The 69,437-nt window shown below is 31.5% G+C and overlaps 4 protein-coding genes and 2 non-coding genes across 11 annotated transcripts; 1 reads left to right on the top strand and 5 right to left on the bottom strand.

Moving 5' to 3' along the window:
* Positions 1 to 12,740: 12,740 nt before the first annotated feature.
* On the bottom strand, positions 12,741 to 26,048 carry LOC126839928 (multiple inositol polyphosphate phosphatase 1-like). 5 transcript variants are annotated; one of them, XM_050575388.1, is made up of 9 exons: positions 25,651 to 25,862; positions 25,318 to 25,489; positions 24,954 to 25,246; positions 24,735 to 24,866; positions 24,485 to 24,647; positions 23,706 to 23,806; positions 23,511 to 23,620; positions 23,021 to 23,440; positions 12,741 to 12,857 (listed from the first exon to the last, which is right to left on the bottom strand). In XM_050575388.1, exons 2-8 carry the CDS (start codon positions 25,463 to 25,465, stop codon positions 23,062 to 23,064), a joined length of 1,326 nt encoding a protein of 441 aa, XP_050431345.1. In that variant the 5' UTR covers positions 25,466 to 25,489; positions 25,651 to 25,862; the 3' UTR covers positions 12,741 to 12,857; positions 23,021 to 23,061. The 5 variants fall into 5 exon arrangements, with proteins under 5 accessions (XP_050431345.1, XP_050431346.1, XP_050431344.1 ...); XM_050575389.1 differs by lacking the exon at positions 12,741 to 12,857 and adding an exon at positions 21,406 to 22,130 and having other exon boundaries at positions 23,059 to 23,440; positions 25,651 to 25,863; XM_050575387.1 differs by lacking the exons at positions 12,741 to 12,857; positions 25,651 to 25,862 and adding an exon at positions 25,962 to 26,048 and having other exon boundaries at positions 22,814 to 23,440.
* Positions 12,873 to 14,877, bottom strand: LOC126839938 (multiple inositol polyphosphate phosphatase 1-like). Its single transcript, XM_050575407.1, has 7 exons — positions 14,730 to 14,877; positions 14,366 to 14,655; positions 14,169 to 14,285; positions 13,941 to 14,091; positions 13,536 to 13,645; positions 13,360 to 13,469; positions 12,873 to 13,277 (listed from the first exon to the last, which is right to left on the bottom strand). Exons 1-7 carry the CDS (start codon positions 14,875 to 14,877, stop codon positions 12,899 to 12,901), a joined length of 1,305 nt encoding a protein of 434 aa, XP_050431364.1. The 3' UTR covers positions 12,873 to 12,898.
* LOC126839923 (UDP-glycosyltransferase UGT4-like) lies at positions 18,024 to 21,194 on the bottom strand. Its single transcript, XM_050575377.1, has 5 exons — positions 20,849 to 21,194; positions 20,181 to 20,779; positions 19,442 to 19,670; positions 19,098 to 19,317; positions 18,024 to 18,717 (listed from the first exon to the last, which is right to left on the bottom strand). The coding sequence occupies exons 1-5, from the start codon at positions 21,108 to 21,110 to the stop codon at positions 18,441 to 18,443; spliced, it is 1,587 nt and encodes a 528-aa protein (XP_050431334.1). The 5' UTR covers positions 21,111 to 21,194; the 3' UTR covers positions 18,024 to 18,440.
* Positions 26,049 to 30,201: 4,153 nt separating the features above from the next.
* Positions 30,202 to 35,088, bottom strand: LOC126839924 (UDP-glycosyltransferase UGT4-like). 2 transcript variants are annotated; one of them, XM_050575379.1, is made up of 6 exons: positions 34,909 to 35,088; positions 32,863 to 33,134; positions 32,063 to 32,652; positions 31,759 to 31,981; positions 31,465 to 31,684; positions 30,202 to 30,504 (listed from the first exon to the last, which is right to left on the bottom strand). In XM_050575379.1, the coding sequence occupies exons 2-6, from the start codon at positions 33,110 to 33,112 to the stop codon at positions 30,240 to 30,242; spliced, it is 1,548 nt and encodes a 515-aa protein (XP_050431336.1). In that variant the 5' UTR covers positions 33,113 to 33,134; positions 34,909 to 35,088; the 3' UTR covers positions 30,202 to 30,239. The 2 variants fall into 2 exon arrangements, with proteins under 2 accessions (XP_050431336.1, XP_050431337.1); XM_050575380.1 differs by lacking the exon at positions 34,909 to 35,088 and having other exon boundaries at positions 32,774 to 32,885.
* Positions 35,089 to 36,329: 1,241 nt separating this feature from the next.
* Positions 36,330 to 36,401, bottom strand: Trnad-guc (transfer RNA aspartic acid (anticodon GUC)). Its single transcript has one exon. It is a non-coding gene; the product is annotated as a tRNA-Asp (tRNA).
* Positions 36,402 to 41,514: 5,113 nt separating this feature from the next.
* LOC126839953 (5S ribosomal RNA) lies at positions 41,515 to 41,633 on the top strand. The gene has a single exon (XR_007685999.1). It is a non-coding gene; the product is annotated as a 5S ribosomal RNA (ribosomal RNA).
* The last annotated feature ends 27,804 nt before the right edge of the window (positions 41,634 to 69,437 follow it).

The following is a 69,437-nucleotide window of genomic DNA, read 5'->3' as shown; positions in this document are numbered from 1 at the left end:
GAAAACGGTAACAATTTGAACACGTCTTCTCTGGATTTATCTGTAAATAGTGATCAGATGAGTCTTATTTTGAATTTCTCACTCAATGTCGTGTGTTACGGATATTTTAAATATTTTGAATACCTTAAAGTTATTGACTGTTGTTCTCGATTTGCGAGAACTTATTGTTTTTTTTTTTTAAATTCAATTACGCCTAATTTATTTAAATAATAATGTAACTTGTATAGTATACAATATTATACTTGCCAATTACATTTAAGTTACATATACGCCTAGGTCGAAAATGTTTTCTTTCTTATTATTTCTGTAAATGTTTTATTTGCTACTTTATGTACATCACACAACTGCGCAGTTAGGTATTATATCAACTTAATTCCTTAATTTTGCACACATTTTTGAAATTTAAATTTATGTTAAATATTTTATATGCAACAAGAAACTGCGTTGTGTTGCCGCATGGTCTATAAATGTGAAATTCGTTAATACAAACCGCAGCCGCTTTAATTTTATATTGTATGTGATTAAGTTATTGTTCATCACCAAAAGACGCATTGTGTCCCTGTCGATGGATAGTCCTCTGGTGAGTAAATGTACGCATTATTTTTATTGTAATATCATTAATCAGTTTTTATACTGAATCGAAGACTACTGGTGTACAGCCTATACTTGGTAAAACGTTACTGAATCGTTAACAAAATTCTACCGTCCCCGAGCGCCAGTCACTTTGTATTTTTTACAAAATAGCTAGGAAAACTTAGATTTTAACACATTCATTCGGCATTTTACCTCGTTAATAGAATAACTCGAACACTCGTTGTTAGACAATTTTACCTACCCAAAAAATTACCCATTATTAGTAGTCATTAGGAAATTTGCTTCCGTGCCGAAAGCTTGCACTTGAATTTTCGTATCCATAAACGGTAGTCAAGTAGAAAATTAAAGAGCCGAGTTACCCACCCCCTAGGTTTCCCGTCATTACTATATTTGAAGACTGCTTTTTGTTTGTACCCTCTGGCACCCTATTTTTCGGGCGTACGCTCTTTGTGTACACACAAACGACTGTGACCGGAGGAACAGGCCTGTGTTCACGTTTATGTGTTGAATATTGGCACTAGGGGAGAATAACAATGTATATATATATATATATATATACATATATAAGTACAGTAGGTTCTCGTGTTATTGATTTGTGCGAGGGTGAGCTCGTGTACGTATCGCGCTTGCGTGCCCCTTTTCGTCAGGGTCTTTTGGACTTGAGCGTGCGCGGCCAGTGTACCACTGGTCGACAGTCTGTTGAACCTATCCCCATCGAAAGGATTGGCATAACCGGCAAGGTCTACACACATATAGGTACAAGGACATCCGTAAACGCACGCTCAACAGCTGTGAGTAACCTTTTGTGTATATTGTGTGTGTGTTATTCGAATATTTTGTTACGATTTTCCCTGCACGAGCCGAGCGTTGCACATATGTTGTCAACGATTGCTACAATCCATAATATTCTATTTCTTGTTACGCTTTTCTGTTTACGCCGTTTTGCCGACGTCGTAAAATCATTTGAAATCGACATACGACACCGCAGGAGTGTTTTCAACACAATTGAAATGTTCTGTACCCTTGCTACAGTCAAAACGGGTCTTATCGTACAAATCAGCTGTACCTTGGATCCAACGATGAGGGGAAAATGCTTGCTTTCGGCTATTTCGTTTTTTTGGAGTTAAACTTTTGTCGTTGCGCTTACATTTTGTATGAATACCCTATAAGAGTTTTTAGCTGTTTTACAAGTCGACGAGAGATGAATTGCGGCGGCGGATCAGTGTGCGCAGATATTTCACTGCACGTTTCTCTTCTGCCTACACTGTTAAGTAACGCTGATAACACGTTAACAGGGTGTTTCGCAAATGTATGTCACTCCTTATGAGATTGTGAAACTGTAAATATTCCATGACACTTCCTGCGAAATCCTCATACAATGTAATGTATCACTCAACATTTTGTGTTTTCCAAATAAATACAAAAATTTACGAAAACGAGTTTCTGTCGTACACGGTTTCTAAAAAAAATCATACAGGTTTTTGGGCATTATTCCATGTTACAAATAAAAAAAAATGTTGTTAAATTCTAATTAATTGTGTTTTGATTAAAATTTTCATAAATTCGAAATTTTAGACTTGGCACGATTTTTGCGAGCAATATTTTTGTCAGCTGTCAAATGAAATATCAATTTCGATTGACAAAAATATCGTGGCATAATTAATTTAAATGGTTTATTAATGAGAAATAACGGTAAAACTCCAAGTTTTTTGAGCTGCAAAAAATTAAACAAATGTTTCAACATTTTTACAATATAGGCTTTAAAAACATAACATTGACACACGTTTACGATACACCTGTTTGTAGTAAATCGGTCCCCGGTCATGTAATAATTTGTTTTTTCTCGTGTCGAAATAGTAAACGATTACAATAGCTGCTTAACGTCACGAGTTATAGCAAATTTTTCAAAATGATATAGAAACGAAAACAAAATAATCAAAACCGAAACGATGATTACTGGTATTTTAGGCGTATTAAAATTGACGAAAAATTAGCTGTAGACGAATTTATGTGTAAAAGCCGGGTCGGCACGATTCACTCCGGATGGTCTTTTGGCGAACCAAACACGGACCTGGCCCCACTTTGTGAGCTGTTCGGGTTGGATGATTTTGACATTTACCGCGGTTCGTTTTCAATGCGTCCAAAACGAGATCCGTCCAGAGTGGACCGTGCAGAAAACTTGTCGTGTAATTTTTTAAACCGAAAACGTGTCACATTGAATGAACTCAGTAAAATGTTTTGTTTCCCAGATGGATCCGGTCGAAAACAAAAGACGGGCAGCAACGCAAGGCGCGTCCAAACCAAGTGACCTCCGTCGGCCCGGGTTAAACACGACGGTCCGTGCTGAAACAGCACCCGCGGTCGAGCAACTCGCGCCGGCCAAACTGCAAACACTGCCAATCCAAACACACGACGCTGGTCGTTTACTGGGGGAAGCTTACGACGATATCCGGTCGGCGTTTCGGATTGCCAGCGAACGTGGTACGGCGCACTGGCCACAACAATGGCGGCAGGCGCTTCAAGTGTTCGAAAGCTATCGCATGTGTCCGGCAACGGCCGAGAATGGAACACAAACACCGAACGGAAGCGTGTCGTTGGAATTCCCGGAAGCGCTGCGCTACGCTCGGACCGCGTCCTTAATGGAAATCGCTAAGAACAACGGGGCCGACACAATGTACTCTCGAGGATTCGTACACGGGTTTACCAATCGCACCGTGGTCATGCCCAAATCCTACACTCGAGTGCCCCAATCGCCTCGTTGGGAACGGATACTGCGGTTGATCGAGAACGATTTTAAAAAACCTACCAACGCCAAGAATTCCTCTAAGCGGCGGTCGTCGGACAAACAGTTCAACGGACGCCAACAAGAGTCCAAAAAGAGCCGAAGCCCGATGAAATTTCGACCCAGTCGGGGGGCAAAGGTATATTATTAGTGTATTAGTTTAGATAACAATATAGTTATTAATTACACGTGTTGACGAAAACTGTTAATAAGCGACGAATAAGCATTTTATTGAAAATTCGAGACGTTAACTTTGGTTTCGGTTTGTTCGAAATAATGATAATTATTTATTATTATACAATTATTAATCGCTGTCTACCGAGAACGACTATAATTCGTACTTGAAGGTGAAAAAATATACGTTATAATAACAATATTTATTTTGTCGTACGGATAAAGAATTTTATTTGTGTTTATTATGATAATAAACTTAATTATCCGACCGAAGTCCTCAATTATTTTAACATAATACACCTATGCATTCATTAATGGTCATGAAAGCAGAGTTACCAGTAAAATATAATTAAATAACGAATAAAAACTATAACATTTTTTTTAAAAACGTATTAATTGAAATGAAAACATATTATTTCTTTCGGAATAATTTGTATTCGCACATTTTGACCTAGTATTATTCGAGTTAACTAACAAAAATCTAAAACGATTAATATTTTATCAAACGTCTAGTAGGCTTTTAAAGTAAAATATTAATTTTAATATTTTATTCTGTAGCTATCAAATGTCAAACACACAACGGTCCTATCGACAACTGAAGGAGGTCCATCGCACTCACGTGATCAGTTCCAATCATCTACACAACAGAAACAGTAAACATATTTCTTTATTAAGATGACCAAGGGCAGACTAAACGAGAATTAATCACCAGGTGGAGAACTATCTGGTGCTTAAAAGTATTTTTTTTTTTTTAATTGTCTAAAGACATTTTTGTTTAAACGATTAAAAAAGTCTTTATAAACTTAAATCAAAAGGAGTATTAACACATACATCCGAGTAACGTACATATATACAAAACATAAGTAGGGTTCTACTTCCAGTGAAGTAGCCTAATTCTTAATTTAAAAATGATTTTATTTTTTACGTAGTTAAGTGGTTTTAATATTCAAGAGATATTCTGATATCTTCAACAGTAACTAGGAATTAAATCAATAATAATTATAGTACATAACTAACAGTACTGCAATTGTATTTGTTAAACACAATTTTTTGTACCTCATTTTCAATGTATTTTTGTATTAATAGAATTATTACCTTATAATTCTTATACAATAAGAAAAATAACTGAAAAAATACTATAAAAGTAACCAATGTTTTTTATCTGGGTTATAAGCCAAATATGTAGTCTTGTTTGCTTTGTACTGTACTTTTTATTTAATTTAAACTAAACATTATTCTGTACATTATACATTTACAATAAATTTGTTTTTCTTATAATTACGTACATGTCTTGAATTAGCGTGTGAGGAGGCCACCAATTGGTAAGCCCTTAGTGTACTATGTCTATATTCTATAACTTAAGTCTAGTATTATAACATTATTATGTAACAAAAAATTATATAGTAATTTTCCTGGTTAAATGGTTTATCGTTATGTACATTACATTAGTACAGTAATATCATAATTGGTTTTTCATCTAGGTTTGAAACGTTAGTTGTACTTACACCTTATACCTAATTATATGATGCCGTTTATTATTTTATTATTGTTAATACCGTTGAATATAAAATAAAATAATTTTCGTTTAAGCGTAAAAAAAATTGGAGACACATTGTGTAAATATCTTGAAAAAAGGTGGGACCAAACAAATACATGCTTCGTTCGAATGAATAACACATACTTATATAAAAGTATAAGCAGATAGATTTATTGATTTTCTTTATAAAAATGTTAAATATAATATTATTACAATAGTATACTATTTTAAATATAACATAAACAATACATAACGATAATAATTATCTCCGTGAACTAAACTTATTGTGGACACAATATTATGTTTGTAATTGGCAAATAAAGTATTAAATTTAATATTGAATACTAGTGTCTTAAAAATGTAATTTGTTAATCAATAGTTGTATTGTACAATTTAAAGCTTGTAAACAAACAAACATCTATATTTAAGTACACTGCCAGTTTAATGGCAACATTAAAATGATTTTGATATCCAAATTCAGTTCTTAATTTCAGTACGTTGTACATATTTGCTTGTTTAGATCTTGTACAATAATAATTGTACTTAAATTTAATTAAAAAAATATCTAAGTAAAACATATAAATGACATTTCTTTTATATGCAGTTGTGCTAAGTGTAATAGGTTATAAGCAGTATATAATAAACAATTTTTCATTCTGAATGGCTTTTGAAATTACACCTTAATTAATGAATTGAAAGTGATTTACAGTGACGTAAGGTGTGAATCATATGCACTACCTAAAACTTCAATACCATGATTTGTTTTTTTAAAATACATAAAATACGATTTTTTTAACAAAGCATTTATAATAATAAAAAATGCAACGTTTATAGAGTAATAATGATAATATTGTAAGTACAGCTAACAAATAAAAAGTAAACTGGGGCATATGTTAAAAAATGGGGAAAGCGCAACTAATAAATATTACCTAAGATAACCATTTTATTTAAAATGTATTTAAAGCTAATACAATTTTTAGCATTCAGTGGTAAAAATAATTTAGTTAAAATTTGATATGTTAATTATTACTATGAACAGCAGCTAGTGGTTACATGCACTTTCCTCATTAAATTATTTACAATTAAAAAAACATTTTACGTAAATAGGTTGTTTAATAGTTAAAAAACCAAAGCAATTGATGTATAACTAAGGTTTCGAGTTACATTTTAAGCAAATGACTTGTCTTTAAATTTTTTATCTTAGAAATGTTTAAATAAAATAAAAACTCAAAGAACAACAAATTGAAAAAAATATGTTCTAACAGAGCTTGACGCTATAAAAGTACAAGCTTCGTGTGGTATATTACTTACATTACTTATTATTATTACTTTAATTAAGGTGACATTTTGAATAAATACTATATTATTAGATAATTTATATTGCATAATCACTAAGTTATTGTCTGAATTCTTATGCACTATCACTATGCCATGATAGTACGTTGTGAAATATCAATTCAATGAATTAATCCACCAACATTTCATAGGGGATAGGTATTGGAAATATAATACATCATTTAAAAATGACTCAATAAATGGTCTCAATAAATGACTCAATAAAAACTGGTCTATAAATCAATTTTTTTTCTAATTTCTAATGTATGTAAATTGATTGGTATTTAAAAGTAGGAGTGGAAAGAACGAAACGTTAGAAGGTATTTTAAAGTTACCTTCTAAATAAGTGTTATATCATAATAATAAAGCTATTTTGTTTTTATTCATGCAAATCATTGTATATTATCAATAATATTTATTGTATACAAAAATATATTATAAAAAATAATTATGTAAGTCTAGTCTGTTTGGGTATCCTACATAAATCATATTATATTTCTTGAATATTGTTGTAACTTGTAGTATTTATTATCACTACTTAGTAAAAAGTTTTAAAAACATAGCAATATAAAAGTTTACTGTTTTTTTAAAACTCTATAGAGCAGTTTTAAAAAAATTGACATATAAATTGAAATTCGCCCTACATGTATATTCTGCATTTGTTTTAACAATAAATCACGTTCTGTACATTAAAATAAAATATGAAAAATGTATTCAAAAAAATATTTAGACCATTATAAAAATATATTTGAAAACGAAAAATAAAAATCACGTTCTGTGTTGTATTGTGAAATATCAATTCAATGCATTTTATACACCCAAAACCATTCAAATACAGGCCATATACCAATTTTTGTTTTCTAATTTCTAGTATTTGTGGATTAGTTGATATTTATTAATTGGTGTTATATCATAATAATAGAGTTTTTTTAGTTTATAATCGTGCAAATCATTGTACATTACAATAGAATATCGAAAATATTTATTATATGCATACAATTGAAAAATAGATATGAAAGTATTAAGTAAATAAATTAGACATGGGTGCGAAACCCTTGTTCGGTAACCAAATCCAAAGTGTCGCTCTATGACTTTGTTATTTAAAAATGATTAGTGTACTGTTTGTTGTGATTAACAGGACTGTTGAAATAGTGGAAAAGTAGAACAAATTATCCATAGGATAATATTTAGTTTTGTAAAAAATACGTTTTATTGTGTACGTTGAAACTTTATGGGTCTTTCGGTCGTCAGCAAAATATCTATTTAAATATTTGTGTATCTGTTTTGAAAATGTTCCCGTTCACCAGTCGGCGGCCTGAGTCATCTCGTTGTTTACGACGTTGGTTCTTATGCCTAAATAAACAGGCATAGTCGCACACATTCCGTGGCTCAATAATACTTCTGTTTCAAGTCTGAAAAATAAAATATATACTGTACACTTATTGCATACAATTATTGAATATTATCGTTTTCCATGATCTAATTGAAAGTATTTTTTTAATGGGTAGTTTTAAGGGTTATTAAAAAAAAAAAAAAAACTCGCAACATACCTCTTTGATTCGCCTATCAGATTGTATTACATGCTATTTAAATAACTATAAGGGTTCAAATATATAGGCTGGGAATGAGGTAGACTGTAATGTTATTTATAGTTTATACTCACCCGCACTTCTATTTTCGACTAAACATAAAATGGTTACGACTCAATGTAATTTAAAATAATTTAATAAAATAACGGGTTTGTTTGGAACTTTTTTTAGTTTGTTTGGATGTAATATGAAATTTGGATAATCTGTATATGTTTTAACTGCCATACTCACTAGCATTGGTCTCTTTTTTTTTTGTATAAAACCAAAAAAAGTTTGGGATATACTTCTTTTTTTAATTTCTCTTAGAAAACTTTGGTCTACCTAAATACTGAATTTCTTCAATCCATGTACATTGCAAAATATTCTGGGTATGATTAAATGTCTGTCATTCTTTCGTAGAAGAAAATTTACTCCAAATATTTAATAGGCCATTCCTTAACCAATTAATAATTGACCCTTCAATAATGTTGGTTTTACCACAAACTATATGGAAATGTATTCGGTCTGTGGTTTTACTTTAATTATTTATTAAATACATTTCATATAGCAAAAAAGATCAAACGTTAAAAAATTTATTATTAAATTATTAACTTTTTAATTGTTCAAATAGGCAATTTGAATTATAACTACATAGTAAAAAGTTTTAAAAATATATCTTATTTTAATTTTTCTTGTGGTTTGATTGTGATAAACACCGATATAATTCCGTTAATAGACAAAAATTATTAACTCTCAAATTAAACACATTTATTTAATTTCGAATAATATAACATCAAATATAGGTTTTATTTGTAATATAATTTATATTACATGTTTGTAGCTAACTCGTTTTATATTATTTTACTCTATGCATAAATTCAATTTTATGTTAAACCTTCGTCAATAATTTACGTGAACCCATTAAGTTTTATCTCGATTTTGATTTTTAACACCTTTGTTTGGACTTCTTGTCCTAAATGACTCCTACTTACTATAAAAGTATAATAAAATCATTTCGTGTACCCTGTACTTCACAGAGTGGCGAATTATGTGAAGTACAATATAATAGATACTAAGATTTGTTGTTCTCAGCCGTACACTTGACTATAAATATGATAAAAATAATGAAAAATATTTTCCAAAAAAAACTTTGGCAAAATATGCTATAGGTTTTCCAAGCGTGGTATTTTTTTCAAATTCTTTACAGCTGTTTACGCTCTTTACAATGTATATATTCAGTTAATATAAAAAACAAGAAATAGAACAGAAACAGGGTTTCTCTATGACGTGGTTTCCTTACGCCGTTTGCTGCCACGGCTACGGCAACACAACCAACACCGGCGGTTACCATAATCAGCCCACCTCCGACCAATGAGAGTGTTCGAAACCGCTACACTTTAGCTTATACACATTATTATTTAACGCAAGTAATTATCAAGAAACAATTTTTTTAAACATCTCATCATATTTCAAAACATGTATACACAAATTCTTCATTCAAATAAAAAATAAATGTTAATTTAATTTTAAATACATTATACAGATTGAATTGGCATCATGGCTAAATCATTAATTGCATTCAAGGACTGTAAGCATTTTCATAAGTATTAGAGTGTGGATGAAAGTGTAGCCAGTATTTAATGGTCTTTTGTGATAGTTTTCTACATTTGAAGGCAAAAGCATTTAATATTTTCTATAACGCTGATAACGAAACAATGGCCGTGAAAAGATCCTATCGACAGTACATAATTACTGTTTTTATATCAAGTTAACTTTTTCTAGTCAATATAAAAACTACTATATTGTAAATTTTACTTTCGTATTACACTTAAAAGATGTAGTATACAATAATGTGTGTGTTCTTGTTTGTCGTTGTTACATATGGTAACAACAGCCACATGTTTTGGGTAGTCGGCAGCTACATTTAACGGTATAGTGATTAAACTAGTGTCAATCCATAGCCAAGTAAATAGTTTCTTGACTCTTGTATAAAATAAAACATCATAAGAGTTCAAGAAGCTACCCTGCACACAAACTGTATACTCATAAACGTGTTTCTTGCTACTCAACCACGGCGTGACCATCCAACCCAAACGATTTAATTACTACACAACGTGCAACAGCATAACATATTATTTTGTCAAAAATTGCCTTTAGCGAACTCTTGAATAATTATAAACGTCCTCTTAACACAATTATTTACAAGCTGTAAATACATTATATTCGTATTATTATTTAGTAAGACAATGACAACAAAACAAAACAAACAACAATTTTTTTCCTCCAAACCTTCTTCTGGACAAATTTCTGACTTTTGTTATCCAATATTTCAACTATTATAATATTAAGTACTATATATTTTTTCGTAAGTAGGTTGGCTTAACAAAATAATGACTTGATGACGATAAATGCTAAAATTATTTTCCATGTACTATAACATTATAAGTATTTATTTATATTTTATTCTTATTTATCATCTGCACACTATTCTATTAAATTTAATTATATAAATGCCTATATAGACGTTAATTAATTTACTAAATAATTGTTTTATCTATAAATACATTTTTTAATAATTAAATATTGAAATTAATGGAAAGATAATATTCAGATTGTTGTTTTAAATATCAATATGTTCGTATAATTTATATATATATATATATATATAAATGAAAATCATCTTGGGATTATGGGCCATATAACATCATTGACAACTTATGTCATCATCTGATCACGGCATCGACAGTATTACAGGCCAAATAACATCTGCTGTTATGAGAGTCACATATTTAACAAGACATTTTATTATAACATTTTATAGGTGGACCTATCTTTTATAGCCTATAGGAACTACATAATCTAAGGTTGATAAATTATTTAGACAAGTTGTAATTAAGAATAACATAACATTAAAGGCAGTTTGGGTAATTGGGTCATGTTACAAGAAAATTAGAAACATGAAATATAATTGAACCAACAAAGGAAATAAGCATTAAAAGATTTATATACTTTTCGTGAAAATCTCTAATTGTTTTGGTGTAAGGCTAGCAACAAGGTTGGAATTTGGACATAACTCGAATGATTTTTTGTCTAATTACATTTTATTTTAATTAATCATTTATTATTCGTTTGTATTTTAATTTAATATTAATTTTAATAATATACTTATTTTGTTCGTTGAGTACATTAATTATCGAGGACTTGCAATTTGCAGGCAATTGTTTTTAATTATTATTATATATTTATTAGTTTTAACTATCATTCTATAAACAAATATTATCAACTTTCAAATTTAACGCAATTTGATGTCGAAAAATAAAAGGCCAAACGTTTTTACTTAACCTTGTGTTATAATTTTTTTTTTAATGTTGTGTTTAACATGTATAATATTGTTTTACATCATTTTCATATAATATATTTGATATAATTTTGCCTTAAGTCTTTGTTCGCTTATAATATAAATTTGTTAAACGCTTATGTTTGACTCTCTCGTCTCAAATTGTTAGATTGCTCTACACTAGGTGTGCTCTATACTTTACAACATCACAAATTAAGTTAAGTATTCAGACCGAAATTCACTAAGATGAAGCCGATAGAATAAAATACAAGTATATACCACTAAATATTAATGATTTATGGGCACGTGTAAAAACATTTAAAAATTGTCTAATTATATATTTTGAGCTAATCAATGGTATGCAAGATAATTTGTAAATATAGTATAAAGAAAACCAGTTATAAACAGCCAATTGTCTATGCAACTTATTATTGTTATATACTCAATACTTATGTTCAATAACATTTTTTTTCTGTAAAATATGGCATGAATTCACCAAGTTTGCTATATTTTTTTAATTCTATATAACAGGTTAAAAAAATTAACACATAAATTCCTCTTACATATTCAATATGCACAAAAACATGTAGGTATCTTATAGCAATGACCCACTTTCTTTAAGTTAAAAATGATATGAAAAATATGTTAAAACAGGCTATTTAAACCATTATAATATTAAAAAAAAAAAAAATTGAAGAATGAATTTGTAATTTACTTTCAAAAAGTTGAACATAAATCATAATAAACACAATTTTGTATTATAAATTACCAATATATTATAGGGATTTAATGAGCAAAAATAATAAAGCTTTTTTAGTTTATAACCATGCAAATATTAAAGTTTATAATATAAATATGTTTAAATTAGTAAAAAAAAAAATATGTATTGTATATATTATAAGTAAATAGTCGAAAAAAGAGGTGTGTAAATATAAAATAAACATGGACACGAAAAACTTTTTTGGAGTTTTAAAAAAATTATTGAAAAAAAAACAGATGAACAAGCAATGACATTTTAAAAATGTATGTAAATTTAAATCATGCAAATTGTATTATACTACCCATTATACATAATTTATTTTTACTTAATAACAATAATATTCATTAAGTATATAGGTTAAAAGTGAGAAAAAGTGGTATGTGAATGTAAAATTAATTAGTTAATCACGGGTGGGAAAATTTGAAAACTAAAAGAAAAGGACCGGAGTTAAAATATGCAAGCTATGATAGTATTTAAACGTCTTGGAAGATATTTAATTTTAAAAAACTCAAACACAGGTCATTTGACAATGTTTTTTCTTTTATAGATATAATTTTTTAAATTTCTAGGTCTCGTGGATTGAGCGGTATTAAAGGGAAAAGAATAAAGAAAGAAACTTCAGAGATCGTTTCAAAAGTGCCTTCTAAGGATATAACACCTCCTTAATTCTTAATTATTTAAAGTAGGTCGTTTACCAAATTTTCATTCAGTTTTTTTCTATTAGGTGTAGACATATTTTTGAAAATATATATTCAATTTTTAATTTAAAGGTTGATTAAAGCAACTTTAGAGATCATTTCAAAAGTACCTTCTAAGGAGGTGTTATAATACGACCGAACCCACATTCTCTTTTATCAGCAGTAATCCTATCGAATTTCATCTCGACGTCTTTCCAAAGACAGACAGTGCAAGTACTATTGTCGTCCAACTCGATTGGCATAATTTTTTCGTTAACAAAGAAGGATACTCTATCAACATTATCATTACATGAGTAAAATGCGGCAATCATATTTGCAGCAAATGGATTTATAAATGAAGTTCTCCACTCTCTTTGTTTCATATGGCGCATATTTTTTGCTGTTAGAGCCGCATCGCCTTTAAACAACTCTAGCATGGTGATAGCTACAAACAGGTTGTCTCTGTGTCCAAAATAAAATATACCTCTTTTCCCTTCTTTTTGAGCAGCTAGTCTAAAATAGTATTGAAATACGTACAATAATTATTATTTGAGTGTTTTGTTATGTATGGAAAGTTAATAAAATTACGGCATACTTGAAACTTAAGTTAAGTCTTGTCAACAACGGACAGCCCAGTCGATGGCCGTCCGGATTACCCCAACCAAGTTTGTAATACCAACTCATATCGTTCAAATACTCAAAAACCTGATGAAGCAGTTATAATAATTAACGACTGTTTTTTTCTAGTGTAATTAACATCCGTAATATTACTTGGAGGTCCTTTTCAGAGAACGCTCTACACCATGCCGGTGTAATTTGGAGGTTCTTAGGTCGATTGGCTGTTTCGTGACGACATGACTCGTACATTGCTTTTGCTTGAGCTGTAAAACCCCCCCACCCAAAAAATAAGAATCATCTATTCTTTACCATAATTTATAATGTTATTATTATAGTCGTGGACATGGTGTTTGGGTTATTAATATTATCTTTTTTTTTAGTTTTATAGCCACTAGACTGTAGGTCGGTTATGTTGGGTTTCAGCCTACCGTTAAGTACAAAACATATAAAAGAGTCGGTTTATAGACATTTTTAATATTTGTAGTAAACACGGGGAATATTTTTACCAAGCAACAGTGTTGGTAATATTTAAATAACAGTATATTAATGTACATTTACCAAAAGTAACAGTTTCTAATCCAAGTCTTTTTGCTATATTCGCCCGGGTTCTATTCATTTCAGGTCCGTTTTGGAAGGCCGTCATTTGAGTATTTTTGTTTTTTTCTTTTTTCTCGCCTTTAGGTACTTTATTGGTTCTAATTAGGTCAATCTTAAAAATACGAAAAACACGATTATGAATATTTTTATAAATACCTATTGATACAGTACAGTTCAAATAGATTTTACATTCAATGTCACATCGTCTTTATACTCGGTTAGCTCGGTAATATTTATGTTATCAAATGCGTTGTGTAAAAAGCACCAGCCACTTTCTTTGGCGCGAGTTTCGGGTGAAGCCAATACCTATGAAATATTAAACATTTTATATGAAAAACGTTATTTTAGTATTTAAGTTCAAATGACAATACTAATTTTAATTTTACACTATGGATCTTAGAATCAAAGTCTTCTTTAAATATGTCACCAAATGCGGCTTTTACTGAAGTAGCCAATTCTATCATATCTTGTTCTCCTTGTTTGGTCAAATCTTTGTCGTGATCAACGTTCTCATTCATCCAGGTTCTTATAACATTTATATCCTCTGCGTCTAGTGTTTTAGTTTTTTTAATTGTATTTTTAAGTGACATTAACTCTACCATATCGTCATTGTCTTCACTGGAACATGTTCTCGTACCGTGTCTGCACAACATGAATATTTGCTGGATTTGGCAGTCTGATTTTTACAATTTTTAGGTTTAACTCAAATTAGTTTTTTAAATATGTATATTTATTTTTAAGTTTACTTACTTTCTGGTACACTCAAGTCTTTTCCACGAACAAAACTGTAGGCCGTTTTGGAGTCAAAAAAATAGTAAGGTTTTTTGTCGAATGCATTCTTAACTCCAAAGCAATTTACTATTGCAGTACAGAACAGTAATATCGTATACACGGACATTTCAATCGTAGAATAACTGAAGAAACAAAATTAGTATATTACTACTGGTTTTTAATTATTTCATAGTTTTTTAGTTTAGAGTAAATTTCTGTTGGTAAAATATTAAAACTATAATAATAAAAACAATTTTGAAATATAACCGTTGACAATACATTAAGTTCAGTATGTTAAAATAAGCTAATAATATTGTTAAAAGTAATTGTGGTGTTCCCATAATTAAATAATTTGTTTTAAATTCATGACGGCAAAGCAGATTGTTTAGGCTTTCGTCTAAACAATGTAACATTTTATAACGCCATAAACTTAGAAATTAGTACATTTTTTTAAATTCCAAGTCGTTAACATTTTTTTTAACCACTAAAAATAAATGAGAATACCGATTTTGGCCAATTTCTAATTTGTATGTACTAAATTAGTAACAACTAGCATTATTATTAACTAACATTATTAACATTATTAGGCAAAACAAATAAGTTCAAATAAATTGCTTGCCAAAAAATTGTTATACTATGTACAGGTTTTTGAATATATACCGTGTCAATTGTCTTACATCGATCTTACAAAATATGTGATGGTATATAGTATTAGAGGTATATATTATATTATGTTTGGTTCATACTTTTAATAATAAAAAGTATTAAAAACATTTGCAAAACGATGACTTTTTTTCTGGGTCATAAAAATACTAAGACTTCAATACACATTTTCTTTTTGTAGGCTCTATGTACAATTTCTTAAGGTTGTTGATTAAAAAAAAAACATTTATTAAAGAATAATGTGTATTCATTGTAAACCAAATTTCGTAAATCACTACCCCTTTTAAAATATTTTTAAATGATTTTTAGGGGCTTTGAATATTTTTAATTATGAATTGATAACAATTTTTATCATTTAGAAAAAAATGTAAGACAATTTTAATAGTTTGTTCGAGAACTTTCAATCGATACTAGTTATGAGTCAAAAATCGTTATTTACGCAGCACTGCAAAATAGGAAAACACATTTTTACACTATGTTAATATTAGAAGTTGGTTTTCACAATACAAACTCTGTTTAGAATGTGCGTTTTAAAATTTAATAATATTTTGTCTAAATTTTACCAAAACGTCCATGGCTTAAAATTTAAATTATCAAAACTTTCGTAGTAATTGTCTTTTATAAAACCCTTTATATTGTCTTTTATATAAACCCTTAAGATTTTTGAAATTTATTTTATCTGAAACTCAGCTGTCCCAGGACATAAGTGGTTCTTAATTAAGGATGACAGACTTTTTTATTACCTAATAGAAATGATCTTAATAATTTGAAATATATTATTTTGATATTAAAAACCTAAAAGGTGATAAGAATGTACAACAGAAATTGTTTCTGTTGGATATGCCGTTTTAAATTTCTTTACGGGGCCTCTCTACACTAGCATATTTTATTATGCATTTTAAAGGGGATATTGCGCTTTGTTTAGGGAATTTATAACTTAAATTTAACATTAAGCTAAAGTTTTTAAACATAGATAGAACGAGAAAAGATGGATCTAATTTTATATACAATTTTTTTTTTCAACTTCCAAAACTCATATCCACAGGCTCTATTTGCGCGTCTAATGACACTAACAGTAGACACTTCAACCAGGCATTCACCGAGAATACAAATAATAATGAAAGCTAATCTTCTATTTAGACCGATAAAAGGAGATCTTTCCGTATTTAGATTTAGGTATTTAACTATGTCCACCGTGTTGGTTTGCATTCAATAAATTCTTGAACGAATTTTTTAATACTTGCTTAATGTATCGATCAAAGTATATTTTTAATTTGGGTTTTTAATATTTTTGTAAAAATCATTAAAAATTGTGATTTTTCACATAAAAGTTACTAACTAACAAAAAAATAATTATAAAATTGTGCAAAGATAAATACCTTGTAAATGGTAACCACAGCAAATTTAAAAAACTGAAATGTTAAATATTATGTCATATTTTTTCAATAAATATTTTTACAACATTATTATATATATTTTCAAAGTGTAAATAAATATTTTGTACTGTATGGGCTAATACTACACATCATAATAATGAAACTATATAAAATGCTCATACAAGACCGAAAATATAATTTGAAAGTATGACCCAAACGTTAAAAAAAAGTATGTTAATTTTTTAAATTTATCTACGTTATTGGAAATAAATTAGTATTACATGTTTGGAAACTCCGCGCTAGAGTGACTCGCTTGTGAAGATCACACTGATCTTCACAATATTATCATAAATCATAAAAAGTTGTAGAGATATGCTCTCATATAAAGTGGAAAGAACAGGTGTTTTCAGTTTCTAAAGTAAACAATTGGTCAAAATAATTAAAAAATGTGTAGTCAAACTTTTTTTTATTCAAATAAAAAAAGAAGTAAATCGTATCACGTATTAAATTTCTAAGTTGCTTTATGTGCAATGTCAAGGGTACCTGAAAAATATGTTCACTACATTGTTGACACGCAACAACAACTAGAAATTATTAGGAAAGACGGTCGACATAAAACGAATCGTATCCATAAAAAAAAACCCATCCAAGTACTAGCTACGCTTGACGTTGCTATTATCTTCAGCGATCGCACGAGAATTGGTGTATTCAACGTGGTATGGTCATCGGTACGAACACTTGTGAAGTTTCTTCTACTTTTTTATAATATAAATAGGTATATCATCAGCCTGTGTAATAACTTCCCTAATTTGTCAAAAAAAAGAAAGTCATTGCCGATGAGATTTACTTTATATTATGATTACAGAAATAGTACCCACTCAAGAAACAAGACCAATATTTCGATCATAGAATTATTTTTTTGAATTAAAATTTTTAATTATCAAACAACTTCGCTTACAGTTAATTTTCAAACGGAAATTACTTTATATTATTGCAAGGGGGAGGGGATTCAGCTTGGGTTAATTATTATTATGGGGCTTATAGCTCCCGTAGATGGATATAAATTAAGAAAAAATAAAACTAAAATTACGAATCGATTTTAACATAAAATATCATAATAAATATCATTACATTACTATTTACTAATAATTTGCGTTATACATTATAGCTTATAGAGAAGTTATTTCAATTTTAAATAAATATTATTTGCATGTAACCATTCTATATTTCATTTGTTATTTGTATATGTTTCTATAAGTTTAATATATAAATATTATATATGTATATAACAATACGCAAGTTTAAACAATAACATTTTTAAATCATTTAATTGTATTATTTTTAAAACGTATACAGAAAATAAATATAAAACATGTCTTTAAGAAAAGCATAAGCCCGAACTCCGAAAACAGGTGAGGCTTAGCTTGAAGCTGATTATCATTCCAATGACCATATATTATTCAACCAATGAAATTATTAAATAAATAACAAAATTACGATATAACCTGTGCTGTTATAAAGATAAAATATAATAGTTCATTGTTTATAATATTATAAATATATAATAGTTGTTAATTTTTAGTATTGTATTTTTTTCTTCAGAGTGTGAGTTTGAAAGAAACGGAAACTGAAATTCACGTTTTGGCAGAATTTATTTTAGAGTAACTTTTCTCAAGTAAAACCGAACATTTGTAATTAGTGTGATACTTTTAGACAATATCAAATATAATAGAATTACTAAAATACATGTTACGGCGATAACGTCAACTAAAAAATATTCAATAGAATTTAGTTTTGCGGAATTACTTCTTAGATGATGCGCTCCGTTGTGTCTTAGGACGTACTCGACCCAATAAACGGCTTTATCTAAAGGTGACATGTCTCCGTCCTTGTAAATTTCACTGTATAACGCTGCATTTTGTTTGTACCTTTAATTTCAATTTCCAAATGAGCATAACATTAGATAAAATTTAAGCAAATCTCAATTTTTAATTTATTGAATTTTTAGTTGATGCAATTCAGAGCACTGTCCTACTGTCCAATAGAATACTTCTTGTTACAAGGCCTTTTTTAATGAAGGGATTATGATAGTTAAGGGATTGCTACCAATTAAAAGTGGTATTTCGACTTTCGTGAGACAACTTAAGTAAATCGACTAAAATTTACATAAGCCATATTAAATTCAAAACCGTAGGCAAGACTTTTTAAAATTTTACCTATAAGGTTTTCATACCAATTCTTAGGACAGTAGTCCTTTGCCTTTTTCTCGGCCCGTCTCTGCGGCTGCATAATAATGTGGTCTTCTTACGTTTGGTCGGTTAGTACATCAGTAATGGCGGCGTGTAACGAATTTTCGGTCATGGTCAAAAAATCTACCAGTTTCCCATATCCTTTTCGTTCTACAAGCTTTATGTTCGTGAACTGATCTGCAAAAAATGGAATTCCTACCATTGGAACGGCATTGTAAGTAGATTCCTCGACGCTGTGGAGACCACCGTGAGTGATGAACAATTTCACGTTTGGATGACCTAACATCAGACATTAAAAATTATATTCCGGGTTAAATCGTCTATTTTGTACATAAAATATGCAGACATTTCCAAAGATTACCTAAAGATTATTAGAAATGTTCAATACAAGTTCTGCATTTACCTAAGATGTCGCACTGTGGGAACCATTTATCGGTTACTACGTTGGTCGGTAGGTCGGGTGGCGGCTTATCGTCGCATGGCCAGTACCACAATATTTTTTGTTTCAGTCTACCGAATACCCGAACAAAGACTTCCAAACGGTCTCCGGGAAATTCAGACGGTTTAAGGTAAGTGCCGAGACTAAAGTAGATAACGCCGTGTTCGGACGATTCGACAAACGTCTTTAAACTCTGTCGGGGAAACACATACCGTACACAATACTGTTTAAACTGCCTATACTTTGTCTGACGATAGAACGATACCACGGATTAGATAAAACCAGATAGCGCACTCGTATTAAAACAACGTAAATGCTGAAAATGTAAACAAACCAAAACCATTCGCAACTCCGAGTAACCCCCACTGGTAGAATTCTTTATAAGAAATTATAGTTTCAGAACTGAGCGTCGTTGAATTTATACATTGTTTAGACCGATATGTTATAAAAATGATTTGATCGTACTCAGTAAAATGTTTTATAAAACAATTTCATTTCTAAAAATGGGGTCACACTGAATTGAGGAGGGTTTCGGTTATCAACGATAGTATACGACGAAGTGCACCATCTAGTTTTATCGAATACCATAAACGATAAGACCGGAACGCCAGCCGCCAGGCTTGGCCAGATATTGTGTATGCGTTTCGATATCTGCGCAGCGGGTACCGTTCTCCCGCGAGACAAGGTGTATGTTACTACTCACTTGTGGCAGCCTGCCGACGTCTGGTTTGTCGATGTGCAGACCTCCGACGTCGACTACGTTCGGCAAATACGGTCTTGGGTACGCAACGCTAAAGTGCCCGTTGACCAAAAGCACTGAGATGTTGCCGAGCATCGAGCTCACCGAAGGTCTGGATTGCCAGTTTTTGTATCTAAAATACCGATTACAAATGTCCGTCTGCACGGGCGCGTACGTCAACCGGTCCACGTAGAGCTGAACGAAACCAATGTAAGTGGTTTTCAGCCTTTCGGCAAACGACATCCGGTCGGTCGACCGCACTCTGATGTCCGCCACGTACGAGAAGGTGGACGGCAGGCCCATCCATTTGCTGACGGCCGGCATTAGAAGCGTGGGCGATACGCTGATTACTGGCGCGTTGAACTTGTGCCCCAACGTCACTGTGTATTCTTGGAAAAAAGATTCGATCACGACCAAGTCAAACGCATAGCTGTCCGACCGAATGAAGTCTTGGAACGGCTCGGAACGCACAAAGCTCATGGCGTGATTCCGGCTAAACGCCGGCGCCGAATGGGCCAGTTGAAATATGTCGCGTTCGATTAACCGATGTCGACTGGGGGGCGCTGCAAGTGAATCATTCAGATGTCATTGCGGTTTTTGAAATAATAATTTTTTTGAACGGCACTGCTCACCTTTGCCACCCTGAGTAACATCTCCGACGGGAATGTCCGTATAGTTGGCCGGGGGATTGGCCTTTGGAAACGCACTGACCACGGTCACGTTGTGACCTCGGCGTGAAAGCTCGGTGAATAAAGGCTCGAAGCCCCGGAAGTGACTTTTGCTAGGCATTGGCCAAAACACGAGTATGTTGGCCGCGTTTAGCGCCAAAGGCAAAGCGCAAAAAAATAGACAAATAGACCACATTGTGCAAACTTGGCACACAGCAAAGCTCATACGGTAATCAAACAAAAGCAAATAATGGCTAGTTGGTCGTTTTAGTTTTTTTTAATATACAAAGGTTATCGCGAGACCTTGTACAAACATTTTTTTTTTTTGTTGTTGTTATGTGTTACTAATGATAAGTTATTTAAATGGCATTATTAGGTATGACATAATGAAATCATTCCAATGAGAAAATTGTTTTTAATAGTACAGTTATTTTTACAATAGTCTCGTCAGTTGAATTTATAATGAACATAACAGTTGATAATAAATTTGAACAAAAATATACCGAAAGTTAACTAAAATAACCATAACATTTACTTGAAATTTACATAGGTAATAAAATCTAAAATTTCTTAAATATCATCTCATAGGGTGATACGAATAGGTTATAATACCAATTCAATAGGTGATGCAATTACATAACGTGTAGTATAATTCTTATATCAATTTAAAATGTCCTTTCAGTTATTGTAGTTAGGTAATATTTTCATACTTTCGACTTATACAGTATAACTAGTAGCAATTATTCATCCATTAATACAAATTTAAATAATATCTTACTATTTAGGCATGATAGTTACTGTTACCTAACATTTTTTTTTTTGTTTTACAAAATATAATTTCGCCTATATTTTTTTATTTCGGTACAGTGTACACTGTGCTAATTTCTGATTATCAATACAAAATAAAAAAGTGTAACCACATTATTAATAATAATAATGTTCCATAAGTGTAAAGAGCTTGTCAGTAGCAAAAAATATGGCTTGAGACTTTAAGAGAATATACTTATACTTTGCAGTTAATTTCGATTCCGATGATTATGTTTTGAATGAATATTGTACATCTTTTAATTTTCTTTATATAATGCGTGTACACCATATTTTTAATGCAGTAAACTTATATTTTGTAATTTGTTACGTTCTACCATAATATAATCCTTATTTTTTTTTTATTCGGTTTTAATCATTTTATCTGTTATTTCCGACGTAGGCAGGTCACTGGGTCTAGCTGACTATCAACATTCATCACCTAAACAAAAATTTGAGAAATCGTACATTTTGAAAGATATAAAAGATCACGTACTTAAATCCCTAGCGATTTATCTCCATTATTATTTCCCCCCCTTATTGTTTGACGTTATTGTTTGACACTCTAGTCAAACTGATCCCGCTCTACCTTCTTTAAATTATATACATTCTAAACATTTTGTATATACCTACTGGCTGCTATACACAGTAGCAATAGGGTGAAATATTTGAATGTAGGCCTCAGTTTATCATTTAAAGCCGTACTCAAGCAGTAGCCAATGAGCGAAAATGTATTTGTCAAGTTTGCTGTTTTTTAAAATTCTGTACATTTTAACGTTTACATAAATCGAATTTCGACATGCACGTTACTTTTACATTCACAACGAAAACATGTATGCTTTAGCAACAAGTTACGTTCTATTAATTAAAAATAACATGGAAAATATTTAGACTACAATAGTTATAATATATTTAAAAATAAAAATGAAAATTTTCTCTTGTATTTAAGAAATTCAACATAAATCACAATAAACACAATTTTATATTGTAAAATTATAACTACTCAAAGTCATATTATGCACATACATACTTCATACGGACATAGTGTAAACAAATTTTCTAAATTTGAATCATGCAAGTCATATTATAGTATTACATATATTTTATTTTGAATTAATAACAATAATATTCATTAAATTTATTGGTAAATAGAGAACAAAGTGGTAAGTGAATTAAAATAAATAAATCACGGGTAGCATTGCTGATAAACTAAAAGACAAGAATTAATTCTTAATTATTTAACGCAGGTCGTTTACCGAATTTTCTTTCAGTTTTTTTTCTATTAGATATAGGCATATTTATTAAAATGTATATTCAATTTTTAATTTAAAGGTTGATAAAAGCAACTTTAGAGATCATTTCAAAAGTACCTTCTAAGGAGGTGTTATAATACGACCGAACCCACATTCTCTTTTATCAGCAGTAATCCTATCGAATTTCTTCTCGACATTTTTCCAAAGACATACAGTGCAAGTACTATTGTCGTCCAATTCGATTGGCATAATTTTTTCGTTAACAAAGAAGGATACTCTATCAACATTATCTTTACATTTGTAGAATGCTGCAATCGTATTTGCAGCAAATGGATTTAAATGCGAAGTTTTCCACTTTCTTTCGGCCATCATTTCCATGTTGTCTGCTTTTAGAGGTACGTCGTCTCGAGCCAGTCCTAGCATGGTGATCGCCACAAATTGATTCGATCTGTGTCCAAAGTAAAATACTCCTCTTGCCCCTTCTTCGTTAGCAGCTTGTCTTAAATAATAGTGAATACTCATACAATTAGTGTTTTTATGTATGGACAAATAATACATTTACGGCATACTTGAAACTTAAGTTAAGCCTTGTCAACAACGGGCAGCCCAGTCGAATGCCTTCCGCATTACCCCAACCAAATTTGTAATACCAGTTCATATCGTTCAAATACTCAAAAACCTGATAGGGCAGTTATAACATAACTGTTATATAATATAATATGGTTGTATTGTTTTTATTGTGTACTCAATATCCTTAATATTACCTGAAGGTCCTTTTTAGCGAATACTCTACACCACGCTGGGATGGAGCGAATGCGAGAGGCTTTATCGTGACGACAAGACTCGTACATTGCTTTTGCTTGATCTGTAATCCATAATCAATAAATAAAACAATTATTGCCGTTACCAGTAGATTAGTTAAGTTACAACTTACATTCCAGCCTACCAAGTACAAATAATAGACAAATTGTCTGTGTTGAACTAAAAAGCTGAAATGTTTGTATTAAAACTGGAATATATTTTTTGTCGTCAGTAGGTATTCAATATTATATTTTTTTATTCTCAAGTTCTGAGTCGCCCCAGTAGTATTGCCCTTTATATACGTCCCCGGGGCACGTGCTATCGATAAATAATAAATAAAGGTAAGTGGTTAGCTTATATTTAGCGGATACCCAACCACAGAGTCAGGATCTATTCCAATATTTTTTATTTAAATTAATATAAAATTAGGTAAGCGATTAAAAACAAAAAAATATTATACTTAGAATAATATTACTCGAATGCAATCTAATGCAATTTATTTTATCATATTATAATTAATGAAATAACGTTGTTTAAAATGTATTAAACAAACAATTATTCGAATAAAATATTATTTTTTTATTTCGATCAATTGTTATTCTTTATTTAATTCAATTTTGTCCAACTCTGTGTAACAAGATAATTTTTTAAAAACTAATTTAAAAATCAATCCATATCTTTTGGCACACCAATAACTACCATAATGTATATTATATATGAAACAAATTAAAAAACAATATACATCTACCAAAAGCAATAGGTGATTGTAGCCCAATTCTTTCGCCTATCCGCTCCAGGGTTGCTAGCATTTCAGGGCCTTTCTTGAACGTCGTCATTTCTGTTTTTGGAACGTTTCCTGTTTTCTTGTCTCCCTTAGATATTCTATCTGTTCTTAATTTGTCAATCTGAACCATAGAAAGAAATGATTATTACCTATTGGCACAGTATAGTTGAATTTTAAGTAGTTATAGAGTTGTATAGTTTAATTTTACATTCAATGTCACATCGTCTTCATCAAACATAGGTAAGTCATCAATACTTGTGATATGGATCTTATTTCCAAATGCATTTTTTAAAAAGTGATAGCCACTTTGCCTGGCTCGAACTTCGTGCGAAGTTAATACCTTTTTGTTATTAATAGTTTCATATAAAAAACTTTATCCTAGTATTTAAGTTTAAATGAAAAAAATAATCTATGTTTTAAATTTTACTTTATGGATATCAGGATTAAATGTTTCTTTAAATATGTCACCAAATGCTTCTTTTATGCTAGATGACAATTTTTTCATATCTTTTCTTCCTTGATCGTGTAAATCTTTGTCTGTGTCATCGTTTGCTTCATTTTTCCAGTTTCTTATAGCTCTAATGTCGGTTGCTTTTAGCTTATCGCTATTTTTTATAACATTTTTTAATGGGATTAACTGTAACATGTCTTTATTGTCTTCCTTGGAAGCATTTCTCGTACCGTGTCTGCACAACATGAATATTTGCTGGATCTGACAGTCTGATTTGTACATTTTTGGGTTCAATTCAAATTAGTTTTTTAAATACATATTTATTTATAAGTTTACTTACTTTCTGGTATATTCAAGTCTTTTCCACGAACAAAACTGTAGGCCGTTTTGGAGTCAAAAAACCAGTATGGGTCATTTTGGAAATCATGCTCTTCACCAAAGCAATTTACAATTGTAGCACAAAACACTAATACCCTATACACTAACATTTCATTCGTGAAAGTACTATAAAACTAAAATAAAAAATATCGTTTTAATAGTTGTATGTTTTTTTTGTTTAATTAAATCAAACTTTACTTTTATCTAGTAATTTTATAATCATGTAACTTTTTCATAAGTTAGGTCTAGTCATAAATTAAACAATGATTGAATTATATACTACAAAACGTCATACCCAGAATTTCAAATATGGTTTTTAGTAAACAGTGATAATGGCATATTATACCACTTTGCGTTATGAGAACTAAATTGATATTCAATTAAAATATTCTTAATGATTTTATTTCTGTAGCAAGCACAACTTTTATAAATTCTAAATTATTAGAACTGTTTTAATCCAAAAAAAACTAAAAAAATATTATTATCAATTTTCGACAATTTCTAACGTCCTTATACTTCCAAATAAGTCAAAATAAATAATTTGTTTAAAAAAAAAAAGAGTCTTATAAAAGTTCTAAAACAATGTAAAATGTTTTAAATACATACCGTCAGCTGTCTTGTGTCGCACTTACAAATGTGAATTTTCAAGAAATATTATATTATATTGTCTTAATCTTGATGATATATTATGTTATTTGTAAAACGATGATTGTTTTGTCTACGCTATCAAAATAAATTATTGACTTTACTATAAATCTTCTTCATATAAACTCTTGGTATAATCTATATAGTTTATTTAATTAAAATAATATTTAAAAGTGTAGGTATTTACAATATACCGAATGCTGCAAATGACAATAAATCGTTAATTGCAGTTTAAACAATTTGGTATACTATTATAAATGTAAATATGATATTTAAAAAAAGATTATATAGGTATAACTCATCTTACATTACCAAATAATTGAATTTTGAGACATGTGTCAAGGAGCATTATACAGCTTTAGTTAGGCCCGTTGTCGAGTACTGTTAGGTATTGTGGAATCTGTCGCATGGTCGAATTAAATCACATGAGCAGTTGCATAGTAGCCTATTTATTCGTTGAAATAGTTTTAAGAAAAATGGAAACACTAATAATCGGAATACTCCTTTGGATTGATCTGTAAGTAGTGATGAGGTGCGTCTTAAGTCATAATCTCTTGCTTGTAGTTGTAAGTTTGAATAATTGCCTTTTAAGTTTAAGCTTATAAATGGTCTTATCTCTTGTTCGGAATTACTACAACTAAATTCTAAGAGATCCTCATTGATCGCATTTCCCGCAAATGCAATGACACAGGCAAATTCAATTTTTTTCAGTTAGGGTCTATTTTAAAACAGAACATTTTTATCATAATAAATAACATACAAATAAATCGATTATTGTTATACTTACTTTTTGTTTATTTTTAAAATGTATTATTAAAATATTATTTTATTGTTATCGTATTTTTTTTCTTTTCATTATTTTATGATATCGGCTTCAAAGGTCAACGGCAAAAGCTATAGATATGTACTTTGTTGAACACACTGGTACCTTAACGACACTACAATATATTACTATGTCTTAAGCAAATTAATTGTTGCCGTCTAGTATGAAAAAAATTGTAAATCTTAGTGTCGTGTAATAATACTGAAAAGGTATAATTTCACAACAATGTTAGTGTTGTTTTTCGTGACTGAGCCAACTAAAAAGCCAACTAAGCCAACTTCAAAGTCATTTGGATAATATATTATATAATAGCGATTTTTTACGATTACAAGAACTAACGTTACGAGCAACAGAACGGTTCAGACCGAACGGGAGAAGAGAAAACATTTCAAAACAGATATACAAATATTTAAAGAGATATTTAGTCGACGACTAAATGAAACCTACACGAGTACATCCTTTACAAAATTAATCATCGTCCCGTTTATAATTTTTCCCATTTTTATTATATTAACATTTCCGCTAATCATAATAACGGTGTATTAATATGATCATCATCGAAGAACAAAGCTGTATACAGCTACGGTTCTACGTCCGCGTCGAAGCTAAAACACAATGTTTTATTAGAATTGCACTTGTTATGTGTGCGCTTAATCGTCGATATATTGCAAATAACACAGCGGAAAGTCCTCAACAAAATGTCCATAAAAACGGACTTAATATAATGTAATTTTTGTTTAGCAGACATAATAATATCATTGATTTTATTTATTATCTAACTGAATAATAGTACAAATATAATGTGTTGATATACCATAAAAATATTGAAATATGGGTTGTAAATAAATGTCATAAGAGGACTTTACACTTATTTAGAGGTTCGGAAGAGACGATTTTTTATAGATTCTTAGTTCAAGGGTTGATGGATCTTACCATGGTTGATTGGTTCACGTGTATGTAAGACACAATTTATCTGCACGGTAACCTCAAGATCTTTTATGGTGTTTTTTTTTTACAAGAAACTATTTGTCTATGACGACAATGATTTAGTACACTATATCATTAAATGTAACTGCTAACTACCTAAAACATACAGTAATAGATACCTGTTCAAGGTAGCATTATAATATGTGATATATTTGTGTGTTACCGCTAATGTACAATGTACATAAATGAATTATTTTATAAAATAACTAAATTGGCTAATGTATGTATGGAAATCATTATACATTAACTACAATATGCAGTTATATGATAATCCACACAAATATACAAACAATACATTTTATTTTAGATAGTTATGATACACAGCAATGAGTTGAGTTAGCTTCGTGTGATTATATATATATATATATGTACAATGTAATTAGTATATAACTAAATATACAATTAGTTAAATGTATATAGTACATATGTTCAGTATAACTACTTGCAATGAAATCATATATATATATATATATATACAAATCGATATTCGTATACTTATAGAATAGGTATATTTTAAATTTACAACAAGCTCGTATTATATACGTATGTTTGAATGTTTGAGCATTCAACATTTGGTCTTATGATTTTCAGGTGATTTTTATGACCGGATATATACATAACAATACAAATATAATGAGGTCAAGCTTGTCCAATATTGTTCCAACATTGCGAAAATACATGTTCTTATCAACCAGCTCTTATAATCGTTTAACGACAATTTAATCGTGTAACGACGAAAACAGATTTAACAGCATATACATCCAATGTACATTACTGAATCCTATTTTGCAATGTACTTATATGCATTCGGTTTTAACCATTAACTAGTTAATAATTAAACCCATTAAATAGGTAACTACATTGACTATGTTTTGTAGTTCAATCATAGAGGACGTACATTTTCTCAAAACATAAATGTAGGCGCTTTTTTTGTTTGTTATCTTTATTGACCAACGAATTGCTTACATAACGATTTTTTGACGTATAACCACCGAGTACGAAGTGTCTTGAGCAAATAACACGGTTGATTTATATCAATATAGTATTCTTAAAGCCGCAAGTTTTTTTTTTTTAAGCGGCTTATACGACATTGCTAAGTATATATTTACTTTAAAGAAGACGTATTTCTAATAAACAGTCTGAATTACATTGAAAACCTAAACAAATAACGTGCTGAATGATCGTTGTTAAGCATAATATACATCTACTTACAACGATAACGTTACTTTTTGAAATGTGTTCACCTACTTTTTCAAACACATTTCGAGTATCCTACTCAATTCGACGTGGAGCTGAAAAGCATTGCTTATAATTTATAAAAGACCCGAGATATATTTTTTTACTACTGGGCGATTTCTTTATGTAGCTATTCTGTAGATAGAAATCCAAAACAAAATGTATTTAACAAGACAAAAGTTAAAATAGTTTTTTCATGAAAGACACCATAAAAATGTACATATTTTTCAACGTAATATAAACGGTATGCCATAAATAAATAATGATGTACTTGGTCTGTTTTGGACTTTTGTTGGGCCTTTAGCTGGGTTTGGAGCAAATTCATTAGCGGTTTGTGAAATCTACATTACTCATTACAATGAATAAAAATACAATTATTTTTAAAACCAAATACAGCCTATCTCAAGGGTGCGATATCTTAGCGGCGACTATACAATGTTATATACATATTGTACGAGGGCGAGTTCTTGTCGTACAATTGGTTTTGGATGATTTATTTAAAGGGGATTGTAGGTATGCGGTCTGTTTTTAAGGAGTTTTGTATAGGCAATATTTAAAAAAAAAATAGAGGTATTAATAGATTTCGACCATGTCAATTCATTTACCGGATAACTTGTAGGCATAAGCTACAAGGTATTATTTTTAATTTAAATTATTGTTTCTATGAGTAAAATCCATTTTGCTATATTTTGGACCAAAAAGCCAGACAAAATGTTCACTACATAGGATGGGCCAATTTCAATTCCGGAAAGAGATCTACGGTCTTTGGCTAGTTTACTATGTTTTATGTGGGATGCCGATTTTCATTTAAAAGTGTCAGTTTCTTGTAATTTAATAAATTAAATTTGCAATTTTTTTACATAAAATTAGCAAAAAATTAAAAATCTGTTTCCTAGATAACCTAGGAAAGTTACCAAAAAACTCGCATATCTTTACAGGATTGAAATCGGACCATTTTAAATAGTCGAAATTTTGTCTGTTTTTTTGGTCTAAAACGCCAAAAAAAAAAAAACAAACCGCATACAATACCCTTAAAATACTGAACGTTCAGAATTGGGAAGAAAATCACACATCATACTGCATTGTCGACGAATAGATCAATAATTAGTATGCCTTGTATACGCTTATTGAGCGATGTATAAAAAATATAATTGATTAACAATTAACAATAAATAATAAAAATTATTAATATATTATACTTTTTTGTTTACGTTTGTTTTAAATATACATTTAAATAATTTAACAATTAAATACGCTAATACGGATGTAAAAGTAACGAAAACCAATAATATATCTAGTAGGAAATACTGAGCTGTGTTCAAGTCTACACTTTCACTTCTCAAATGTGGAGCTCCTTGATGTCTTATAACGTATTCAATCCAGTAAACCGCTAGGTCCATTGGAGTCATTGGCTGATCTTTATATACTTGGTTTCGGAAATTAGAATTTTCTTGGTACCTGCAACAAACGTAGAAAGCAAGTGAACTAATATATTAACAAAAATCTCAAATTTCTAAGTTGAGATTAAGTCTTTAGTAAAGACGTGGCGTGAGTTATATTCAGTAGCCGATTAAACATACATTTAAAAAAATATAAAGTCATTATTTAGTCAAAACATTTAACAATTGCTAAGCCGTAAAAAAAATATATGATTTCACATTATTTTCGATATACAAATTTGAAATTTAGTATAATATAGTTGATTTTTTAACATTTTTAATTGTTGAACTAAGTTATGAAAATATACCGGTCCGGAATTTTTGGCAAATTATTTTATTACATACAATATAAATGTAGATACCATTATATTTAAACAGATTAAGAGGATGTAGGTAATGCCAAAATTAAGTTTTCTACGAAACGGTTTTATTACTATTACCAAATCTTTAAAGTTTAGCATAAAGTCAGCATAGTTCAAGCCAAGTATAGTAGATAGATAGCATTGTGTAGTGCACCTCCTATGAAGGTTGTTGTACAATTAAAAATGGTAACAACCCTTTAAATAGAATCTTTGGATTACAAAAAGTAAGTATGAGACAGAATCGACCAGTCGGTAAAAGCTTAAAAAAATAGTTAGCTAGATGCTTTGGAGATTCCTAAAAAATAATTTCCATACGAATTGAGCTGGATAAGACTATGCTTGCTTTGTACTGTTTTTGGTTTATACTGAACTAGTTTAGACTGTACTAGTTTTTTATCAATTTGGTTTTTACTGGGATCGTTTTTTATTTTGCTAAGTTTTACATGATGCCTGGTTTATACCGTGATAGATATTTAGTATGGTATTTTTTTCTAACTACTTTTTTACTTTAGTTTTTTACATGGATGGGTTTTTCGGTATTACTTTTAATGTGGTTTATATCGTGCTAATTAAAATATTGTTGGTTTTAAATTTATACACTATTTTCGAGTACTTACATCGGATTTTCAAGTACTTCATTAATTGTGTTCAAAAGAGACTCTTCGTCCATAGTATGGAAATCGACCATTTTACCTGCACCGTTTTTTTCTACTAACAACATGTTCATGTGTTGATCGCCGAAAAATGGTATACCGATAATTGGTTTTGAATTATACGTAGCTTCTTCGAGGCTATGCAGTCCACCGTGAGTGATAAATATTTTAACGTTTGGATGCCCTGAAAAAAAAGTCAAACTAAAAAAAAAAAAAAATCGTCAGTGGGTGACGCACTGTTGATGATGATTTGCCTACCCAAAATATCTGATTGTGGGAACCAATCGCTAACCATTACGTGGTCTGGTAACTTTGGAAGGTGTTCGGAATTCCATTTCCACATGACCTTTTGTTTCAATTTTTTTATTACCTCTATAAACACTCGTATCTTCTCTTCCGGGAGTTTCGAGGGATCCACTATTGTACCGAAGCTGAAGTATATTACTCCATGTTGGGAAGACTCGACAAATTCTAAAAATTCCTATTAGAACACACTCAATTTTAGTCGGTTCGCGATACTGTTGTTATTTTAAGTAAAATCATTTTCAAAGAGATAACTCACGCCGGTTAATTTGTTTGGTTTTTTCACGTGCAAACCTCCTATTTCGACCGTTGATGGCATGTACGGTCTCGTAGTACCAATGCTGTGGTGTGTGTTGAGTAGAGTCAACGAAACGTTTTTCAGCATGCTCTCCAAGGGCGGTCGGTTTTCCCATCCCTTGTACTTGAAATTTTCGTTCATTATTTTCGTTTGCCGTGGCAAGTAGAAATAACGGCCCAGGTACAGTTGAAACACACCCAGCACGGTGTTCTTGAACCTTTCAAAAAACGATGCCTGTTCTGTGGCGCCACTCCTGGGATCCATTATGTAGGAAAACGTCGACGGTTCGCCGATCCACTTGCTGTTGGACGGCCACAACATAGAAACACCCAAGTTGATAACCGGGGCGTTGTACTTGTGGCCCAAAGCCACGCTGTATTCCTGGCAAAATGCAAATACCAGAACTAAATTGAAGTGCCGGTCGTCGGACAGTATGAAGTCTTGTACAACGGCATTTGGCAGCGTTTCCCGGGCGATTGTAGTTCCCAAATACCACATCGTCGGCACTGCTGTTAGGAAGTTCATTTTGGCCAATTCCATAGGGTCCAACTCTAAACACACAATAATGCCGCAATAATTGTTTACTGTCGATTTCGAGCAATACTATAAACCCAGAGGTGGGTAGTCGACACGACATAAAATATGTGGCTACACGTGTAAATCATAACGCACCTATACATTTACTTTGATACCTTCCGTTGTCATTTCGTCGACACGTTTTATCCTATCTCCGACTTTAACACAACATTACTATAATATACCTCTCAGATGTTTGCCACTGATGTGGTACACTATGTCTGTGTAATTTGCAATGGTCTTTTTCGATGGGAACGCACTGACCACCGTTACGTTATGTCCTCGGACGGCAAGTTCTTCGAACAACGGTTGGAAGCCTCCAAAATGGCTTTTCGTTGGCATCGGCGCAAAAACCAGTATGTTAGCCGCTCTGGTTGATGTGAACACCACCAGTAAAGGGACCATAGAGATCCATGACAACCGTATGATATTCATAACGCTCCCAGGTTTGATTCCACTGCAAAATAGAATATTGAAAAAATAACAACATTAAAAATGTTTACTATAAAATGTATTTTCTCAGCTACACGGAAAAACATTGAATCATAGATATGTTTTTGGGCTTAGATGACGATATAACCAAATCATAGTTAATCGAATTTCGAAAATATCCCCTCCTTCTTCTCCTCTCCTTATATTTACAATATTCTATCCTCCACTCTATTTATCGCGATTATTTTTTATAAATACCCGACAATAACCTGATAATAACCCGGTAATATCCTCCAAAGAAATTGTCGAAAAATATACCTGGTAATCTGACGTCAAAAATGGTCGAAAAAATGCATTAGCAGGTACATAACTATTATAAATCATTATTATTTTCTAAAGAACAACTATTAGAATTTAATTAAAATAAGAGTTTTTACGGATAAACAATTACTAAAAAAATGTTCGTTGCACATCTCAGAAAAATAAATAGAACCCAAAATCACCGTCACTGCTAAGTAGTTGTGTATTAAAGGTTAAAAGCTATTTTAAATTAACAATAAATGCTACCTAAAACTTAACTTAGAGTTTTAATAATAAAATAAGTAACCGCAAATAATTCAATAAAATTAACTGTTTCAATTAGACTTAATTGCCTAATAATTACTTATTAAGTCATTAAAATTGGTACAACTTAAAATTGTTTGAAAACAAGACAGACCTTAGTTGATACAAAGTTGTGCACAAAGATCACAACTTTATACTTATTTTTCAAAACTTACATTTCAATCAAAATATAACTGAAATTTATAAAGTTGAACCTCGGATTTAAGAAAAGGAATATTTTATGTAATATTTTTATAAGTTAAGATAATTAATGTGGATTTTTTTTTTTAATAAACTAACTAAAAATTATGAGATTGTTGTAGTTTGATTTTATTTAGTCAAGTAGATGAATTAGTTCTAGATGAGAGCAGTGTGTTGAGTGTTGTGCGGTTTGTCCGTTTTATTGTTATTCATTTTGATACTTAGTAAAGTACACAGATATAAATAATATTAACTTAGATAGCTCAATAACTGACTTAAATTTGAGAATACGTTTAAATGTATAATATAGAATAATATGTACATATTAGTGATAAAAATCCGAAAATTCGGATTTTCACAAAAAAAAGCTATTTAAGCGACTTAAAAATTATATAAGTGTTAAATCATTTTACAATATAAAGCTTTTTTTTTGATAAATATGTAAAAATAAAACATTACAAAAAGATAAACTGCTTTTGGATTTGTTGAATTTCGAAAACCGGAATCCGAAAGCATTTTATAGACAAAGTTAGAGTTTTTTTTTATATTTTTTTATCAACAAATTTTACTTAGGTACAAATCTTTATATTGTAATAGTATTTAATATTTATAAGATTTTCAAGTGGTATATATCTGTGGTCAAGTGTAATAAATAATCATAATACCGACGTCATTTACATCGGCATAGTAATTGGTGTGCTATCGGAAAGCTTGATAAAAACGCATTCGAGGTACACGTGTTGCTCGGTCGGTGGGCAAACATGGACACATAAAAATAATTATTCTTGAACATTTTAAAAGTAGTCAAATTAAAAATTACCAAAAAGAGCTAAGACCTCTACTTTAAACTTTTGGGGGGGACTTGGTCCTAACAAGCACCCCCAGATTTCCGCCTATGGAAACCACTAGGCACTATAACGTAATAATAATAATTCAATACTTGTAATTGAGAAAAAAAGTAGGTTTTTTTTGTTAGTTTCGATTTGTTTACTTACACTATTGCTGGACATATGCGTCTGCTTGAACGAATGCTCGGCGTTTGTATTGAATTGGCAACAAAACAGCTTATCGAATGGAGACCAAGATAATATCGGCCGATTGTCCTGGTCTATACTTAAACTAGACACTAGTCCGTCGAGAACCGAAGTCGTTGTTGTTCTATCCAAAAACAGTATGTAATCGGTTCTACTCCCACCAACTGAATCGGACTGAATACTGATAGAAGTACTGATATGCCCGTCAAGTTTATTGACGTCAAGTTGGCTATGTAAACTATAATATTTTTATTCGACAATTATTTATAGTGTTAATTTTAGACTACAATTTCCGTTTTTTGAAGGTACATATTTTGATTTATAATTATTAATTTTATACTATAACTGCTGACTTATTAAATTAATTAAAAATACATTTTTAATATTAGTACAGCAAACTGTTAAACAAATTTTAAATTTATTTTTATGTTTTAATTAAGAGGCTAAATTATTATGCACGTTTTATTTCATACAAATAATATCGAACATAAGATAATAATATAATTTTTTTTGACAAAATGTTCAAAAAAAAAAAAAATAGTACAGCTAAACTAAAAATAAACTGCAAAAAATAAAAAAATACGGGTAAAAATATTGAAAAAGATTTTGCTACAAAATTAATTGATAATCGAATTAATATGACCTTTCTCACTAGAATGAAAATTGGTGTTAGATATGATGTAAAATTTTAAAAATATTACAAAATTAATTACCCCTAATATTTTGAAAAAACCGGTTTTTGATATTTTTATTAAAAAAGTTGACATAATTTATTTTAAACCACCATTTTTTAGTTCAGAATTTGTTTTTTGGTGTAAATCAATCGATTGCGATGTAGCAGTTTTTTTTACAAAAATAACCCGAGCCGGTATTTTCAAAATTATCTTGCAAAGTTACAATGCTGAAGAATAAAACCAGCAATTATGGGTGGATGGATCACCAATAATATTGATATCAATAATCGAATAAAGTAAATAACTCCAAGAAATACAGAAATATTAAGAACAAAAATACAAGAATCAAGACAATTATAAAAGCAAAAAATATAAAAAACTGTAATAAAATTACACGTCTCGCGAAACTTTTCAGTTCAAAATCATAGCTACTAATAATTAAATAATTTACATTTAAATTATACATGTGTAGTTTTCAATAAGGGGGAAATGTATACGTCTATATCACACACAGTCTAACTAGTAAATATGATTAAAAAACGTTAATATCATCAATAATATGTTATCAATAATTTTGAATAATATTAAGCCTTGGTGCAAACGATCAAATAATGCCCTCTCCGATTCACGATTGGTGGGTTATTTATTATTCGGTCATTTAGAAAAATAATAATTACAAAAAAAGAGATTAAATATGCAAAAAGTTTCCTCCCCGGCGGGGAATCGAACCCCGGTCTCCCGCGTGACAGGCGGGGATACTTACCACTATACTACCGAGGACTGTACAGACAAAGGCTAAATAATACGACTTTTGACTTAATTTTACATCCTAATTAATCATTTATACAATATTATGTAATGTTATTTTATTTTATCGCAAGGTGTATCAAAATTCATAATCGTAAGTCACTTTTATGTTTTTTATTACCTAATTATTCTATTGGTATTAATGGCTTTATGGTTATCCTATATTTTAAATATGAATGTTAATCAAATCAAATATCTTAGTACATAACATCTATAAATTATATATATTATAATTTATATATATATATAGATTTTAGGTAACTATTATAAAAATGGTACCTACTTACTGGCCGTTATGAATTCAGAGTTAAGGTTAAAAGGGGAATTTTAAATATTCTACTGAACACTGTTGTCTGTTCATATCTTTGAAATATTTTTAATTACCATGTACTATTTGCAATGCGTGAATAATTGCTTATTCAATATTTTGCTTATAAAAAAAAAATTAATTCTTAAAAAAAAATTATACTAAAATTTCTAAATTAAGTAAGACAATAATTATGGAGATAAAATGTGTATATTTTTATAGTGATATAACCAATATAATCTTTGTTCACATACAATGTATTGTGACCGCAAAGGTCAAAGTTATAAGTCTGTTTTTCATATCTCCTCGACAGATTACAACATTCACACTATCTAGGTACTATGTTTATTCAGGAGACTTTTAAATAAAAATAATAGATGTTTAGTAAAAAAATTAACATAATTTGTGCGTTCTTAGGTTAATTTGTTTATTTTAATGTAAATATCAGAGTAAATAATATAATAATATGTTAGTGCATTAGGTAATTATTTAAATTCTACAAAATATCAAGTCGTTACTTATGTCATTAGATAGCTACAAAAAAAAAACATTAACTAGCAATAAAAACGATAATTTATTAATATATTGAATATTCGATATTTTTAATATTATACAGATTATTCATTATTATTATTTTAATTTGTTTGTTTAGTAAGTAATACGCTCTGTGTATAAAGTATAGTGTGCTGTGTGGATATTATATTTTAAATTGCATAATTATATATATTGTTTTAGACATTTTGGCTACATGTATCTAATTGAACTACAATAAAATATTCTTGTCATATTGGCGTTCCAGTTCAAAACTTCAATGACTCCATATTTTATATATACCTATATACAAAAAAAAAAAAAAAATAACAATTGAGGCGCCAGAACACAAGGGGTATAAGTAAAAAAATATTAGTTAATTCCACAGCTAAACTACAAATTGTCCATTTTATTTGGTGGTATTTATATAATTGAATTATTCATCATTTGCTGCGATCTGGTAGCAAATCACCTAGTCCCCAAACGAAAACGCCATATGGATGTAAACTTTTCGAAATCAATAAATTGTCACTTATACCCCTTGTGTTTTAGGCGCCTTATTATCAAAATTTGTTCGATGTTATGTGACAACTGGCGCTTTTCAAATACATATAATAATTATTACGTAATAACATAGAGTGTTAAAAATGTTTTATTGGTAATTAATGATTTCGATGTTTTACCATCATACGATTAAAATTAACAACACGTGAAACTCACATAACAAGTTTATTTAAAATGAAAAAATCATGGTGAAAAACCGAAACTAGTCACCACTCGGCAATAAAATATAATCCATAACACTGTGTACGTAACAGTTAGGGGACGTTATTTTTTTCTAGTTGAATTTTATACTTACTTTTTAACATCCCGGACGTCTGATGATGGTAGGACGTAACCATAATGGCCGTCTGTTGACGGCCAAAGGCGGTGAATAGTATTGCACGTTCACACGGTGTTCTGGCGTATAATTATTATTGTAATTTCGAGGAAAATACCTTCGAAATAGACTTCTGGCCAAGTGGCCCCCGTAATATACTGAGGAGTATATTATCTCTGTACAAAAAAAAAAAAAAAATAGTTTAAAATTACTAAAATGAATTACGAAATTAAAATATACATTTGGGATCAAGACAATAATTTCACCAATTTTAACCGATATAAAAACTTTTCCAAGTACCCAATTAGGTTTTAGAAATAACCATTCAGATGTTCATTAAGTACACAGAACTACAGATAATATTGCCTCCACACTAAAAAAATACTTTTTTACAGGTGCCTTGATAAATAGCTTAGGCGTTCGTTATCGTTTGGCACAAAGGACTTATCTACAATAAATTCGTTTTTTTTTCTGTTCCTCTATACCTTACACTAAACTATATTCTCTCACACTGTACGTTTCAAGACGTGTGAACTAGGCCTTCGGGTCTACTCCCGGACGTTAATCCCACTCTACCCTCGCGAATCTAGCCACTTTTCCAGTTGACCCCTGTATGAGTTTTTTTGATCCAGATATTAAAACTGTCATTGTTAACCTTCGGATTTACTTAATGAATTAGTAAACTATGCTAATACTAACAAACGCTTCGTAGGAGGTACGTAAGTAATCGAACTCTGCTAAACCTGTAATGTGGTGTTGTGGTGCCAGTCAATCATAGGTCATAGTCTCAAGTTCAGAGAAGTTCCTGCCACTTTAAACAATATAATGTTGACCATTAAAATTATAAAAGAAAAAAAAATGTCCAGTGATATTCCACCTTTTAGGAAAACCCACAGGGATACAGAGTTGAAAAACAATACGAAATGTTACAGGCCTCTGCCTAGAGTTACAGGGCTATAATAGATATTATGTAGTTATCAATAATCAATATAGATATATAGCAAAATGCAAATGCTAACAAGTCTAGTGCCAACAAGACATTTATATAGTAGATATCAGGCATCAGAAGATGCTAATTTATAATCATATTGACATTTTCATGGCTTAGCTCTGGCACACAACCGAAAAAAGCGTTGTCACACGGAAGATAGGGGTAGGAGATAGAGGGTGGGAGATAGGGGGTAGGAGATAAGAGATATTTTGTACGTTCAACGTTTAAATTAGAACTAAATGATAAATTCAAAATAGTTTAAGGGCCCGAATTCTTTATGAATTGTTCTAAGCCAGATATTAAACACTACGATATTAGTCAGAAACTTGATGTTTTAATATACTATATCATTATCTATAATTCCACCACTACTCTAAATTTATTCGGTACTTCAACGATACATGAAAATGCTCTTTCGTGGTTGCAGCCTCGGCTGAAAAACTTTTATATAAATGAATCACGACTAATTAGTAATTCCGTATGAAAAACATACATTATAACATTGTGTTCGTATTATTTATGTCACACGGCACATACACACGAGTTGGGGGTAGTTCTTCCAAAAAATGATAACGCGTGAATAACTAGAATAAAACTCATATTTAATTTTCAAGTTTCTACACAAATCAATATATACATTATAAATTTATAGTCCAAAGTGAACCTATTGCCGGATAAAGACTTGTGATGAGAAAAAAAATTGTTGTACAGCCCTTTTGCATGGGATAATAGGTAGATAATAAGAATATTGCATAATATAAAATTATTGTAAACTAGATTAAACAATTCTGTTATATTAATAAAAATGATCAAACTAGGGTCATAATCGTATAAACGTCATATTTAATAAATATATAATGTAATTTAATGCAATCTTGCTTTTATGTTGGTGAGATTATCAAATCAGACTGGTTGTCTTACTGAATTAAAAAAAAAAGGAAAACTAACTTAATAGTATCCCGTACCATACAAATTATATATATAATAATTAAATAATTAATAACGAATTATCAAAAATAGTATTCAATACCAAATAATGTAATTTAAATGTCTGTATTAAAATACTTGCAGGACTGAATGTGATTTATAATCTATTAATAGGTTTTTAAAATAATTATTATTCACTTAATATTTTACAGAAATTAGTTTATATTAAGCTACTCTGGGTATATATTTTTATTAAAGTAACCAAACTAAACAATATGTTATTTATATGATTTAAAAATATGATTCAATTTTTGGTCAATATAAATTTGCAAATTTACAATTATCTCTTGATATGAAAATGTCCATACTTGTTAGAAGATTGCATAGCCCATATTTTATTATTCTATGTACTTATTCATTTAACATGTCCATTTACTTAGCGATAACCAAGTCTCTACGATGAACTTAAAGTTTTAATACCACACAAAAACTGTCTACATTCCATTTATTAAGAAATGTATACTTTTCTTATATTATAAAAAAAAAATAGAAATAATACATATTATAAAATAAATAGATACAATTGCAAGTTGCAGCATCTCATCATATTTATTTATCTCTTATCTCGTTCTCATCGAGATCTGCTATTAAAGCTCTTTTTGCCCACAAAAAGTTTATTAAGTTATAATAAGACTGATTTAGGTATGTTAATATTTACTTAAGATTGGTCAAGTTGTGAAAATTTAAATGATATAGACGTAGCTATGGACATATTAATGAGGCTATTTCCAATTCCACTAATATGTATATAATAAAATTATCAAATCAGAAATTAAAAGGTTGGATATCGAGCGGTCAGGTTAACTCTATTTTAACTAAGTGAACATTTAAAAACAGATTAGATAATCCCATTTTTATTTATCATTAATTAAAAATGGTATAATTGTGTTAGGAATATCTTATACGCCCATAGTTTTGTTTAGAAATACTAGATCAAACTAGTAGAAGATATTTCTAACTTTATACTGTTAAACAGTTGTACTTAACAATGAAAAGTATAAAAGTTGTAGGTATTTAATTTATCATTATCTTCAGGTAAGTGCCCAATGTCTTCATTCCTATACACAAAACGGGAAATATATAATTGTTCAGTAGTTATTATCTATTATTTCAGTCGGTAATTATAATTACTAGACTGTAGCCATTATAAACCAATATCGTTATCACTGTCTCTATCAAAAATATTTGAAAAATCAATAAATCCCAAATAATGAAGTAATGTAATATTTAGTTATTAAAACATATTTACATGATTTTACGAGTTTTTATAGTTGGATTTGAATAAAACTGAACATATGGTTTTCAATATTGCAACGACCAAGCTGTCAGCTGATTACTACAAAAATATGACGAAGGTACATTATATAGTTACAAAAATGTCAATGCTGTCGCCAACGACCATACCACGTTGAACACACCAGTTCTCGTCCGATCACTGAAGTTAAGCAACGTCGGGCGTAGTTAGTACTTGGATGGGTGACCGCTTGGGAACACTGCGTGCCGTTGGCATTTTAATTTTTTCAAAAAAATAAATGCATCAATTTTTGTGTCTTAATTCTGCTACTATTTTTAGTTTTTATTTTTTATTTTCTTGGAATAAGTGTTATGATTGGGAATTAAATGTGATTACAGTGGTATAAATAACGGGTGTGTTGGGGAGTACTCACACACTTGGGCACCAGACTTTTTAGCGATTTCATACGCTACACCTAACACCGACATAATATACTGTTTCGGTCAACACAACGAAATTACGTTACATAGAATGTAATTGTGGCGTTTAGGTTGAAGTCAGAAACAAAATTTTGAAGGGGAGGACATTTTAGAGGGCACCGGTTGCTAAAGAACAAGTTCTTTAAAATATTTTCAAATAAATTTATCACAGCTCTAAAAAAATGTCTTTGCCAAAAAAAAAAATAGTTTAAATTTAATAATATTGCTTAAAATTATGATTTATTTACAAAAATCAAAATAATATGTATTATTATGTTATTATGATTAATTAACGTGACCACTTCAACACCAAAACTGATTGTATAGAATTGATAAATGTGTTTGATTATCGCGTGTACCTACTATCTAAAAAAAAAACTAATAAAAAAACCCGATCAGTCTTACAAGTTACTTTGGAAATAGTATTTGAGTATTGATATTTTAATGTCTATTTAAGTCTCGAATGCGTACTCTAAATATTTAGGGCTGTGTTACTACAGCATCCCTTGCTCTAAGTTAAATTAGGTTTTTGTATTTTAAGTAAATAAGGATGCTAACATATAGCTGTTTGTCTTAAACAATTTTTTATTTCACCCTAAAAATATCAATGGGTTGTAAAGCCCCCTGTTCTCGGTCTAAATTATATTTACTTTTACACAATTATACAAACAAACATTCATGTACCGTTCAAAGGGGTTTTTGCGAATATAAATCCGTCCAACTACAGTATTAATGATAATGATAAAATATTCATACATAAACAATCACTCGTATAAGTAGTATGGTAGCCAATGTTCTCTGTCTACGCCTGAATATATTTACATTTACACAAATATTCATACATGCGTGTTTAAAGTGTTTTTTACTAATAAAAAGTCGTCCAAGTATAGGATTTCATGATAATGTTAAATATTCATACAAAAACAGTCACTCATACACGTAGTATATCAGCGTAGTCAGTAGTTATACATTTTAGAGAAGTTTAGAGAAGCAATGTGGAAACGATTCCTCTATGGTCATTTGTCGAAAACTGTGATTTAAATTTCAAGTGCGGAATGCATCATATTATTTAGTTTTACACTAGGGCACTAGGACACCTAGGCGCTTCACTGAGTGATTAAATAATGTTTATATAATATAATAAACATACATAATTATAGGTATATATTTAGATTACATTTCAAATTAGAATAATCAGACTGACTTTTAGGTTATTTTAAATTGTAATATTAGCTACGACGCTGAGTTGAGAAGGTGTCGTTTTTGCAATGATGTGTTTTTATCTTTATAACTGGATCCAAGATATCTTTTTAACCGCTGAACTGATTTCTATATATATAATAACTCTATTGATCAGATATATGGGGTCAACAATTTAAAAAATCCACCCCTTCGTCTCAGAAATTGTGAAAATCGCCTAAAAAAATTAAATACTTTTCTACTTAAGATTACGGCACTCTATAATATTTTTGAAAATAGTCCAAATTAGTTACAAATTTGCATGAAAAATTCTTTAAACGTAGTACTATCGATAAACGTTGACAAACCAAAAAAAATCATAAATCCTTTCCCCGAAAAGGAGTGGAAACTTTTTCTTTTTTTCGCTCTTTTAAGGTGAAGTTTTAAGGCTTAATGGTTGAAAATAGACTGAAGGTAGTATGGAGCTATAATATATACAATTTTCTCAAAAATCGTCTTAAGGAAAACCCCCCCCCCCAAAAAAAAAAAAAATAAAATAATACTTCTACCGTAGTTATTGGTAGTTTGCTATATCACAGTCAACGGGTATTTGAAAATATTTTTATAATATTGTTAATAACAATATATTGAGTAATAACGGCTATAAATTATTATAGCCGGACGATCAACCCTAATCGTATTCGCTCTAATACTAAAAATACATGTTTTAGCACATGTCATTAGATACAATACTTATGTCGATATTTATAGTTCGGTAATTACAGATTTGCATCGAAGCATTTATTTGAAAGTGATTTTATCACATTCAGTGTAAAATTTTAAATGGCTATAAATTCTATATGTTATATTTGCAACTTATGCAAATTAATCTGCAATTATATTGATAATAAGATTTGTGAATAAGTTATAAATAATAGTATGTTATTTTCATGTATCCTAATAATACATTATTTGTTTTTATGTTTTAATTTAAAGTTCTTAGTGTAACAAACGTTTTCGTTTTGTTAATATAATAATTATCATGCATACTCACCCCCGGTGTACGCAACCCAGTTCCACACAACCCTGGCCCTCCACACGTTTTTGCGCCAAAACGACGGCATAAGTGGTAAGAAAAAAATAATTAACAAATTACAAAAACGATCATAACTGTGCTCTCCATGTTGCTGGTCGCGAATAAAGGGAAAACATTAGAGGTCGACCCGGAGCCGGAACTAAAGTGCTAATTGTGTGTGTAGTGTGTTGTGCGCAAAACCGACGGAGAGGACTTCTTCTCTATGCGACGCCGCATAAAACAGAGGGCGCAGTACATCCCTTTTACCCTCAACGCACGTCCACCATAGGTCACAAAATATTGTACAGGATGTTCCCGGTTGAGTATACAACAAAGCGTTTGACGAGAACAGAATACTTAAAAAAAAAAACGAATACGCCGAGCATTAGGTAGAATGAAAAACATTTTTGCTTGTATTTAATTACTTACGGTTTTGAGCTACTCGCTTAAACTAGAATCCACGTAAAAGAAAGACTTTCGGTCAAATCGTCTTTATGCCGAAGTGCTCTTGTGTTAGATAAGCTTGGATTGTTTTCGTGAAAGCCATCTCGGTACTCTGGACGGAAATAAATTTGGAAATTCTTCTTATTAGCTATACCGCACGTACACTCTTATAACGATATCCGGTAGTAACCTACGAGTACTTAGTACAAATATCTGAAAATTTATCTGAACATATTTCGTTGGCTTTTCCAATAGTTCCGTTAAAATTATATAATTTAATCGCACTGTTGTCTGTTTACTCCTTCAATATATTTTAAATACACTGGATTCCGTTTACATCATTTTAGCTTCGGAACCGAGAAAATATTTTGTTTACGATTTTGTCTTATGTCAAATCTGAATGTGATAATTTCACTATCGACACTATATATTTTGAGGACGTTAGCTCCATTATAAAATGTAATTTTTCATTTAAATGACAATTCCCACAATTTTTTTGTTGGTACGAAAACAATGGAATTATATTATCCAAATTGAACGTCATGTTTGTAATATAGGCCATTATAACAACAGTTGGTTGCTATGATTATGATTAAATAATATACACACTCATAATCTGTTATAAAAATCTCGAAGCAAAAAACATAATATAGGTACGCGATATGTAATAAAATTTTGATGATATTTTTAATGTATATAGGTACTAAAAACATCTATGATAATAAAATTAGAACCATGTGTGTCGTATTGTAAATAATACGCGAATTCGATTTGAAAAATAATGACCGAACATTTTTAATCTTAACTAAAAGATTTCAACGTATAAAATAATTATGTAAACTGCAATAATTGAGTGTAGCATTGTGGGAATAACAATCCATTTGTACAGTAATGGAATTGTTTGTCATGTCATACTAAACAAAATTACCAATCTAAATATCTACGTGACCAATAGCTTCAAAGCAAATCTGCAAATATTAATAAAAACACTATAAAGGTAATGTTTTATATTTTTAATAGTGTTAGTTTTAATATTTTGCATCCGTAAAAAAAAAACAAATTGTCGACCGCGAAATTATTGAGCAAATTTTATCGTTGGAACTTCTTTAAGAATATTTTTTCATTCCTAGTTATTTTCTGTTAGCTCTATACACTGCGCACATTAGTTTTATTTTACAATTAACTCTTTTAGGGACGGTGGTTAATATAATAACTACTTTGGATATGGCCCTTTAGGGGTGGCGATTAAAGTAGATAACCTCTAATATATATATATATTTTTTTGGCGTTGGTTCAAGCATTGTGATTTTTTATTATTTCGATTCCTCACTTGTATAGCTGTATCGTATATTTGTATTTATTGGTTTTTCTGATTTTAACATTTTTTGCTTGTCCGTTTAAGGGTCTTTTTTTGTGACATTTCTTGCCTGTCAAAGAGTTAAGGAATATTCGTTAATATTTTTTAAACAATATTTATGTCAACAATATTATATTGTTTATTTCAGCTCATGTTTAATGGACAGTGTTTTCAATTAAATCAACTGCCATTTATAATAGCCATTAATTTGTGCTTATGGTAAAAAAATGTAAACATTTACGTATTACACATAAGTCATAACTAATAAAATAATAATGATATTTCTACATGTACCTATTTATTTTTATTTTTTCGATACGACCAATTCGTACATTGTTTTTGGACGCGTAATTTGCATACACCCTGTTCCCCGGTCGATCCGCTCAAGTGGGTGGTACAGCCTCCTACCCCCTGCCACAGCCTCCGCCGCGTGGCCTCCTTTCGGGAAAATCCACATCCGCGCGGGCCAACGACGGTCCCGTCGGGTTCTCCCCGGGGATTTGTCGGTTTGCCGCCGTATAATGCAAACGTCAATATTCAATTGAGGTTGAGAAGTAGGTACGACCGTTTCCAAGGCTCCCGTCTCCTAGGTACCGGCCGCCCACTCCCTCAAAAAAAAAACCCCGGCAGAGCCCGGGCAGTCGAGCTCGCGAGCCGCCTTGTCTACTCCGCCTGTCTCCGCGCATTTTCCAGTGGTGTTTGCGCAGGGCTGCTCTGGATACGACATCGACGCATTTTGCTGGACGCTCAGATTACTTTTCCAGTTGCCGCCGCCGCCGTCGTAAGCTGCCGTTTACAACAGAACCGCCGCGAGGACTGAGAAAAATCGAGAAAAACCGATGTAAGTATAAACAAAAAGTGTCTATTCGATGATTTAAAATACGCGTAGTAGCTTTTTGGCGATTGGCTAACGTTTTGTTTAATAAAATGGCCTTCTCGTGGCCGGTTATTGTCAGAAAATGGGCCACCTGTCATTAGTACGCCTACGGTAAATTTGGGAAAAAGCCGAATGCTAAAAAACACATTTTTTAAATAATATTTTACAGTGTACTTAAAACCTTACCGCTAAAATTATAAAACATATTGCATGCTTTAGCGCGCTGACTAGTTTTTATTTCTGATCTATAATCTTCTTGCGATTTACGATGATAGTACAGTATAATTTTATGTTCCGGCCAAATATACAATAATTGTGGTGCTTAGTTATTGCGCTAATTTAGTATCGCAATTTGGTGTCGTTTTCGGGCTGGGGGCCAACGCTAAGGCATGTTCCATGCTAAAAAAATTAGTTTCGATTTTCAGCGGCCTACGATAAAGACTTTAGATTTTGAGATTATTAAAATGTTAAAAAATCTGGATTTTTCCCAACCAAACTTATCGACCTATAAAAGTGGGCTGAAACCCACACAGCCAGGGGCTTGGGTATGGCTGGGTGTTACCAGCTGCTAACGGGAAACTGTCGTTTTGTTAAAGTTTAATTAGTTTTGAAATACATAGAAATGGCGCATTGGTCGGTCTTACAAAGTAACGGGAGGACACTAGGGCAGGCAGATGTAGAGAATTGGGGTGGTGATCGATACGCGAACCTCCCAGCGAAGCCTCGCTAGGGGGGTGGACGGACGGTGGGAACAATCCCCGTTGACCTAACAGCATCGCATACAACCGCGCCATTTTTATATACACAGCTATGGTAAAATACAATAATCATATGAAGTAAAGTAACTTGTCATCACTCCCTACGTATCTAGTGAGCGTACACGGGAGAGTAATCATCGTAAAAACCGAATACAATTATTCCCTCTCAGCATCAACTGGGAAAGTCCTCGATATTATTTTTCATTCGCCTTAAATAGTAAAAACAGTCAATAGGTATAGTTTTGCTTGTGTTACATTAAAGTAATATCGGCCACACTTACATATTGCTGCTGAATTAGCGTTATTATTTATTATACAAGTCATCATCAACTAAATATTAAACAATTTTGTTGTATACTTATTCTTAAAATAATACAACACAAACTATATTGACAATATATACGTTTATTATCAAACGATGTTCATTACAGAGCGTCTATTGTTCATTTATTAGCATACACTGTGGACAGTCCCCACCGCGTATATTAATATTTACATAAGTCGATGCGATATACAACACCTCTCCCCTTACATTAATTTACGCGTGACATTTTGGTCGTGGACGACAGAGAGCGCGCGAATAAAATGAACAAAGAAAAAATAAATATTATTTAAATATCTCTTTTGATAGTAATTTAAATTTATACATAAAAATAAGAATGCTAAACCAATTTACATATAATACCGATTTTATCCCGTATACTATATTCTAAATGTTAATGCTTGTAGTTTATTTTTTTTTTAAAATAATAATAATATTATTTCCTTAAGTCTAAAGATTTATAGCGGTCGGGCGATCTCCTAACTCTAATCGGTCGAGAATGTCCAGTCGAACTTGTCTCAATTTCCCCATCAGTATCATTCCCGACCGTCTCTTGATCCGGTACCTCCCCTGGATCGGATGACCTTTCATTCCCTTCGCCATCGGGTACCCCCGGGTCTCTGTTTTGGTATCTTAATGGTCTGATCTGTGTGCCGCTTCCAAGTGCCCGCCTCGGTATCCACCTCAAACGCGTGTTTACCCACGTTGTTCGTTACTATCCCCATTGACCACTTATTGTCACCCTTACGCACGGCAATTGTGTCACTCTGTCGTTTACCGTGACGTTTGTTTTGAGAGTTCTGGTGGCGATCACTAACTATGTCCTTCGTACTGGGAATTAAGATATCGAACTGTGTTCGGGTGTTACGTCCTAGTAATCATTTTGCTGGTGCCTGGCGTGTTGCCGAGTGCGGTGTATTACGGTAAAGTAACAGAAATTTCTGCAATACCGTCACTCTGGTAGTTTTGTTTTTCTTAAACAAATTTTTCATTGTTTTAAGCCCTGACTCGGCTACCCCGTTCGTTTCGGGAAGAAATAAAGCTCCCACCCAAGTGCTCAATGCCTCCGTTGGTGCAAAACGTACTAAATTCCGTTCCCGTGAAACACTTAGCTCCCCATTGGAAGTAATAGCCTCGGGGACCTAATCGCCCTGCAGCTCCACATCAAACAGCCCTGTTCGTTTTTATCCGCGTCTGTGGGCCACTCACTTATGTTGACAGCCTTAATTATCTGGGATAAGGTTTTATCAACTCGTGTTTGTATTTTTATTTTGATCCAATTAAGGCCCCTGGATACCGACCGTTTTTTTCAGCCAAAACACATCATTTTTTGTCCATCGCACACGGTGATCCATTGATCCGATAAGCAATCTAAAAACAGATATGAATTCGTCATGAAGTTTACTTGAGATCGGTCAGAGCACTTTTTTCAATTTTTAATTTTAACCCTTTCCAAATTTGATTTTAAAATTTAAAATTTTATAAAATGTTCAAACGTGTTTTATGCGTAGTAGGAATAAGATATCAAAAAAGTACGCTGACCGATCTCAAGTAAACTTCATGACGAATTCAAATCTGTTTTCAGGTTACTTATCGGATTACTGGTTGAGCCTGTGCGATGGACAAAAAATGTACTATTATATTAACTAAAATGGCTTTTACTCATAGACAAAATTATTTTAATTAAAAATAATACCACGAAGCTCATATAAATTAACCGGTAAATTAATTAACATGGTCGAAATTTAATAAAACCACTTTTTTCTTAAATATTGCCTATACAAAACTCCTTAAAAATGGTCGGTATCCAGGGGCCTTAACATTAAACGGGCAGTCATCGTAAATAAAATTAAGACACCGCAACGTCGTTAATTCTTTATCTGCTGTGCCTGTTCTAATACGCGGTACCGTGGTCCCCGCTTTTACTTTTAGAGATATTTTGTACCCATTAAATGTCCCCAGCTCCTCACTGAATACGTCAGGGTACTTTTTTCAAAACCATTTTAACATTACCCTCTGCACCGGTAAAATGACATTCTAATGCGTTATTATAGTACCGTGCGTTGATATATTATTCCTGCCGAGTAACGGTGGTCCCCCATTTTGAACTATATACTCGTACACCCATATGTCGGCTGTTTTATTATGATGACTGTGACCGTGAGCGCTACTTTGTCTATTGGTGTAATTCTATTTCCGACGTAATCCGATAACTCGATATCGTTAGTTACGATTACCTTTGGACCTATTGATTTAAAACGTCGACTCAGAAATAATACTGTGCACAGAACCGGTATCAATTTCAAACGGTATAGATTTACCGCCGACAACTAAATTAACTCGGTACGGGGCTACTTTAGGCTTATCTCGGGAAATATCATTAAGTGCAGAGAATTAATCGATTCAATCCACGCAAGAACCATGATCGCCTGACCGCTCCTTTTCCGTTAAAAACTTATTTTGCGATTTATGCTTATTACCTTTAATTTGTGTCCCCTTAGCTTTGCACACAGGGGCCAAATGACCCACTAAACCGCACGAATTACAAGAATATTTTTTAAACCTGCATGATCCGGTGTCGTAGTTGGAACGGCCGCGTACTTGACATTTCTCTATCCCGTTGGCTTGGTTACTCATGTCAGCATTCTGATGATGTCCACTTGTCCGCTTAGCTCCAATATGACCGATAATGACTTAAAACTCTTACCGTCGGGGTCCTCTGGCAAACCAGACTGAACAGAATTGTATGCACTTCCTCCGAAATCGAGGACAGCAATCCTGATACTAAATTATTGAACTACGTACCTATTAGAGCTGAGACCTCGAATCGAATAATACTATTTATTTAAATTAGTTTACGCCCGCGAGGGCAAAAGTACAGAAATATAAACTAAAAACTAGTAAAACTAATGAACAATTATTACACATTTTAAACAATATAATTACAATTAATTCACAGCACGGATACGTAACAAGTTGATATTATCAATAAAAAAATCAAAATTGCTTAGTTCATTGCAGAATCTAAGCATACGATGAAGAGGGCTATTTACAACAAAATTATTTTTATGGAACCCCAAAGAAAATAGGTTATGATTTCGTGTGTTTTTACTTGGCACTCTGATTTCAATTTTTTCCAATATTTCTGGACAATCAATCATACCATTAAGCATTTTAAAAACGAATGAAACATCTATAAATTTACGTCGAGCTTGTAGTGAGACCAAGTTACACCGTCTTTCAACATCAGCAATAGGACAACCAGACATATTAATTTTGTAAGCAATAAACCGGATAAATCGTCTCTGAACTTTTTCTATTTTATCGATAAGACCTACCTGGTTTATATTCCACACAGTCGAACCAAACTCTAATCCAGAACGCACGAGAGCGGTATAAAGTGTTGTCAAACAGTCTGGATTTTTAAACTCGTTACAATTCCTTTTAATAAAGCCTAAATTTCTAAAAGCTTTAGAACAAATTGACTCAATATGGTTTTTAAAAGTTAGGTTAGAAGATAATATAATACCCAAATCTTTTATATTTTTGACAACTTCTAACTCTTCGTTGTCTATAACATATCTGTTAGCTAAAGGATTACGAGTATGGTAAAACGATATTTGCTTACACTTACTAGCATTAACTTTTAATCTATTCTTAACACACCATTCCATAAATCTATCCAGGTCTTTTTGCAGTTTATGACAATCGTCCATAGATTTAACTACTTTAAACAACTTTAAATCGTCCGCAAACATTAAAAATTTACTATGTTTGAAAACAGTCACTAAATCATTAACAAATATTAAAAAAAGAACAGGGGATAAATGACCTCCTTGTGGTAAACCGGAGCTGACAGATGTAGGATCAGATAACTCATTACATATTTTAACTAATTCAGTTCGGTTGGTTAAGTACGAGGTTATCCATTTTACTATTTTACCACTGATCGCTATACTACCTAACTTGTTAATCAACAATTTATGATCAACCGTATCAAAGGCTTTCCTTATACCGGTATAAATAGCATCAATTTGAAAACCCTTTGATACGTTGTCAACTAAATACTGGAAGAATAATATCAAGTTGGTTTCTATAGATTTGTTTTTCCTAAAGCCATGTTGTTCTTCAATTAAATTTTGCTTCAGCGTAGAAGTTAATACTGGTTCAACCATTTTTTCAAATAGTTTAGGGAGAGAGCTTAACTTGCACACTGGACGATAATTTAAAATCGACGAACGATCACCTGATTTCCATATCGGGGACACGTAGCTAACTTTCCAAACTCTAGGGAAAATACCAGTGTCTAAAGACCAATTAAAAATTTTAAAAATTGGATAAGTTAATGCATAACGACAGTTCTTAAGAAATATAGCTGGAACCATATCTGGCCCCGGTACCGGATCGTTTTTTAACTCTCCAAGCTCATGAAAAATTTGCGCTAATGTAAAAGAGCATTTAAATAAATTTGAATTTCCTGAGGCATTGTAATTTACACTAGGCCTTTGACTGAGTTCAGGGACATAAACAGAGGAGAACTATTTACCGAATAACTTTGCCTTAGCTTCATTAGTATCAGCCTCATTATTATTAAGCTCCATTACTGCAGGTAACTCATTTTTGTTCTTCCTATCTTTAATAAACCACCAAAAAGATCGTGGGTTTCTCTTTAATTGGTTTTGTGTAAAATCAATAAAATTACTATAACAAATTTTAGTCATACGTTTACATTTAGCTCTGATATGAGAAAACTTAATATAATCACTAGGACATCTGGATACTTTAAAAGTTTTGTGTGCTGTATTTTTTTGTTTAACCATGTTTCTTAACTCAGCATTAAACCATGAAGGAAATTTATTATTGCCCACATAATACTTTGGTACGTGTCTTGTAATTATATCTTTTATAATAGAATAAAATTCACTAACAGCAGTGTCAATGCATTTATTTAAGAATAATTTATCCCAATCTGTTCGATGTAATTCTGAAGACATTATATTATAATTCGCTTTTTTAAAGTTAAAAATCTCACCGACCGCAGCATCAATTGAACTAGATTTGTTAATAACATTGGATATGGTTAATGCCGGATGGTAATCATCTAATGGAACAAGGGATGTCTCACTTAATTTTACAATTGTATTAATATCGTTCGAAAAAATTAAATATAGTTGTGAACCAAACTTATTGAAAAACATATTGTGTTGATAGAAACCGAAAAATGAGAAATTATTTAATAATATTTCAGATTGATCTGAAAGTGTACCTTTGTAAGTTAACCCACTTTGATCACTGCAAAAATATATCTTTGGCAAATTATAATCTCCAAGAAGAATTGAGCGAGTATTATCACCAACGGTGGACAATACCTGTTCAATGGCTTTAACATGGCCAATGTAATAACAAAGAGGACTCGATGGTGGGATATAACAGATTCCAATTACTAACTTATCAGTTGCATTAAATTTTACGTGCACAAACAAATGTTCGATTGCGTCGATAAAAACCGGTATACGCGAAGTTTGGTACCTTTTTCGTATACAAACTGCAACTCCCCCACCTCTACTACATTTACTTGTAATCGGATTTCTATCTACTCGATATATAGTAAAATCGTCAAAACCCAGTTCACTATCAGTAATGTCACTGTGTAACCAAGTCTCGACAAGCCCAAAATAATCATAGTTTAACTGAGGAATATTGCAACGGAGTGTATTTAATTTTGTTCTAAGCCCTCTTACATTTTGATAATATCCCTTAAACTCTATTAAAACATTATCATTTCTATTTACAGTATTATTAAAATTATTAGACAAAATATTATTACTTAAATTAACATAGTTTGTATTACTCGCGGGTGAGATTAGTTTTTTGGACAGATCACAGGATTTCCGTTTATGTATTTTATAATAACATTTGGTTCACCGTGGCTTCGACGATGGGACAGCTCATCTCTCAGCTTTTTCATATGAGCACGCTGGATCAACGTCAAATCTGCACATGTCCATACTCGACTCCATTTTTCACACTTTTTGAGTTTTGTTTTGAACTTCAGTATTTTATAAACGTTATTTGTGTCATCCAGCTCTACTAATAGTGGGCGACTTCTCAAAGAATCTCTTCCAATCCATCTCGCAGTACGTATTGATACTTGAAGCCCTAAGGCTGTTATGAGTTCATTAGTTGTTTCGAGCGCCGCTTGAGGATTGGTAGACTCAGGTTTCTCGATATTAAATTCGAATTTTCGATTATTTCGTCAAATTTATGTTTTTTTGTAATTGTACATCTTTATAAATTGTTAAAATCTTATTTGTTGTAATAAGTAATAATATTTATTGTGTCAAAAGAATAATTCGTTATAATTATATTTATTTTGTTAAAAAACTATTAAAAATAGATCAAGAACACCTTAGTTGTCTCTTAATTATTATTTTTTTTAATCTAATTAATCCTGCAAAGAAAATGATAAAATATTCGAAAAATCAGATCGAATATTCGAATATTCGTTATTCGAATAACGAATATTCGTGCGAATAAAGTATTCGAATATTCGAATTTTTTTTATTCGAATAGTCCCACCACTAGTACCTATCCTATTTTTTTTTTACAGTCTAGTGAATTTATATTTAATAATAAAGTATGTCATTTGTTGGTAATACATACCAATAGCAGAAATCCAAGGCTGTTACATTAAACTACAATTTTATAATGGAATTCTTTCAGAAATTTTAGTCTAAGCAAAACATGTTTAAATAATGCTAAAATACGTTTATGTTGATGTTATATCATTTTATATTATTTATTTCACCGCAGATCCTCGTTGTATATAATAATATATTGTTGATAACGTTGCAGCTTGTAGTAAGTGGAGCACAAAGATAACAAACGCGATATCTTAAAGACTTAAAAACAGCTGTACGTGAAATCATATCACTATAGACTGATGACATCCAAAGACATTACGGTGAGCGATACTTATCATCCCTAATATGTTTTGTAATTAAAAAACTAATGAATGGGCTTGCCTTAAATTTGTTTTAGGGCTCCAGTACTTCAAGTGATAGTGTCTGCATTACAATAGACCATCCCGATCCCATGGAAAGTTCATCCAACGCTCTCGATCCCATGGAAGGTTCATCCAACTCTCCCGATCCCATGGAAGGTTCATCCAATTCTACCGATCCCATGGAAAGTTCATCCAACGCTCTCGATCCCATGGAAGGTTCATCCAACTCTCCCGATCCCATGGAAGGTTCATCCAATTCTACCGATCCCATGGAAGGTTCATCCAATGCTTCCGACCTTGTTGAGTACGTGTATTATACTAGTTTGCTTTACAGGAACTCACAATATTAAATATTTTATTTTGACTTTCAGCTGAAGTTTGTTAGTGTTTAAGTTAAATATGCTACTAATATAATTATAATTATAGTTGATAATACAAAAATCATTTAAATTCGTTAACGTTTCAGGAAGATGATAATATATATTTTTTTTATTATTTAAAATACATATCTTGTAAGCACTCGATCTGCATTAAAATTGTTACAGAGTACAACCTAGATTGGATTTCCGCACTATCTTTGATAAGATGTCCTCGAATGCAAAGAATTCAAAAAAAGGTACAAAGATACATGCTAATTATTATTCTTTTATATTATTATATATTTGTATGTATTTCCAACCACGACGATCTGACGTGAGTGTTGATTTAACTATTTTATCTAAACAATCACACACTAACGTTGTTGTGGTTTGACATAAAGAGATAACATGAAACCACCAAACGACAAGTTAACACGTGTAAACACATCAGTGATTGCGAAAGTTGTTTTGAAGAGAACCCTTTTAGACGGTGTAGTGTCTGTTTATAGGAAATATTACAATTATCCAAAATTTATCTTATGTGATTTTTATCGTTATTTTTTATTCCAATAAAATTTTCCAAACACTGCAATGTAAACGTACGGGCCTAATCTTTTTTTAAAGAAAAACAATTGTGTTTTATTTAAATGTAGACATTTTAGCAGTACAAGCTCTAAATGAAAATTATAAACTGTCGATTATTGTAAATTATAAATTATAAATTGTTCGAAAAAAACCTGTTTACATCTACCTTGTTCATTTAATCCTTTGACCTTATAATTTAATAATGTCCATACAGGGTTTGTTATTTTCTATGTTAAATATATAAAAAAAATCGCCCTCTTCCCCTCTGTGATCCATAAAAACGCTACCGAAAAATCTATTGGATTATTCAAGGTATCAAACACGAAGGTCTAAAATTTAACACATTGATGGTTGATGAGAGGGCAATTAATTGATTAACATGTGGAAGTTAGATATGGTTTATACGTTTTCCAATTTTGAGCTGACTTGGATACCCCTCACCTAATGTTTTAACTGTGTAGTTCTATACTGATATAGGTTACAAATGACATAAGGACGACCCTGAGGAGTCGAATCGGGTAAAGCGAAAAATTAGGACCCGCTTTGACTCCCTGGATCTAGACCGTTTGAATTCTAATGAATGTATTTGTATAGGAGCGGATACTAGCGAACCGGAGTCCGTGTTCAAGTTAAAGAAACTTGCCCGTTTCTTAAAAAAAGCACAAAGGATGGATTGCACAGTTGAACACGTTCATGATCTTATAAAGGTTCGACTGATCAAAAAACGAGCCTTTTGCCGGCCGCATTTTTACTATTGATTAGTGTTTGGTTTTTTATAGAAATATGAAACTAATCCCAAATTCAGCAGCCGCGGCTATATAACCTCTGACGGGCTTGTCAGTTACTTTTTGGCGGACGAGAACGATGCGTTTATCACACGGGAGCTTCAGGTAACCGACATGGATCACCCGTTGTCACACTATTTTATAGCATCGTCGTTCAACACACATTTTCATCATGGACAAGCCTTCGAGGACTCCTACAGCACTGTGAGTTATAACAATCACAACTGTGTTGCCAACGTCGCGTCGCGGTAGACCACCGATGGTGTACAGGATCTTCGGAATTTCATGGGCCACCTGATTTTTTTAAGTTGTACTAAAATTATAAAAATAATTACCTACATAAAAGTTTTTTTTTATTTTATCAAAAAAAAAAAATAATTTTAAGTTTTTTTTAATCAAAAGCCAATAAATTGTGGGGGCAGGGGGGCTTTTGAAACTTGAACGGTAACGTAAACGTTTAATTAGTTATCTTAAATTAAAAAATGATTTCGTGAATATTTTGACTGGTCAATAACAAGTTTTGAGTCGTTACTTTAAAAGTTACTAGAGTTTAAATATTATGACGGGAGGTGGTGATATGCGGTAGTAATGTGCGCAGATAAAAATAACACTACACTCCACCATTCATCCCTTGCTAAATTTTAAATTCTAATAACTTTAGCAGCGATGCCTCAAAACTGGCGTTATCGACCAGTAAAAATGTTCAGGAAATTAATTTTAATTTTAAAAAAAAAACTTATCAAACGTAGGTATAGGTTGTCATTTAGGTTTTATAATGTATCCCCCCCCCCCTAAATCTGGCTTCTGACTCAAAAAACATCAAATTATTGTTGTTCGATAACAATCACAAAAGGTTTTACGTCGATCAATTAATTTTTGTCTTTTGAAGTTTTAGTACATTATCAAATAAACGGGTGGCCAATGAAAATCTGAAGACCCAGTAGAATAATGATATTATGTTTCGATGGCACAGGCTTTGGAATCCGGATGTCGGCACTTGGAAATGGACTGTTGGGACAGCGATGACTTGTATCCTTGGGTCATGTGCGGATTGAATTCTTCTAGAAAAGGATCGTTTCTTAAAGTATTGCACGCCATTAATAACAGTGCGTTCACCGCGTCTCCTTATCCGGTCATACTGACCGTCAGAGTGTTTTGTTCAGAGCCACGGCAAGACAAGATGATAGAAGCATTCAAGGTAAACGACGCTATTTCCAAATCGTGAGAAATTCCACCGCTGTCTAGTGGCGGTTTTCAACCGATTCAAATATCAAATAAATCCAATGCCAATTCCCGGTAGACTTGGGAGTCGTGCACAAAAGTCCGACCCTAACACGTTTGGTTTTTGTCCACAGGAGGTTTTCGCCGACAAGCTCGTCGAAGGTTTTATGTTTAACGATCCGAAATACCAATGGCAGTGGCCGTCTCCCAATGAACTTCAACGAAAAATTTTAATAATAAACAAAAACACACAATTCGCACTCGACGTAGACGGTTGTCGGCAGCGCAACAGGTGTATCAACTGCTACGAGTCCAGCGAAAACGTTACCATCCTCTTTCCTGGCAGTTCTGATGGCAGAGACGACAACGATATCGCTGGTAATGATGATGATAACAATGATGAGGTTTTTTGCGATATTGAAGAAGAAGCTGTTGTTTTTGCTGTTGATGGTAAGCCTATTTTGACACCAACACTCGAATAGAGTAGACTACGGTGGGGTTTAAACAGAGTTCGACTTTTGTTAGATCCTGTTGATTCTGACCAAAAGTATGTCAGCTGCTACGAGTCCAGCGAAAACGTTACCATCCTCTTGCCTGGCAGTTCTGATGACAGAGACGACAACGATATCGCTGGTAACGATGATGATAACAATGATGAGGTTTTTGGCGATATTGAAGAAGAAGCTGTTATTTTTGCTGTTGATGGTAAGCCTATTTTGACACCAACACTCGAATAGAGTAAACAGAGTTCGACTTTTGTTAGATCCTGCTGATTCTGACCAAAAGTGTGTCAGCTGCTATGAGTCCTCCGAAAACGTTGCCGCCATCTTGTCTGACAGTTCTGATGACAGAGGCGACAACGATGTCGCTGGTAATGATGATGATAACAATGATGAGGTTTTTGGCGATATTGAAGAAGAAGCTGTTATTTCTGCTGTTGATGGTAAGCCTATTTTGACACCAACACTTGTATAGAGTAGACTACGATGGGGTTTAAACAGAGTTTAACTTTTGTTAGATCCTGTTGGTCCTGATAACAAGCGTTTTACTCAAATTATAAAAAAAAAAACGATTATCTTCAATGATTTACTCACGAGGCTCGCCCATTTTTTTTCAATTGATTTTATTTGTTTAGAAATAAAATAAAACAATTTTTTTTTTTTGTAAAAAACTACACACTTAATTTTATTTGTTTTAAACAAGTTTGCGTCGTCAAAATTTATTAAGAACTTGTTTTGTTATCAAATATTGTCTTTTTTTAATTTCTTAAAAAAAACCGTGTCCTTCAATCTTGAGATATACCGAAGTATAAATTAATTTACAAACTACAGCAAAATATGTTATTTTGTATTCAACTCAACATGAATTAGAATAAACGTTTTCATTATCTATTGGTTAATACTTAATTTATTGTCTTACTGTTATAAACCACATCGTATTAAGATATTATTTATATTGTATTATACGACCGTATTATATAATATATAGATAATTAACATGTGTTTTTGTTTTTAGATATAAATGAATCACTGGACAAAATTAAGGTAATTTATTCTAACGGTCTTAATAACAGTCCAAGTACTAAAAATAAATATATTTTTATAAATATATTTGCACATAAAGTCTATTTAACCTAATTATTTAAAATTTAGAGTATAATTTACTAAAATTAAATATACACATTTTTTTTTTATCAACGAAATACGTTCTACCAAGTGACGCTGTTTCAAACTTTACATTTGTTTTAATTTTTCTAATAATACCTTGATAGTGTCGTCTGCTATAATGTGTAATTACAAAAGCAATTAATAAAAAAAAAAAAAGATAGTTTTGTTAGAAATCCTTCTAGAGCTTCACGCAAGATGAATTCCGAATATATATTGAATAGCAGTGGTGTCAAAACACAGCCCTGCCTCACTCCCTGCTTAATTAATACATCCACATAGAGTTCTCCATCAATGCGTATGACTGCTATTTGATTCCAATACAGATTACTTATTATTCTCAAATCACCTCCCACTATGTTTAGTACTTCTATAAGTCTGTCATGTTTTACTTTAGACACGCATACGAATTCTGATTAACATCTCGCTGGCTCTCTGAAGTAATACTTGTAGGCTGAAAATAGCCTCTCTTGTGCCCATAGAATTTCTGAAACCAAATTGTGTGTTGCTCATTTGTTCTTCGCTCATTTTAAAGATCCTTTGATGAATTGAATTGTAAATTTCGAAAAGGACCCATCTCGAATTCTGATCAAAATTGATTTTTCCGCGTTTTTTTCATTTATACATATAGACCGATATTTTATGAGCGAAAAGGGCCCAAATCTGCTTTCTATTGTGATGAAAAAAACTATATATAAAATTCATAAAAATAAAAGGACATGTAAAAGAAAATCAGTTTTTTGAGTTTCTTGAAAAATTGTAATTTTCCGATATGAGCCCTTTTCGAAATTCCCAATTCAGTTGTTTTCAAAAAAAGTTTTAGTAAATGACACATAAGACTGATAGTACGGAAATCGTCACAACGTTTAGTACTTGGCTTTTCAGGCAATGTTACAAATGTATAAATTAAAGACTAATCGTTACTATTGCATCAATTATCGTACGATGCATACATGGTATAACCTGTTATTAGACTAATGCCATAAAATAGCCCCAATGATGAAATATTTTATTTATTTTATCCAACAGTCCGAACAATTCCGGCGTTCGCAAATCACGGAAGATAAAGTAATGGACATGTTGGCAAAAACGGAGACGCAAATGGTGTACGTTTGGCCGTCGAAACATAACGTCGGCGAGTTGTTCAATCCAATATTGTTCTGGACGGCCGGCTGTCAGATGGTAGGCATCGACTACCAGCTGAGAGAGTCGTCGTTGTGGAAAATGAACGATGCGTTTTTCAGCCAGAACGGCGGGTGCGGTTACTTGCTCAAGCCGGATTGGATGCGCGACCCTTTGGACGCGGCGTACCGCCGGTTCAACCCGTACGCCGAAATGCTCGACAGCGTGCCCACCGTGCAGCTGCGGCTGAGCGTCGTGTTGTGGCGCGACCGCGCCGACGGGAGTGTTTCTAATGTGTACGTGAAGGTGGTCGTTTTCGGGTTGCCGGGAGACTACGTGGTCAAGAAGACCGAAACGATGACGCGCGGCCCCGGTTGCTACGCTCCCGGGTGGTTGTCCAGCAAATTGTTTTGCTTTCGCATACACTTGCCGGAGCTGACGTTCATACGTTTCGCCGTGTGCGACGCCACCACCGATCTTGAGCTGTGCCAGCGCGTCATGCCGGTCGTAAATCTCCGGGCCGGTTACAGACACGTGAACATGCGCGACGCCCAGAACGCACGGTTGCCGTCGGCCAACCTGATCGTGTTCAGTCGAATGACCAAGCTGTCTCCGGTAGACCAAGTGCCGTGTGTGTTCAACGGCGATTACAATGTGTCCGTGTATCGAGACGGCGCCGAAGAGCCGTGCGACCAAGTCACTGTCAACTCCGATACGACGGCGGCGCAAGTGATAGCGACGGTGCTCGAAAAAATCGACGAACGCCCCGGAGACGGTACGTGGTACCTAATGTTGGAAGAAAAGCGCGGCGGCACTAAAACCGCGACGGGCGCGAAACGCACGGCCTTGAAAAAAGACGACCCGCCCGTAATACAGCGCGTGCTGCATGGCAACGATAGGCCGCTGGAATTGCTTGCCTCTCGTGGGATTCCCAAAGTTTTCGTGCTCGAGAAAGTCCACGAAGGCTCGGTAAGCGCTTCGGTGTCGTCCGCGGATCAAGAAGTCCGCCCAAAAACGCATCTGGTCTTGGGCTTGTACGACGTTGGCCCGAGAATGCTGTCCACGCGAGTCGTGTTGGCCAGAAAGACAACGGCGCGCGACGTTTGTGGCCAGGTGCTCGCCAAGGTTAAAACAGCAGTCGACCCCGACGACTTCACACTGATGGAGTCGCTCAAGGTCAACGATTCAAAATTTAGAATTAGAAAGCTCGACGACGACGAGGTGGTGATCACCACGGTGACCAAATGGGCCAATCCAGGTGTGCTGGTTGTGATGAAACGGAACACCGCAAATAATTGGAAAACCCAGTGGCTTTTCTGGAATTCCCATAAGAATAAGAAACGCAATGGGTCTAGTATGGGACGTATCGACTGTAAGGCGCCACGAGCCTCCCGTCAACCGTTGAACAGAATTTGGCGTTGTCTTGCTCGCTGTATTACAATACTTCTTATTATTGCAACGGCATATAGTGTTTTATTTGATCTGTAAAATTCTACACAACTATTTCTATCGCTTTAATGACGTATTGAGTCATATACATGGTGATTATTCTGGTTTTTCGTTTGAAGTAACTGTAACTTTGTAGTTTCTCTCTTCAAAAACATTTTTGTTAATGTTATTTCACAATATAATAAAACAACTAAACATTTACCTTCTTTTTTTTAGACATTTACTAGCACTGGAGTTGGGTGGAGTGTAGTATAATTTTTAAACATGCGCTTCACTCGACCGGCGCTCCCACCTTCTGTTCTAAATTTTAAACTTTAATAACTTCAACAATAATTATTCAAAACGTAACTATTTAAGTTTCAAAAGTTGATAGGACTCTGACAAATAAAATTACAATGGTAAAAATGTAATTACTGACTAATATTTTGCTATAACATACTAAAGTGTCTAAAAAAAAGAAGATTATTTTATTTTTAAAGAATCACCTTGTATATCAACAGTTTATTATGATAAAATACATATATATATTAAAAAATAAATAAATATAAAAATAATTATAATATTAATATAACAATATATATATACCATGGCTTAAATATACAAGGTTATTGCATATCCCCACTTTATTGTATTATCAATTCATAAAATGGCAGCGTAAGGGCACATCATTGTTTTATTGATAAATATATAAATAATACCTTTATAAAATCAATTAATTTTATTGGCTAACCCTTTACGGTGTCATTTTATTTTTATCGTCAAAAATTTCGATGAAGAAAGGGTAGATAACCTAGTATGTTTAAATCATGATATATACCTTGTTTATGCAAAATACATTGAGTCCAAAATCATTTTTTTCCAGATTATTATTATTATTATTACTATTATAAAGAGCAATAGAAAAAACTAATGTTTGTTATCACCTTATTGTGTAAGTGAGGTTATAACAATGATTTACAAAGAATTTCAAATTTCAACAAAGTCGATTTTATAAATTCCCAATATGTAAAAGTCGAGAAGTCTAAAACTTTCTATGATTTTGGACTTGATTTATTTTGCATGAACGAGATCGATATAAGCATTATACAACAATGTATATGGCCATATATAATGTATACTGATATAAATGGTACAAGAATAATATAAATATATAATAATAATAATAATAATAATATAACATAATATTTATATAATATATTATATAACAAAAAATAATATGTTTTTATGTTTGTTAATTCTCGAACAAAACTTACAAGTTTATTACAAAAACATTTAATAATTTATTGTTTTATGATATTAATTTGTAACACTTTTTTTTAATTATATTTATTCGTGTTGGCTTAACTATTTTTAAAATATTTATTGTGTGTCGTGTGGCAAAAAAATTACAATACAAAATTACATTATATTACACTTATTCATACATTAAAAATTGTAATGAGTATAATATATATTAATAAATACTTTCACAATATTATTGACAACGAATTGATATTTAAGACAAATTGTTACGCATTTGTAAACAATCTTCTATTTCTGCTTTAAATGTATTGCCAATAAATTTGTGTTGCAATGTTCGCAAACTTCATCAGTGCTTTTTTTCTTTACATTTTTAGATACATCAATTATGATGATATTGCGTCTATCCAGCTGTTTCTTGTGTATTATAACAAATTTTATGAAAAATGTACTCTAGACGGGTTTAAAAATATATTTTTTTCTTATAGTTTATAATATATATATAATATATTTCTATTACTCATTTAATATTACGAGGTTATATACAATTTCATCACTAACATGTATTATATATATATATATATAAAATATTATATATATAAAATATAAATCATACTTTTTTTTAATTATACATTTTTTAAATTATTTTTAAAACTAGAATAACAATTTATAATTTGTAAAAAAACAATATATGAAACGATTGACCCTTCAGACATTCAGTATGTGCTTTGTGCAAAGAAAAAGGTGATTTGTAATGGTTTTTAAGAAAATTTTAAACATTACATTTTGGAATATGTGCAAGAACTACTGAAACTTCTGACGTTTTATTATCAATTAACAAATAAAAAATAGTCAATGTTATAATATTAATTAGTAGAATGTACTAGAAGGTATCAGTTATAATAGTTATATCAGTTATAAAAAAAATGTAGTTGCATAAACCTATATCAAATGAATTCATAGCAATTATCTTGTGGTTTATATAGAATATATTAGAATCGTATCTAACTAGTTTTCAGTTCAGTCAGCAATTTGGGAATTACTCTTTACAACATGTAACATAAAATTAATTTGCTTAAAGCAAGGAGCTTTGTAATGGGGTTCTTTAGCTCGTGTAGCATCCTTTCTACGGAGAAAAAGGTAAATGTTGAATTTCCTTTTAATAGCAGTTGAACGTATTTTTTTCAAAGTTATTTATCACAAATTGTAAATACTATTATTATTTATTTGTAAAATAATATATGGAATATTTATATTTTCTTCAAGTGGCCAAATACCCAAGAACATGGAACTAAACCAAACTATAAGCTTGCTTGGACCAGAAAGGCACATTGCACAAGGACAAAGACTGAGCCGAATAGACCACTTCGATCAAGGTTGAAGTGTTCCAAGATTAGTGAAATTATAAAAAGTAAAAATTTAAAAAAAAAATGGATAAATCTCGCAATGTTTGATATATTGAACAATTATTATATATTATTGTATTATATTATGTTACATATTTATTCTGTACTCCCGTTCGGGTTTTTAAGTATATAACTTTTTCCATACATTTTTTGTTGTTGTTAAGTTTTTTGTTTTCCTTATACAAGCTAAAAGGATACGATATTTTATTAATGGTTTTTTAATTATGCTATGAGCGTTTATAGATTTACTTTTTAATGGTATAACATATTTATGGTTTTAACAAGCAAAACTTAATTAATTAATTCGCACTTAAATTAGTTGGAATATTCAAAATAACTTCTAGGTTTGTTTATGTATATATTTTATTTTTTGATAAATTTAATATAATATTTATTTAGGAAATTTCAAAGTCCCTAGCTATAGGCAACTTTTGATTTTTGATAATGTCAACTTATTTTTAGTATTATTTGTATTAATTTTATTTTAAATAACCATGTTACAACTCAAAAGTATATATTTTCAATTTAATTTGACCTATATATTAATTAATGCAGTACATGTTTTCCTAGTTGTCCTAAGAAAACAATTGGGCGCAAAAACGTGGTTGTGCAGTTGACCTTAGCCTTTTTTTGCGTGTACAGATAGTTAAATATTGTTTATCAATTTTTTTTTTAACTTATTGTATTTATAATAGTTTTTACTAGGCGAATGATAACAATTGCTTCACTTTTAAGTTTTTCTGCATATTATGTCTCATAATTGTTTGTTGTTACTTAATATGATATTTTTTATAGCTTCGGTCACTTATACTGAATTGGCTGGAAAATTAAAAGTTTATTGTTCATAAATTATTTATCGAATAGTTGGTATTATTTTCAAAATAAGTACGAAATGTTCTAGTTTTAACCGAAAGACTTTCGTTATTGTGTTACGTATAATTTAAACGTACTTGATTAAAGTTCACTATTATAAATAAATTTATATTTTAAAATAAAATTAATGTTATAATAATGTTTGTTAATTATATAATGTATACATTAAATTTTGTTAGCTATTGTCTCTCATTTGATAATTTTCATTAAAATTGATTGTAAATTAAACGAACAACCTTGGAGTTGACGTTTTCAAAGTAAATTTAAAATTAAAAAAAATACCTACCTACTTTTCTTGCCGTATATTATGTTATTTGTTTTGCATTATGTGAGTGCTATATAAATATCAAACAAGTATGTTAAAAAATATGTTTTTTTTCCATGCCAATAAACCACACGACAAAAACAAGTTTAAAAAAGTTTGTAAAAAGTTGACAAATGCGATTAAAAAAAAAAAAAAGCTGTAAAACAATATTTTGAGTTATGATTTAATGTAACAAAAATATTTTACTAAAAGATAAAATATGATATACCTAAGCAATTTATAGTTTGTTTTATTAATTTCGACATCAGAAAAAACAATTTGAAATAATTTTTGAATAATATAATTGGATACAAATTTTGAACAAAATATCGCCCCCAAAAAAAATATGAATCGTTTCATGCAATTAATTAGGATACTTAGTAGGTGGTTTTTAGATTTTAAGAGACAGTTTTAATTACCTAATCAATTCAAATAATTGTATTTATAATATAATTTTTAATGAAAAATTAATATGTATGTCAATTTTTGGCATATATATAGGGAATTGATTTACTTATTATTTGAAAACACATATTATACAATTAATGTAAATTTTCCCAAACGCAATGCAAACTAGAAACAAAGTTAAACGATTTTGAATTGCTTGAAAAATGTTTAAACCAGAAAAATGTATCTGTTTTTTTGATGTAGAATTGTATGAAAATATTATGATTAATTAGTAAAAAATTTGGAAAATTTAAATGAATATAAGGGATAATTTGGTAGCACACACACACTGCGCCGTGATAGTTAGCTGAAGCTGATTGTTGAATGATATGTGGATGGTAAAACCGGAAGAGGAAGACCAAGAATGGAATACGTTTCGCAAATTACAAAGGACATGGACGTGGGAAGTTATCGAGATTTAAAGGAGCTGGGTTTTGACAGAGAAGCTTGGAGAACTGCGACCAACCAATCGAGAGATTGAAGACCAAAAAAAAATTAAGCAGTAGTACCTTATCATCATTTAAATTACTATTCTCATAGGTATCGACAAGCAATGTTTGCTTTAGAAAATTAAGTATTAATAATTTACCAAAACAGCCTCAACATTCCCATTTATGGAATGGTTTTGTTTTGAAAAAATAATATCTGAAAAAATAATTTTAATCTTATTATAGTTGTAATAATATTGTAACCGCTGAATTTCAAGATTTTGAAAATCGTTTGTTATTACTGTCAATAATTACCAGATGTGGTCAGATGTAATCATTATAAATAACCGTTTTTTCACTCTAGTAAAACAATTTGGATACTATCGAGTATTTGTTATTTCTATCAAATAGTTAGCATTCAATTTGGCCAGGAACAATTTGTCTCTCTGTCATATTTTATGTCAACATCCTTTAAAATTTTCAAAAAAAAAAAACATTAATTCAGATTTTGACTTAGATGCGAATTTGAGGCATAATTGATGAGTTCTTTATCGTTATGTCTGAACATACAATTATTTCTTGTGAATGTAACACAATTTATTAAATAATATTTCTATCGATCACAAATCGAATCCAATTGATAAACAAATCTGTTGGTAGAAAGCTTTTACACTGATGGATTATTACACTGTTCTAAAATTCACATTAAAGCGTTTACAGTGATTAAACTTTAGCGTCTATAACTGAATTAAATCAAGTTGATTAAATACGGATGACGGCTGTTTACTCTTTAGCCTTCCTAAGGACGCACCTCGGTATGATAATCAAGTAGAACTTGTCTAAATATTTGTATTTTTTAAGAAGTATGATGTTTATTAGAATAATAAATTAATAGGTAACGCACTAATGAAACGGTTTATATTTTAATACTATAATAATATACACAATGGCCCGCAAAAGTGATGTAGTAAAGTAACAAAACACATTTTAATATATTGCCAAAAGAATATTATCATATCAATACACATGAAAAATAAATATTATAAATTATATAAGAAAAAATGATGTACATGTTATAATTTATTATACACAAAGTATATACAAGTAAATAAAACAACACAAATATTTCAAGTATATTATAATTGAAAGGCGGCTCTAGCGATCAGAAGAGTTTTGGATAAACGCAGTTTGATATGGTAGTTTGCTGACAAGTTAACACATTAAATATTTGTGGAACGGTGAGCATAGTATTATCAAAAGCGACAGGGAGAGCTTTTGTTTCGACACTACTTAAAATCTGAAGTGACAGTAGATTCGGGCGGCCCATAATAATTCAATTTTGTGCGCCATAACTACGTTATCTTTAAAAGACTGAAACGACAGCAAATACTGCTAAATAATTGAATTTTGTACGCCATACTTTCTACCTCTTTAAAAATTAAAGCGACAGCGAATACTGCTTAATAATTCAACTTTGTACGTCACCGTTTCTACCTTGTCTTTAATCCTTAATGGTAACGGGAAAGAGCCAAATCGTATTAAAAGCTAAGTCGCTTTTTCAAACTGTCGACCGAACGGTTTTAAAATTGTTTTTACCTTCGGTACTTGCTTTAATATTGGTTAAGCCAACTTTTTACGTTTTTCGGCCCAATAAAGTGCATTAGTAATATTGGAGCTAATAACAAAATATTTACAATAAACAAAAACAATTATTGTCCAGTACACATAGGCTTGCAGACAATATCGTTCGGTCGGGGCTCTGTTGGTCCCCATTGAACTATATTATTATTATAGCGCCATACCATTTTGTTACAGCACCGCCAACGACCGCCCGCTATACACCCACGAGTCACGCCCCGCCGAATAGGTTAAAACACACAATTTATATACCTATACAGGCACAAATAACAATAACCAGTGTACAGATTATCAATAAAATATAGATAATAACATAAAAAAAATATCGGTATCGTTGAACTCCGGCAATGTACAGTGTGTGCCCCCTGACCGGTGCTCGTGGTCATTTTGGCAACCGTGGTTTCCACTTGCCCTTCTTCGGCTTGAGTCGTGCCTTGCATCGATCCCTCGGTCACCCTCTCTGACACCCCAACCGGCCCACTAAGGGTTCGTTTTACACACCTGTACACATTCGTTTCGAAATCTCCTCGACGATACACTGCGTTTTTGATTTTGGATTATTCGGTAAGTCGCTCCAAGCATGATCATAATAATATTTATCACTACGATAGTTCTGCGGCGCTCGGGTAAAACGGCTCGAGGTCAAAATTAATAAGTATTAAAAAACTATCAATTGTACCCCTCCAAAAAATAAGGGATTCCGTTTTGTACCTTAAGTATTTAACCAGATTGTTCGAACAAATACTTTTCAACCGAGCACCGCAGAATTATTCGGCTGCTGTCAATGAGTAGCCTAAACGCGCCGCGTAGGTTAAGCAGATTCGAGAAAAACGCAATTGAATAGATACAACTCGCGTCGAATTAATTGAAATAAACAAATAAACACAACGTTGTAAAAATGATAATGTTTTATTCGAATAGTAATCGTTTTTTTTTTAAATTCTGGATTCAAATTTCATCATTATAATTGTCGATTGCGTATGGCTTTTCACTGACCGGGAGTAATTTTTTTATAATTATTTATTGAACAGTCTAAAATGTGTCAACATATGAAATGCTCTT

The sequence above is a fragment of the Adelges cooleyi genome, unplaced genomic scaffold (assembly GCF_023614345.1).
Source record: "Adelges cooleyi isolate 19-005CV unplaced genomic scaffold, UGA_ACOO_1.1 ACOO_flye_CR_arks_rails_tigmint_CR_PRNA_31, whole genome shotgun sequence".
Taxonomy (NCBI): domain Eukaryota; kingdom Metazoa; phylum Arthropoda; class Insecta; order Hemiptera; family Adelgidae; genus Adelges; species Adelges cooleyi.
The sequence above is the reverse complement of the archived record's forward strand: the minus strand, read 5'-3'. Positions and strand labels throughout refer to the sequence as shown.

Bases quoted from the DNA above. Each gene is read 5' to 3' on its own strand.
- LOC126839938 (XM_050575407.1), bottom strand. From the start codon at position 14,877: ATGTCCGTGTATACGATATTACTGTTCTGTACTGCAATAGTAAATTGC. The intron at 14,656-14,729 runs GTAAGTAAACTT...TGTAAAAATCAG, and splicing joins AGACTTGAGTGTACCAGAAA to ACTGCCAAATCCAGCAAATA. The intron at 13,470-13,535 runs GTAATATTACGG...CTGCTTCATCAG, and splicing joins TCTCTGAAAAGGACCTCCAA to GTTTTTGAGTATTTGAACGA.
- LOC126839923 (XM_050575377.1), bottom strand. From the start codon at position 21,110: ATGAGCTTTGCTGTGTGCCAAGTTTGCACAATGTGGTCTATTTGTCTA. The intron at 20,780-20,848 runs GTGAGCAGTGCC...ATTCACTTGCAG, and splicing joins TGTTACTCAGGGTGGCAAAG to CGCCCCCCAGTCGACATCGG. The intron at 19,671-20,180 runs GTGAGTAGTAAC...TTTCCCCGACAG, and splicing joins ACGTCGGCAGGCTGCCACAA to AGTTTAAAGACGTTTGTCGA.
- LOC126839928 (XM_050575387.1), bottom strand. From the start codon at position 25,465: ATGTTAGTGTATAGGGTATTAGTGTTTTGTGCTACAATTGTAAATTGC. The intron at 24,867-24,953 runs GTAAAATTTAAA...AATAACAAAAAG, and splicing joins TTAATCCTGATATCCATAAA to GTATTAACTTCGCACGAAGT. The intron at 23,807-24,484 runs GTATATTGTTTT...TATGGATTACAG, and splicing joins ACCTATTGCTTTTGGTAGAT to ATCAAGCAAAAGCAATGTAC.
- LOC126839924 (XM_050575379.1), bottom strand. From the start codon at position 33,112: ATGAATATCATACGGTTGTCATGGATCTCTATGGTCCCTTTACTGGTG. The intron at 32,653-32,862 runs GTATATTATAGT...TTGTGTGTTTAG, and splicing joins CAGTGGCAAACATCTGAGAG to AGTTGGACCCTATGGAATTG. The intron at 30,505-31,464 runs GTAAGTACTCGA...CGTTTGTTGCAG, and splicing joins GAAGTACTTGAAAATCCGAT to GTACCAAGAAAATTCTAATT.